Raw genomic sequence first — 60,948 nt, 5'->3', positions numbered from 1 at the left:
CTATAATGTATATGTTAGCCATGGAGATTGATACGTGGCAATATAGCAAGTACAGTGGGTGATATGGCTCCTATTGTTTTACTGCACCATAAAAGAACATAATCAGAAAAAACATAACTCAGTTATGAAATCAGAAGGCATGACTCAATTAGTTAATGAATAAGTTATATAAATAATATTAAGCTGAAGTTCTAGTGAAACACTGCAGGACATCCAGTCTATCTCTAGTAGCAAATGCTTTTCTTGGGATCCCTGTCCAATAAAACAGCACTGTATTCCAGGTCAGGTCTTCAAAAAGGTGCAAGTGAGCAAGTTTCTGACGTTGATGTTACCGTAAAAGATCCTGTTCACTCTATTACAAACCCATACCTTATACTTCCACTCAGTGGCCACTTAATGAGCTTCACCTTCCACACAGGCCCACGATTTAGGTGCACAATTACAGATCGTCGTCCATCTGTTCCTGTGCAGTTTTTCAGCCCCCCCTCACCAAATCCATCAGTTTCTGACCACAGGACCACTGTTGACCAGATATTATGTGGGTGGCACATAACTTTCAACATTCAAGACATCACATCAAAAGCATCCCTTGCTTCATAACCTCTGCTTGTTTCTGTTTAGTATGACTCGGCTATCTCATACAGGAATCCCTGGGCGATGCACAGCACAAATTCTCCTTTTATCTCCTTTTATAAAAATGCACCACAGTGCAAAACATCATCCTCAGCCATCCTTCACAAATCCCACCTGCAGGCAACATGTTGCTGCTTCTTTTTTAAGAACAGTCTTGATTCAAACTTTTTGGACCTTAGCGACTCTGTGTTCCATACAGACGTTCTTCCCCCTCCGTTCTTTCGTGTGCTGTTACGTAAGGCAGCTGACTCATGCCGGTGACTTCAGAGCGGAACAGTTCTTTCAAATGCTCATCAGTGCTTGGCTTGGAAGTCAAGGTCATGCAGGATTCTCAGTACCGTTTCTTTGTCACTTTGTGTCATTTGTTGGCATTATGAAGTTGGAAGGCACTCGTCCTCGCACACATACAAAAAACAGCTATTTCATGCATTTGTACGTAGGTTTGTAGCAACTGCTTCCATTTTCGTCTTTCAAATAAATGTCATCGTCACAGTGACAATGTCATGACAAAGAATAAAACACTGTTAGAAATGAAGGTTCTGCACAGGCGAGTCATTCTACAGAAACGTCCACTTTTCTATGTGTCCATAGGAAATTAATGTAATTTCACTCTTCAGATGAGTGTAGTCTGATATAGCCTGTATTTAGGCTGATGTATAGACTACATGAACATAATCAAGTCTGGACATTGTACACCTGACTTGCGCTGTACTGAGCTCCTTACCTTTTCCATAGCTATTATATTTACTTCAAATGCTAGTCCACCATATCTAACAGGTGTAGACCTCTGATCTGTGTGTTGTACTTCAGATGGACTTTTATCATCCTGATTTCGATGGCTGGGCAGTAAGAGTGGACCTGCCTGGTTTTAAGCTTTCCTCTGGCTAACGTTGAAGCTTCAGTGGGTAGTTTCTAATCAACAGTATCGCCCACACATTCACAGCCATCAAATACAACTTAAATCGACCATATCTGACCATTTTATTGTACAAAGATCCAAACTTTCATATCGTCTTTCTAGGTGAGCACTGCTGTTCCAAGGCAGTTCGACCGGAAAATTTCAGCAGCCTCATTATTAGCATGGAACCTGAGCGAGTTGGAGAGGAAGGCTTAGCTGTTTTCCGCCATGGCAGCAGAAATTCAGGCTGGCTGCTGCGGAGCGAAACCAGCAAGGCTTAAACGAGAGCAGCCGCACCAGCGGTGTAAAGATCGCATGAGCGTAAGGTTTAAGGTCAGGGCCTTTTATTGGAGAAGTGATGAGATGGTGGCCTGAGGAGCCAGAGAACAGCCTTATCTTCACTCCACAGGCCCTACTTTACGGAGGGATGAACCATAACACACACACACACACATACACTTCCACTGTTACTGGCTCAGACACGCTGATGATTTATTACACCTCACTTAATGCCTCAATCAGCAAGTTTTTACTCCATTTATAGAAGGCACCACATGTAACATGGAGAGTGAAATCCTGAAATCAACAGCTGCTCTAAATTTTCAGAGAGAGCATAACAGTCCTCCCTCTCCCCCCATCATTAAGCGTGACTCTGGCCTACGTAGGCGTCCGTTAGCTGACGTGCTGAGTCAAGTAACGTCAGTTTGAAAAGATGTAGTGCAGCTTCTCGTATCTCAGAGTAAGCAGGTGCTGGTCATTGTCCTCACAGTTTGCTAGCATCATGTAACGGGGAGACCTAGCTACCAGGTGTTAATTGGCCATGACTAAATTGGGGGCAAATTGGAGGGAACAAAAATTAAAGAGAAAGAAAGAAAGAAGTGCTGCTTTGGCAGAATGCCAAGTTTGGAATATCTGGATATGTCCTCAAGAAGCAGGAGCGCAAGATGGCATGTCCAGCTAATTAGTGTAGTCATTAGTGGACTATTAGTGATCGATGGTATGAGTTACTGAAAACAGTTACTAATTAAGGTAACAGTAAATCTGCCCTATAATCCACTATAATGTGTATCTTATCCACAGATTGATAGACTGCAGTATATCACAGCTGGTCTAAGCTGGTCCAGTCCTGGTTTAGCTACTTACCCAGTCACCCATTATGGCAATGTTGGTTAACCAGAATACCAGCATTAAAAATGACATATTATCACTGTCCAAAATGTTAATTTTACAGGAGGAACTTCTTAATGCTAATAAAATGTAATAAAAGATGCTTTTTTCTTCACCTCCAAGCTCAGGAGCATGATGTGATAGAGGAAAAGATAGCTAGCAGGTAGAATTAGTAATGCCTAAATTGGGAAGAATATTAGGATAAAAAGTCACGCAACAAAGGATAGTTTTGGCACTTCAACACACCGCGGCCCCTCTCTGTGAGTTTGCGTGGTCTACCACTTCGTGGCGGAGCTGTTGTTGCTCCTAGATGCTTCCATTTCATGATAACAGCACTTACAGTTGTCTGGGACAGACCTAGCAGGGATAACATTCCATGACCTTGCTTAAGTGCCATCCTATAACAGTGCCAGTGTAAAGTTACTGAGCTCTTCAGTCCGACCCATTCTACTGTCAGTGTTTGTCTGTGGAGGCTGCATGGCTGTCTGCTTCATTTTGTACACCTGAAATTGATCATTATGAGAATATACGCACACTTTTGTTGACTTTTTTTATTTCAAGTTCGGAAAACTGCATATGTCCACAAGAATCAGGGGAACATGATCACAGGTACATCTAGCAAGCAGGGGCGCAACAGTGTGCCACAGCTGGAATTCAAACCTCAGCTGCAAGCACACCTCTGTACACAGGATGACCAATTAGGACTCTTGATGCAATATGACAAATGCCTGTTAATTTTACAAAAAAAAAAGTAAAATCCTTAGCGTTATTTTTCCTGAAATGGGCAGCATCAAACAATTAAAATGTATAAAAAGGGACTTTTTATTTTTTATTATGCAGGGCCACAGAGAAATCACAAGTGAGTTTGTGAAGACTTTTGTGATGTGGCACCATCTAGTGTCTCCATCAAGAGAAAGTTTGGAACTCTGCTGCCATCCACAGGCTGCCAGGGAGGTACAGGCAAGTGTGGAAAAGCAGCTGGCTCCTCCAGATTCCTGCCTTTGCTCACATATCCATAGACCATGGATTAAGGCAGGTGAGCCCAGTCTTGGTCCTGGAGATCCATTTACCTGCAGTTTAGTTGCAACCCTAATCTAATCCAGGTAATAATAAAGATTTCAGGGACATCTGAACATTAGAACCAGGTGTGTTGGATCTGAACTCTCCAGGACCAGGACTGAAGACCCGAGCAATAAAGTCATAACTTACCCGTTATCATGTTTCTAAATTTCTGCAAAATGAAATGACTGCTGATGACTGAAGAGTCATTCAGTGTGGATTGATGTAAAACACTCCACTGTAGCTCTGAGACAAACATCTGAACAAAAACATGCAATTTCTTTGATTTTCTACTGTTTTATCCTCCAGGCTGCATCTCAGTACCTTCACTCAGGGAACATAACTGAACCATAATCCACTGAAATGATGTTCTAAGCTGTACTGACTCCACACACCCTGCCTCGCCTCCAGGCTTTTATTCTACTGTTCCATTTTAAAACATTCGGTTATGAAAAGGTACAAATACCAACTTTTCACCTGGAGAAACTGATTTAAGGTTCACAATCTGACCTTAAATCCACTGTTACAGCTCTGAGGGAACATTTACTGTTTGTAAGTCAATGAACGAGAAATGTTCCTGGACAGAACCTTCATTTCTAAGTGTATTATTTAACTCTGCAGGAACTGTGGGTTCCGTACTCTTGCTTCAGAGACATGGTTCTCTTATTGTTCTTCAACGACTGGCAGATCCATATTATTGCTCTAATCTTGCAGGTAGTGAATTGGGACAAATTGGCAGTTACCTTTGAACAGGGGTCCCCAATCACCTGCACTTCTGCTTTGGAATGAAAACTGAAAGCCACTCAAACCCTCTGCCAGGAAGAGTGAGCACCTCTGTTCCAAGGCATTATCCAGGAAAATTGATCCTTCAGAAACCAGAGACTTAGAAAAAAATACGAGGTGTGAACCACTTTCAGTTCCCCAAAGTCTTAAATAAACAGCTCTTGAAATAGCCCCTTTGGTAAATGAGATGCAAGAGGTAAGATATTTCTAAGCGTTTGAAGGACTTCGACATGAAGGCTTTATACCAATTAAAGAGGTCCTTGATCTTTAGAGAATAGTGCCTATTCAGAAGCTGGCTTTACTTTCAACAGCAGTTGGTAGAGCAAACTGCTCATCTCCCCTTTGTTTGAGGTAATGTCATTGTGTCATTGTGCTGCTCCTGTAAAGCTGATATCCGTTGGCACCATCTGTATTTTTAAGGATAAAACGAGACCAGACGAGATGATTTTGTGTGTTTTATTGTAACTGAAAGAGGAGCAGTTTAAAGGCTCATTTCTTGGTCTCCTCCTCCTTTGACAGGTTTTTGATGATTTCTTCTTTCTTGGCCTGCAGACGCTCCTCGCGACGCTTACGGGCCTCACGGGTCTTTGAGCGGCGAGCCTCAGCCTGGTCACTGTAGAGAGAGAGAGAGAGAAACAGGAAGGGACTGTTAAACCCAAGAATTTTCATTATCAGAAAAATAAACAATTCTGTGTGAAGTTCTTGGTAAAACTAATAGTTTTCACTGGCTTTTGGATGCTGCCTAATTAAGGGACACCTGCTATAACAGTTTGTGGTTTATTTCAGGCAGAGTTGACACTGAAGAGCTGTTTGGAAACCCATTAATTTAAAACCTCACATTATCCTTTATTATCTTATACGGGACATTCAACTCACTTGATATCTGAGCGTCTGACAATTCCGACAATAAGTGGTCCGTCTCAGACTAGTCAAATTATGGACATCCTTTTTATGAACACTGTCCAGTAAGGACAGGAAATTGTGTAGATTGAGGCTTGGTTTACCTACAGAGCTACATGTGAAGCCTTAATTCTAATCCAGAGTGATTATATACTTTATATAAAGCCTGAGACACAAACGGATGAGAAAATGACGCATGGACTTGACAGTTCGACTTACGATAGGAGCTTCTTGCGAGCCCTGTCAGCCTTCAGTTTGTGGATGTGCTCCATGAGGATGCGCTTGTTCTTGAAGACGTTACCCTTGGCCCTGAGGTACAGGCTGTGGTACCTGGGGGGCAAAAAAAAACCAAAAAACAGCTTCAATGACAGGAATACTGAAATTAAATCAAGTACACTTTAATTGAAAATACACTTCAAAACACTATGAAAAACCATTTAGGCAATTAAGCCAAGAAGAAAAAATAGTGTAAAAGTAACAACGATCTCCATCCACTTAGACACGGTGTTTACAGGTGCCCTAACAGCTGGTCCAAGTCAGTTATGAAACATACAGCTCAACCTTCTAGACAGACTAATTAAAAAGTGTACTGACAACTACGATCACGACAAACTGCTAAGGAGTTGCAAGCAACCATATGACGAAGGATTCATCTGTATTGTTTTCTAAATGACATCCCAAAAAAAAAAAAACAGCACTGACTAATCACACATCTGTATGGTGACACTCTTACATGTGCCTGTCAATCTTCTTGGACTCCCTGTAACGCCTGAGCAGGCGACGCAGAATTCTCATGCGGCGCATCCAGCACAGCTTCTCTGGCATACGGGCATTCGCCGTACCCTTCCTCTTACCTGCGCAGAGGCAAAAAGATGGCAAGAATGTTAGAAACCATCAGTCTATCCTTTGTAGAGACAATGCTTGAGATCAAGCTTTAATTATAAGAGTGCATTACTTGACAGATTTTAAGTGTAGAGCAGAGATATCCATGGCAAAGACCTTCAAAATACTACAAGTCCGTTCTTATTCTTGACATGACTAAAATGAGACTTGTCCCTGTTGAAATAAACCATTTAAAGAGTTTGCTTCAAGTTTTAACGCGCAAACTGTAGGCAGACACCAGGTCAAACTAATTTTGTTCCAATTAGAGCTGGGCATTATGGCAGAATGTAATTTCATGCTACTTTAGGGAGTTTTAACAATAGTCCATTTTTTCTGACATCCAGTAAGTCTGAACAGACAAAGGAGCACCACATTTTAAAAACACTACCAAAAACTAGGAATCCCATCATTTGCATTCATCACTTCCATAAATCCAAGTAAACAGAACTAATCATGGCCTTTTTAAATCAAACATGGGGTTGGGGATGTGATTAAGTACTGGTGATATCCACGCTATGCTCAGAAAAGCATATTAAGACGTTCATGATAACAATAAATTGTCATGTTGCCCAGCACTGGTTTAAACAGGACCCCATTTTCATCAACGGTATGAAATTATTCCAAACACGCACCGACACCCATGTGGCGACCCTTGCGGCGCGCCATCGTGTTTTTGCGGCAGCGGGCGCGGGAGTGCACCGTCACGGGCTTCTTGATTATCAGACCATCCTTCACCAGCTTGCGGATCTGCTGGCCTGGAACATAAAAGTGTACAAGTTCAAAAATCTCAGGTTCATTTCCAGAAACACATTATGAAACAACAAACTTTCTTTTAATATTCCTACACCTAAAGTTAGAAGAGAAAAGGCTTACGGGAGTTGGCATTGGCAATCTCATTGGTTTCGTTGGGGTCCAACCAGACCTTCTTCTTGCCACAGCGCAAGACGCTGGACGCCAAGCGCTTCTGGAGCCTGAGCATGCTGAACACACACACACATTAAAATTAACTAACAAATAAATCCACAACATGATGAGGACAGTGTAATACAGCCGGTACTCAAATGGAAAAACAGATTTGCGACTCAAAGGCTGAACACTTGTCAATTATCTGAGAACTAAATTACACCAAGACTACCCACTTCAAGAGACTGGCAAGTCTGTCCTCACACATTAAAAAGGAAACCACCAGTTTTTCTAAATTTCTGCATGATCAAGTATTCAGAGTGGTTCAGTGTGAAACGCTCCATTCTAGAGAAACCTGGTCAGAACTGTTCACAGTGGTGGTAATAGGAACCAGACGTCCACCTCCAAAAGCTCCCTTAAAGAAAATTACACACGACATGTTTATGAATTCACTGCACCAACGTGTGACGTTTTGAGTGTGACAACTTTATTTTTAAAATTATTAATGCATTATTAACTTAACCCACTATTTTACATCAGTGCATATAATCAATAACCCAGAAGACACTTGGGTTCTCTTGTGGTTTTGAACAGCAAATAAATTGGCTTAATTTCTATTGGAGACGTGGAGCCCTGGCTCCCATCACCACCACCAGTGTGAAGTTGTCACGTTTCTCTACAAATCAACTCTCACTCTGAACGACTATCGCATTCACTTAATCATGGAGAAATTTGGAAAATTCGGTGGTGTTCCGATTCACACCCGAAACTAATCCAGAATTTAAATATAGTACTTTTGAGTTTATATTCCTTACTCGCGACACATCAGCCTACAGCACGACGCAAAAACCTCGAGATACGACTTCCACTGTCAGGATATAAACAGTGAACGCCGAGAAGTCGACGTTTAAGCCCATTAATCACCTTTAATGTCACTAAAACGCTGTAAACACACAACCGTCCACAAGGCGAGCCGTTAGCAACAATGCTAACAGCAACGCAGTGACCTGAACGATCGAAACAGAAAATAACCAAGTAAACCGACAGCACACGTAAAAACAGTGGAGTGGTAAGTGTTTTAATGCAAAATCATAAAACCAGCAGGTGTTTTAAACCCGCTTCATTCGCGTTAAACCGTTTTATTTCGTGACGGTTTCGAACAGCGCGTGCCAGCCTGAGGCCTTCCCGCCTCTCCCCACAATTTAGGACTTTATAACAGATTTTCACACCGAAACCCGGGTAGTGTGGGGCGGGCACGGTGTCACCGAGCGTTTGCGTATAAAATAATGGCAAAATTTGTGCGGTTTTGTCCCGTTTTATCGGACTTTACGCCCGTTCGCGGCTCCAGTTCTTACCTCATGGCTGCGGGTCTTAGAGAGAAAAGACCGAAGCGGGCGGAGCCGACCAATATAAGGACATGCGCACTGGGCACGGCAGAAAATCGAACCTCAGTCTGGAAATAAGCTTACACAGACAGCGCACGTCCGTAATATGGCATGTAATATACATAACTTTAGTTAATATATAAAAAAAATTGTCCTTCCACCTTATATAAACGTGCGAAGGTACAATCGTAAAGAACAGTACGCCCCTGCCGTTACTCAGATGGTACGTTCCAAAGAAAAGCTCGGAAATGCATTGTGGTATTTGTAGTAGGGGACACCAGAGGGCGCTGTATTGCAATCACATTAATGCTGTTTCTTAACATTTGCTTCACAATACGTTTTATTTGTTGTTTGATTTCCTGTTATGTCTTTACAGGATTGCTGTACTGCGTATATCTGAGAGATCAGTAATGTATTTGGATGTATAGCCTCGGTTTACATTACATTCACACCATGATATTAGATTGATTCAAAAGGGGAAAGATCATGAAAAAATGTTTCCTAGCAACAAAAAAAAGTCACAATTTGTCTGATATGAATTCCTGTCTCTAGATACATCTGTATATATGCTCAAACTATCTTATAGGTCCACTATAAAGATGTACAATTACATACCACACAACCCACTTCAATGCTAGCAATTGCAAATGATAGCTGCTATAACATTTGAGTACGGTTTTAATGCAATTGAGTTATTCCAATATGTATAAACCTTCAACAATTTGTGCTTGCCAAGCCTATCCTGCTGGTGTGGGTTAATGTCAGCTTCCTCCTGACTGTTGAAACTGTGAAATTAATTTTTTCGAATAATAAACGGCAGTTTTGAATTTGCAACATGTTCAGAAGAAGTTGGGACAGGGGCAACGAAAGACAAAGTTGTGTAATGCTTAAAAAAAAACACTTTTTTTGACAATTAGGTTAATTAGCAACAGATCAGCAACCTGATTAGGTATAAAAGAGCATCTCAGACAGGCAGAGATTTTCACCACTCTGTGAAAGACTGCACCATCAAATATTCCAACAATTCAAGAAAAACATATCCCAACGTAAAATAGCAAAGAACATTTGCTTTTCATCATCTATGGTACATAATGTCATTAAAAGACTCAGAGAATCTGGAGAAATCTCTGTATGCAAGGGACCAGGCTGAAAAGCAATGTTAGATCTTTGGGCCCTCAGGCAGCACTGCATTAAAACAGACATGATTCTGTAGAGGAAATCACTGCATGGGCTCAGAAACACTTCTGAAAACCACTGTCTGTGAAAACGGTTTGTCACTGAATCCACAAATGCTAATTAAAAAGAAACTGTACATAAACAGGATCCAGAAATGCTGCTACCTTTTCTGGGCCCAAGCTCATTTAAGATGGAGGCAAAGTGGAAAAGTGTCCTGTGGTCTGATGAATTCAAATTCAAAAAGTCATTTCGGAAATCACAGATGCTCCTTTCTTCAATCTAAAGGGGAGATGAACCATCCGGCTTGTGATCAACGAAACCAGCGTCAGTGATGTTACAGGGGTGCAATAGAGCACATGGCAGGTGATGTGGACATCTGTGAAGGCACCATTAATGCTGAATGACATACAGGTTTAAGGCAACATACGCTGCCATCCGGATGACGTCTTTTTCAGGGAAGGCCTTGATTATTTCAACAAGACGATGTAAAACGACATTCTGTATGTATTACAGCAGCATTGCTCTATATTAAAAGAGTCCGGGTGCTAAACTGACCTGCCTGCAGTCCAGACCTGTCACCACTGATAATATTTGGCACATTCTGAAATACTATATTAACTAAGAGTGGAAAACATTTCACTTTAACAACTACAGCAGCGTGTCCTCAGTTTCCCAAACTCTTACAGAGTACTGTTAAAGAAGAGGTGATGAAACACAGCGGTAAACAGTCTCCTGTCCCAAGTTTAATGAAGTGTTGGTGACATCAAAAAACAATACAATTTCTCTGTTTCAACATTTAATATCTTGTATTTGTACCATTTTCCAATAAATACAGGATTTAATTAATTTGCACATCACTGCAATCTGTTTTTACTTACATTTTGCACAGCATCCCAACTTTTTCGGAAACATGGTTGTAGATCTGAGAAATGGGACACACTTGAATACTTACGGGTAGCAAACAAATGTGCATGAAACCACACTGAACTTTGGGACAGTGGCCAAGGCGTCTATCAGTTCTTGCTTTGTTTTGCAATTCTGTTTTACTTCACTAAAAAAAGATTGAAAAGTTAAAGCTTTATTAGATGAAACAGAGGAAAGTTTCCTCTGGAGGCAGAATCTTCAGTCAAGTAGCAAATCATAATATACTGCAAGATGTCATACTTGGCATATCACAAATTTCAAATATTCGTGATTCAGTCTTATTGTATGGAGCGATTTGAGCCTGAGAGTTATAAGCCAGGTCAATGAAGTTCTTCACATTTAAAAAGGTCAAAATCAGGTCACCGATTCTAAACACTTTGGCCGATATGCGTCTGTTGGTGCTTCCTGAAGTTGCTGGAGTGGCTGAAGCGTTTTCCACAGAGGCTGCAGCCGTACGGCCTTTCCCCCGTGTGGTACCTCTGATGGATCTTCAGGTAGCCGGACTGACTGAAGCGTTTGCCACACACAGTGCATAAATACGGTTTTTCTCCCGTGTGAACCCTCTTGTGCTTCTTGAAGTCTCCTGCGTGACTGAAGCTGCGGCTGCAGAAGGGGCAGCAGAAGCGTTTTTCATGGAAGTTTCTGATGGATAAACCATTCAGAAGCTCGTCATGTCTCTGGTTCCTCGCATCTAAAGCAGCATTAATGTCGTTCATGTCCTCGGCCGTCAGCCTCTCCAAAGGCCCATTTAGATCAAACTGGACGAGTCCAGAGGCGCCAGGTTGTTCCACCTGTTCTCCACTCACGTTAAACGCTACAGTGTCGAAAACTAATCCTTGAGGAGCGTAAATGGTGTACCCGTCCGCATCCGCTTCAGTTTTAATTTCGTGAGAAGACAAAGCAGGCTGGTTGATGGTTAAGACGTCAACAGCGTGTGCATCTTTGCAGAAATTTTGACTTACATGGTGGTCTGTCCTTTTTGGCGATGTGGCATTATGGGAAATGTAGTCCGACGATTTGGAGAGCTCTGGCGCCAAGACTCGATGCTCCGTTTCCGCTTTGATGTTGAATCCTGATGTTGAGGGCTGCGCCTTCGGCTCAAAATCGTGAGAGAACGTAGGTGGGCTTTGGCGGGAAGGCTCAGAGTCAATGGGACTTGTGTCTGGTTCTTTGAGTCCAGGCCCACTGCTCTGATGGTCACCATTGAGCAAACAATCCACTGTCTGTTTCATCTGTCCATTCGCCTGAGTGGTGCTCTCTTGCACGACTGATAAAGAATCAGTTTCGTACCTTTTCACCAAATCATGGCTAGGGCTAACAGGATGGTCTCCTCCTGCAGAACACAACAAAACAGGAACAGTTACTCACAAAGTGCATCAGGTTACTGACTGTGGCTCTTTATTAAATGTGCTCAAAACATGCCATTTAATATGATTTCAGTTAGACTGATATTAATAGATTTCAGAAACCAGGCTGGAAGGTGTCTCACCACGATTTCTGTTGGATTTGTCCTGGAGCTCTTGTAACCTCTTCCGCAGTCTCTCGTTCTCTCTTTGTGTCCGAGCGGTTTTCTCCTGGTATTCTGAGACCGTCTCCCTCACCGCCTCCAACACTTCTTGCACCGCGACTGAGAGTAGCTTGGCAACCCGAGCGTTCAGACGCTCCACTTTCGACATGGCTACTGACAGAGAGGACAGACCTGCTTTAACAATACGCCACAATGTCGCGTGCATTGTAAGTGGTACAATGAGCTGGTGCACAGTTACTGCCTGCGATTGTATAACTGTTTTATCTAGAATGCACAGCTACCACGTGGACTTTTGGCCACCAATACGCATACTAACCAGAACGCAGAGGCCAGGGGTCACAGCCCAAACGTTAAGAAGAGCCATTTTGTCCTTTCAACAAAAATCAATCTGCTTTGGGAGCCACATTTTATGTCCACTTTACCATACTGGCTGTAAATTATGGGCTAAAGTTCTAGTATAGGCTAAAAATATAAACAAAAACACAGACTTACTTTGCTCTGCTTTAACCTTTCACTCAGCTACAGCTGCTTTTCTCCCATCTCCAGCAGGAAACTTTTCCTCAAAAGTAGAACCGTTTCTTGTAAAATGTCTTTAAACATTTGATTGTTTACTCGACTTAAGTCTCATTTGCTAGCTTCTTGTTTGAATTTTCCCGTTCCACCTTAAATGGTACCTGAGGTGCCAGAATGTAACTGCTGGACCGTTTAAGGTGGAACAGGAAAAATCGAACAAGAAGCCGACGAATAAGAAACTGACTTCAGCTTCGTGACTTTTTAGTGTTTGACAGTTACTTGTTGCAGATTAAAAGCATCAGGAAACCAGCTGGAGTGACTATAAACACAATTAAATCCATTCATCTCCAAATTATTGATGTTCGTCTTAAATCTCTCTCTTTGCCTTTTCGTTAGCTACTAGCTGGGCGAGACTGTTGTCTATGTTGCTATGGTGGCCAGCAGTCTGCGCAGATCTTCAGGGTTAAAGGGTGAATCAGCAGTTCTACATTAACTCCAGCGTTTAAGACCATTTACTGTTAAACTGTGTTGAATGATCAGCAGAGCTTTATTTTACTGTAAAGGAACATTATTTTATTATTACCTACTGATCTAATTCAGCCGTGGAGCCGCAAGAGCACTGGTTGAGCTGATCACCCAGTATGGGCATGCTGGTTGACCAGCATTCCAAACACACCATAAGCTGGTGTTGGTGGTGATCAGCATCACACCTTCCAGGGTTTATACTGCAAGCCCTGGTTCTATATGGGTGCAATGCTGGAGAAATCAGACCCCACAGAGCAGTGTCTAATAGAGTGGACAGCGTATAGAAACCCCAGCATCACTGCTTTGTCTGATCCACTCAGACCAGCCCAACACACATTAACACACCAGTGCTGAGAATAATCCACCACCTGCTCTGTGGGGGTCCATGGGGGTCCTGACCACTGTAGAACAGGGTTAGAAAGTGTGCCGAGAAACATATGGACTACAGTCTGTAACTGTAGGATTACAGACTGAAACTATGTGGTCAGTGGAGCTGATCAAACGGACAGTGAGTGTAGAAACAAGGAGGTGTAGGTTTACTACACTGTAATGTTCTTGTGCATGAAGGTAAAGGCGCACCAGCTGAGAACTAACTGGAATGTAAGCGAGCATATTTAAGCCCAACCGATGTTTGCCAGACAAAAGCGTTAGATTTAATCAAATATACGAAGCGGATGGCTCGATTTCAGCCCCCTTACCTGCTCTTAATGTGTCCTGCGTCTTGTTTCACTGCGTTTTCCGAAGCGCGGAGCTTAAACAGGCGGTCAGCTAACGAGTCCAAGCTAACGCTACTAGGCTAAATCCATAGGTAACCGCTGAACTTCAGCTGCTTTCTCATGAGAAGCCTCCACTGCGCACATCTGCAGCTTTATTTCTTTCGTTATGCTGTGTTTCTGTCTAACAGGTCGACCCCAAGCCCGAGTCCACAGGCTAACGTAACCCAGGTAGCATGCTAACCCTTCAGGCGAACGTCAACAAAGCTGGTGTACGGAGCTGAACGCTGGGGTTGCCAGACATCAGCAACAAAACCCCCCGTACTGGAGTAAACGAACGACCCGCCGTATAACGCGTCCTAGCACCCTGATCATGAGTTTTCCATAATCACAGCACAGCATTTCATGATGACCTACTGTTTCATAAACATGACTTACTTTCTCAAAATTATGACTTTTTTTATACTTCCTCATAATTATGGCTTATACCTTCTCATAATCATGACTTACCTGCTCATAATTGACTTAGTATCTCATTATATATATATATATATATATATATATATATATATATATATATATATATATATATGACATACTTCATAATTCTGTTGTATTAACATGAATATCAAAATTATGACCTAATATCTCATTAATATTATTATTAAGAGACCCTTATGAGTCCCACAACGGGGAAATTTCACTTCCGCATTTAACCCATCCGTGAAGCGACATCACATATACACTAGTGAGCACACTTGCCCGCAGCGGTGGGCAGCCCTATCCACAGCGCCCAGGGAGCAGTTGGGGGTTAGGTGTCTTACTCAAGGGCACCTCAGTCACATACTGCCAGCTCTGGGGATTGAACCAGTGACCTTGTGGTCACAAGGCCGGTTCCCTAACTTCCAGGCCCATCTGAGTTCATATATATCACATCACACTTCCCCATAATTATGACTTAATACCTCATATATATGACATTGTCATGGGTTACTCGCTCATAACTATGACTTGGCAACTCATATATGGCTTACTTTCTCATAATTATTACTCTCATAAATATGACACTCAATTATGACTTAGCATCTCATTAACATAACTCTAAAAATCATAACCTACTTTTTATAGTTATGACAGACGTACTTACTCATAATTATAGCTTGGTATTGCACAGATCTGAGTTTCTCATGAACATCTCTTATATATGACTTGCTTTCTCATAATTATGGTTTACCTTCTCAAATATTTAGACTAATTTGCTTCTAATGAATTCAGATTCATTAGACATAGTATCTCATAACAATGACTCACTACGTCAATTATGACCTGAACTCTCATAATGAAATTCTCTCTCATAATGACTTACCCTCTCATAATTATGACTTATCTTTTGGTAATTGTCTTTCAGATTATGAGATATAAAATTGCAAGTCATGATAACGAGATGCTAGGTCATCATTGTGGGAAACGTACTAAACGGCTATATATCTCTGCAGTGGCACAAATGGGCTTCCATAGCTATTGTTCCATAGGACTTACTTATATGAATGCGAAGAACTTAAAGTAAACAGATGTGAAATTTTAGTTTTCCCACTGCAAAAACATCACTAATGTCAAAGTGCACATTGACAACCTCAAAAAATATATATATCGCTGCTGTCTCCACCTTTTTATGCTTCCAACCAAGCTGATTTCAAGCTGTTCACACATTTTTGTATTAAGGTAGGTGTTCTTAGAAGCTTTGTTGGCAGCAAATGAATTTAGATACAACACTTGGTCAATTTGGGGCAACAGTCTGCCCTCCACATGAACTTGCATTCTCTTGGAAATGGGGATTTATACCCAACATGGCATCAGTGAAGCCAAATTTGATCAGAATAACTGCTATGAATGATGTGGGTGAGTGGGTTCATTCCAGTTGCACTACCTCATATTAATCTGCACATATTGGTCAAATATGTCTGTATAACCAACTAAAACCAGGTTACTTCTCCAAACAAGCTACTCGTTCAGCCGCTGAGAACCAACAGTACTGGGCAGAGAGTCAAGGAGCATAAGAAAGCAACATTCTGGCAACTAGAAGATTTCAGGAAGGTGTTTTTGTGCAAGTATGTTCAAACTGTTACCCACAAACACTTTGTATATAATAACAATGTACAGGATGCCTGCAGAACCAATATACACCCATACGACTAACGTCCTGACCGACTTCAGCCGTAAATACAACACAGCACAGATAAACAAACATTTGACTTGTCGCCACTAACAGAGAAATCATACATTCAGAAACAATACATGAAAATTCTGACGTAAAACTCAAAAAAGTAATAGTCACAATGTTCTTTCACTACAATGTACACTGCACTGCAAAAAAAACACTGAACTGGAAAATCTTTAAAAAAAATCACAGAAAAATCATCTTTACAGAATGTAAACAAAAAGCAAAGTCTCTTTACAACACAAATATCTCAATATGAAGTAACTAAAACCAACACTTCTTTTTTGCTCCCATTTCTCTCTAATGCAGCGATCCGAGGTCCCAAACACTCCCAGTATAAAGTAAAGAGCAGACAATGAGTTTCTTGCTCAAGTTTCACTTACGTGAAAACTACGTTTCTTACGTGGTCTCATCAAAGAGGCTGAGCAGGTTTTTGGGCTCAAAGCCGCTTCTCTGCTCGTTTTCGGCCAAGCTGCGGCACGAGCGGCTGGAGGCTGGGGAGTCCGAGAGGAGCTGTGGGTCCGCTGAGCGATTAGATGGGGTTGGAGATCCTAGCCGGATCGGGCTGAGGCTGGGCGAGCCCGGCAGTGTGTGTCTGGAGACGTTGGAGTGGATGCTGGAGGGAGTGTGTGTGAGGCTGCGGGTGGGAGTGTGTGAGAGGCTGTCGCAAGCGAGTGAGCTCGAGTTGGGCAGTGGGGTCGAAGTGCTTCCAAGAGATAACCTGGCCTGGATTCTGAAAGGATGATACAGACAGACAAACAATAAAATGACAGCATTATGTAACAATGCAAGCAGTACTAAGAATGGCTAAACAAGACTGGGACAGTTTGCCAAAAAATCTTGCCACCTTTTCCCTTCGGACACCTGGAGCTGTATTACAGAAGCAAAACTGAGCTTTATTTAGGAATCTTATCCTATCTTACAGCATCTTGTCTCATCTCAAATTGAGAAATCTTAACTCACTCGATCAAAGCAGACAATCAAATGTCATGTCAGTTACCTAGCAACCGACCACATGCGCACAGCTGAAACGTAAACACGTAGTGTGTCCCAATTCAGGGGCTGCGTCCCATCTCAAAGCCTCCTTAATATGCAGCCGAGAAATGTGTCCTTTTCCATTGCAATGACAGATCCAACAGCCAACATATACCGAGGTTCAACCAAAAATCTCATCAGTAACTGGCGGTAAAGCATATACTTGATCTAATACTTGAAAAAAATGAATAAATAAATACCGGTAAGTAAAATCAAAGATTCAGGCTCTGTCTTTAAAGAACTTAAAAAGAACTTGACCAGAGCGATGTTTGGTGGCACAGCTGTGAGGGCGGGAACAGCAGTGCTGTGGCGCTAACAGAAAATCCGCTGTAGAGCAGACCGTCTCATTTCAGTTCAGCCTTTGTGGGTCTAAGCAGCCTTTGAAGGACACGCCTTTGTATACCGCGTCCTTTGAAGGATCCAGCCCCTGAATTGGGACAGTGGTAATCAGAGTAATCAAGCTAGTTAGCCAGGCAGCTAATGTTAGCTACCATAACTGATGTACAAAAAAAAGGTCAAATGAAACTAAAGCACAATAAACTGAAAGTTAAGAATATTGTGTCAGTGCTTTGTGTTGTTTATCAGAGCGTCGCTGCTCCACAGTTTCAGTTTCATTTCCCAAACGCTTCAGCCGAGCGCGCTAACGTTATTTCTTCTAATAAACAGACACACGTTCAGCTCCGTCTCCTCATCATTCACCAAAACCAAATGAGATCGACCAACATTTGGGGCACAAGGAAAAATGTATACATTTGATTTTTATTTATTTACTATTTTTAGCACAACACGTTATGTTAAAGTTATAAATGAGGCATCAAGGTTCTGAGACATGACTGATCTCAAATCAACCCACAAAACAATCCAGTGTGCATGTTGTACCTGTGTGTGAATGTAGGAGAGTGTCGTAGGCCAAGTGTGTCCGGCAGAAACACAGGGTCGTCTGTAAGCGTGTCCGGCTCTGAGAGCATTGCACTGTGCTGCAGAGCACTAACATCACCCTCCCTCTCCCAGCTCTCTCTGGGGGGCGTGCAGGGTGTTGGCGAAGGACAGCGGGGAATAAAGGGCAGATTTAAGGAGGACAAGAAACTCCAGCCTGCAGAGAGGATGAACTGAGGAAGCAGAGAGAAAAAAAGAATATTGAGCATGTTTCCACTCGCTCCCAGGATGGAACTTGGAAGCTATTGGAAATGGCAATCTTTTATACCCAATTTGGCAAAAAAAACACAGATGATTGATTTGAATATAACTAATACAGCCACGTTCATTCTAGCAGCAGTAGTTTATGTTCATATATAAACATTTGCTAAATAAGCCTGTATCAACAAAATAAAACCAAGTTACTTCTCGAAATATAACTAAGTAAACATGTCATTCTCTCTATGAGAACTGGACAGAGCATTAAAAAGCTTAAGAAAGCAACAGTATCTCTGCAACAAGAATCTCTGCAACTGGCAGGTCAGTTTCAGGGGTGTGTTTTGGCTCAACAGTCCAGAAATATTTTGTATGAAAATAATAGAATTTGCAGGTGTATGAATAACCTCCCACAGAGGACCGAGAGCTGATTTTAGTTCCAGGAACCAGAGCAGATAACAGAAACTATTGGGATATACTTTGCTGTACCAAATGCAAACTTTACAGAGCTGTCTTATCTGCGATTTTTACAAACATGTGCAAAGAAGTTATTGTGGATACCAGCAGAGCGAGTGAGAAAGTACAACCAGTGATTTGCTCAACTATGCTGAGGAACACATTCAAAAAGAGTCAGAATCCATCCATCCATCCATTTTCTAAGCCGCTTCTCCGTCAGGGTCGCGGGGGGATGCCGGAGCCTAACTCAGCAGTCTTCGGGCGGAAGGCAGTATACACCCTGGACAGGTCGCCAGTCCATCACAGGGCAAGAGTCAGAATCATCAGCTCAAAATAATAATCAAAACAGCACTGACGGTGTTTTCACACTTAGTTTGTTTTAAAAGAACCGAAATGAGTTCTCTTAAAGTGAATTTGAACTGGAACCAACCAGCAAATGACCTCAGTTCTTTTTGTGTTCACAGTGTACGTATAAGGGCGTATTCACACTTGGGTCGTTTCAGCCTCTGAAGTGGACGCCGAGTCATGGTTTCACAGAACACGCCAAATGAACTCAGACCCTCTAAACAGCCCCAAAAACAAACAATTTGTAGTTTGTTTTGTATTCGGTTGATTTGTACATTGTAAAAACAAAACGGCCCCAGTCCACTTTAGCTTCGCTTTATGGTAAAGACCTCAAGGCTCAGTGTACAACAGCCAGTCTTCTGCACTTCAGCAGGTAAAAACAGACCAAGGATCATTTATAAGATTCTATTTAGGATAAAGTCTGTCTGTGATCTGTGACAAGACAGCAACCCTGATATATTAAAGCAATAAGATGCGATCATTTTTCCAATTTTGCGCAATGCACTTCGGCCAATTGTTTCAGTGTGGCCAATAAGAGAGCTGTGTGTGTCTGGTGGTTCCTCTTGGCACCTGAAAGGTTAGTTTTATCAGAGAACGCTGCCCACTTTGCGAGAGCTCCACTCACCTTGAGTGGCATGAAAGGGGTCTGTGATCTGAGGGAGTTTGAACAAGTCGTGGTCTGAGATTTCAAAGGACCAGAAAGAAAACTGAGTCCTCGTTAAAGTTCACTTACATTGTGAACGCAAAAAGAACTTAGGTAATTTGTAGTTGGTTCCCTTCCAGGTTCACTTTACCAGAACTCAGCTCGGTTCTTTTAAAACGAACTATATGTGAAAACACTAAGAGGACTCCATTTTCTTCCTTATCCTTTGAGATCTCAGACCACAACTCCATTAGAACTCAGACCCCCTCAGACTCATGGTGTGCACAGCGTTCACAATGTGGGCAGCATTCTCTGATAAATCTGACCTTTCGGCTGTCGAGAGGAACTACTAGACACACCTGCTGCTGTGTTATTGGCTGCACTGTAACGACTAGCCAAAGTGGATCAGGGAAAATTGGAAAACTTTCTCGGGCCGTTTAGAGGGAAACAGACTCAGACGCTGAAACGGCCCAAGTGTGAAAACACCCTGAGAAACAACTGAAAAAAGCTGAAAAAGTTCACATGAAACAATAAACAGGAATACAACTTCAGCCTCGACTTTCTCGTATTTCTGATTTAACCATCCAAATGTTGCATCATTGCTGCTGGTCATCTGGCCACAGCTCTGCAGAGCAGAGAGGGCGTGAAACAGAAGCTCGTTCAGGACACTTCAGTGATTCTTTAGCTACTCAAAAGTTTCTGGAACCTTAACAGAACAGCACCTGTTTGACAGAACCACAGACGCTCAACAACAGCAGAATCGCTCATCCTCACACACGTGGCCAGACGGTATTTACCTGTGTGAGGGTCAGTATGGACAGCCAGCTCTCACGGAGCCGCAGTGAAACCTGTCTTCTCCACCTGTGTTTGCGTACTGAAGGCAGAGCCAGAAGCTGCTGAACTGTAGCTCTGTCTCTAGGCTCCGGAGCCAGCATCAGCCTCAGAACGACCTGCAGGTCTGGAGACAGGCCTAAAACACACACACACACACACACACACACACACAAACACACACACACACACACACACACACACACACACACACACACACACACACACACACACACACACACACACACACACAAACAAGGAACACTCGGCTGGTGTTGACCAAACCTGGGAAGTTTCTATATAAATGGATCCATTAGAAATCAAAGGGCTAAAAACATTTTGAAAACTCATATCACATGACAGAAGGTGCAGTGTTAAGCAGTCTTGCAGGGTCACATGATTTTGTAACAAGAATACGATTTTGGTCTAAGGCTTGCGCTGTTTAGCAAAAAGCACTCTTACACCCAACATGGCAACAACAAACCTATTTGAACATAACTAATATGGCAACATTTGTTCTAGTAGCAGTAATTTATGTTTATATATACACATTTGCTAAATAAGCCTGTATTAAATAAAAGAGAGTGCATCACAATTTCCCTTAACATCAGTTTGTCTTGTCGTCAGGCACTCAGACAAGACGACAAGGCAGAGAGAATAACACACGTAACGAGTTTGGGCTAAAACTCCCAGACTTCCTCAGATCACATGACATAAACAGAGCTGAACTTACTAGACCTGTTTGTGCTTTTCTAAAAGCAAAAGTGTAAACTGGGGATTAATGTGCGCTGAGAAACACTGATATTACAGAGAAAGCCGGAAAAATATTTCACTACAAACTGGCAGCTGAGCTGAAACTGTAAAAAGAGTGTTTTGATGGTTGGATCAACATTATAACCATGACATCGGCTCTTACTGCCTGTTTTACATGCAGCTCCTCTGTCTCGGCTGTTCATGCGCATCTCTTCGCCTGTTTCTCTGCTCTTCTAGCTCTCTGATTGGCCGAATCAAAAATATCAAATGTGACAATATCAGAGAGTCTCGATCAAAGGGCTAAAGATTCACTCGTTCCTCCACTCACACGAATTTGTGCCGTCAGTCACTTCTGACCTGGAAAATCGCTTCAGATTGTGAAAATTTGTCACAAGGAGCAATCGGCCATAAAACCAGGCAGAAAATTATGTATTGTGAGCTCAGCCTAAGACTGCACCCCCTCTAAAACCCACTCCTAAAAAACACTGTTATTAGCTGACCAAAAGCCATGCATGTGCTAACAACAGGCTTGCTGTCTGTAAGACTGTTGTCGAGAGCTGCGCTGCTCCCCACTTCAAGCTCCACCTTCACAAGGTTTTGGACTGCAGTTAGCTTAAATAAATGCAATCAGGCAATCATGTAAGGCCACAGGACTAAAAACACATTTCAATGATTAACAATTAATAACACAATTCTGTCCAATATTAGGCATAGCCACTTAAACTCATTTAAACCACCAAAACACACTCAGTCACATTCTTCATAACTTTCCTATTTCATAAGCTACATTCAGAATCTGGGCGTCCTATGAGGCTATAACTCTTCTCTCCAGTCTAATAGATGGTGTCATTTTAAACCCTTATAATAAAAGAAGCTGAACTCAGTTTGTCTTTCTACTGAAAGTCGACCCATTTTTCCCCAAATCTGGGCTATAAACTATAAACAGACGGCGTCGCTTAAGTGATCTGCTCTGTAAACATTACTTTTATAAAATAAAACAGAGGGTCTGAGATTTTTGGCTTCCAGCTGTAAATTGTAAGCGTATAGTGATATGTATAGATCATAAAACACGTTCTGTTAATTTGAAGCTTTTACAAAAAAATTACATTTATTTCATGCAGTTACCGAATAATTTGCCTTACGATTTGGCTGTGTAAATTCAGAAGGAAAAACCAAAATATAACCCTGAGAATAAGAGATTAATCCATGGGTAAGAAACAGATCCATAAAGTTGCGGTACTTTGACAGACGATAAAGTTTCAGGATGTGACAAACATCTGATCAGTTCAATCTGCAAAACCAATAGCACTCCACATGATATACAAATTGCCCTTGCAACTCATAATGTTCGATGATAAACATATAGGAAATCTTTTCAAAAGAAATGAACTTTTTTTTATTTTTATTTTTTAATTACCATTAGTGAATTCTGATGGCAAGCAACCCTTCCTGAGCTGCTGCCAGCCTTCTCCTCCTTTAGGCACCTCAATATTACAGGACAACTCCAGGATGGACACTCCCAGGCTGCAGGTGAGAAAAGACAACAGAGAAGACACACCAGAACACTAATAAGTGTGGAGTCATAGAGAGGGGCTGTAATTTTGGCCACCGAGTATGTCCGGATGAAAATGCCCGAAACTGACACGATTTTTTTAGTTTAAAATATTAAAAATAATAATAATTCATTAAGAAAGTTTGTTCATTTATTGCTAATAATTTTTAATGAAATGGACCTACTAAAATCACCCATACACAACACTTTATAAATAATTTTACTATTAATAAGCCGTACTGTTAGGTCTTATAGTTAAAAAGCTGCTTCCTGTGCTCCCACAGATCAGTCAAAAACAGATCAATTAAACATGATTTACAAAAAGGAAAAAAGCTGAAAATTAAATACTGTTTTGTTTTTTTTGTTTTTTTCATGCTGGTTCATCAGTAGTATTTGATCAAGCTTTACCCAAAGGGAGTGAAAGTGGCTTCACTAACCTGAAGACATCTGCAGCAGGTCCGTATTCTCCCCTCAGCAGTTCAGGAGCCATGTATCGGGGGTCTCCCTCCTGTGCATCATCTTTCTCTCGCTTCTCTTTCTCCCTGCCCTCCACCTTCCCTTCCTCACTCTCCCCGGGCAGCTCCAGCAGGAGGCCAAAGTCGCCCAGTTTGAGGCGCCTGGAGCACGTGAGGAAAACGTTGGCAGGTTTGAGGTCCAGATGAGCGAAGCCCTGAGAGTGCAAGTGATCTAGAGCCAGGAGCAAGTCACACAGGTAATCCCACGCACACGCCTCACCTGGAACAAGATCAATGCAGGAGTCACGTGGAATATTAACAAACACTGCCAAATAAACATATCAAAGCTTAGAAAATAAATTAATAATGCAGGGAAAATACTTCAACTCTCATTAAATCATTTCATACTTCATACACTGTATACTGTCTGCAATAGGAAGTTATTTTGCAAGACAAATACCAAACACCGTTAGAAATGAAGGTTCTGTTCAGGTACATTTTTCATTCATCAAGGTACAAACAGTGTAAATGTTCCCTTAAAAGGTACTGCAGTGGTTTTAAGGGGAGATTGTGAACCTTAAATCAGTTTTTCCAGGTGAAAAGTTCGTATCTGTGCCTTTTCTTAACCGAATGTTTTAAAACACAACCGTAAAATAAAAGCCTGGAAATTAATGGAAGCCAATGGAACCAGAATTTTTTCCAAGTCATTTTGGTTAATTTCTTTTGGTCCATTCATCATATAATTAACAGACAATATAAAAGACAACAGACATTGTAGAACAACTTTTTTTTTTTTTTTTTTACACCTCAAAATATGGCTCTCATCCTTTACACATGACTGTGAGGATTGATGCTCAGGTAGGCGTAATTGATTTTAATAATTAAAATAACTTAGTTTTACTTTAATAAATAAATTGTAATCCATTTTTCAAGTGCAATATATCTGTAAACAGTAGAGACATAAAAATTGGCATTTCAATAGAATGACTCACTATACATTCTGTAGTACACACACACACACACACACACACACACACACACACACACACACACACACACACACACACACACACACACACACACACACAGTACTGTGCAAAGGCCTTAGGGACCCAAGGCACATTTTCAAAATCTATTTATTTGTGCAATTTGTGTTTATTTGCTTTGTTTATTTATAAACAAAACATATAGAATATGAATTAATAATTATATGATATATAAACAATAAATAGTGATTTTCTGGATGTTAGTGTGTTTGTTTAACCATTTCCAAGCCTCTCCTCGAGGAAGCCCAGTATTATATGTAGTTAAAAAGCAGCTCCTGGTTTGACCAATCAGTGCTTCAGTAAATTGTGCTCATGATGTCATTGATGATATTAACAAGTCTCTGTGGTGGCTGTGAAGGTGTCAAGGAAAAATATGGACCCAAGAAATATCATATTTTATTGTATTGCACTGTGTTTTGTAGTTTACATTATTGTTGAATGCACTGTGTATTGTAGTTTATTTTATTGTATTGTATTGTATGGCGCGGCGCTGCATGGCACAGAGTTCTGTGCTCAACTCTGTTCCTTTTTTCTGTGTATCTACACTGACTTTTGTATCTAGCAGTATCTGAGCTCAGGACTGTCTTTTTCTCTAACCTACTGGTAACTAGCAAAGATACTTTCTCTAGATAGACAAAGCACTTCTTGTAAGTCGCTCCGGATAAGAGCGTCTGCTAAATGCTGTAAATGTAAAATTCTTCTTACTTTTAATTGTTTTTATGTTCATTTGAATTATGAATATGACTTTATTCTAATGTATACTGTGATAAACTCACTGCTGAGGTCAACTGTTTAAACATTTGCTTAGATGCCTAAAACTTTCATACAGTACTGTATGTACATACATAGCTCAAACAAAAAAAAAAAAAAAAACACCCAAATAACACATCCTAGATCTAAATGAAAGAAATATTCTCATTGAATAATTTGTTCTGAACAAAGTTGAATGTGCTGGAACCAAAAAAAAAAAAAAAAAAAAATCACACTAAAATCATCAATGGAAATCAAATGTATTAACCAATGGAGGCCTGGATTTGGAGTCACACACAAAATAAGTGGAAAAACACACGACAGGCTGATCCAACTTTGATGTAATGTCCTTAAAACAAGTCAAAATGAGGCTCAGTATTGTTTGTGGCCTCCACGTGCCTGTATGACCTCCCTACAATGCCTGGGCATGCTCCTGATGAGGTGGCGGATGGTCTCCTGAGGGATCTCCTCCCAGACCTGGACTAAAGCATCTGCCAACTCCTGGACAGTCTGTGGTGCAATGTGGCGTTGATGGATGGAGTGAGACATGATGTCCCAGATGTGCTCAATCGGATTCAGGTCTGGGGAACGGGCGGCCCAGTCCATAGCTTCAATGCCTTCATCTTGCAGGAACTGCTGACACACCCCAGCCACATGAGGTCTAGCATTGTCCTGCATTAGGAGGAACCCAGGGCCAACCGCACCAGCATATGGTCTCACAAGGGGTCTGAGGATCTCATCTTGGTACCTAATGGCAGTCAGGCTACCTCTGGCAGCCCTCCAAAGAAATGCCACCCCACACCATTACTGACCCACTGCCAAACCAGTCATGCTGAAGGATGTTGCAGGCAGCAGATCGCTCTCCACGGCATCTCCAGACTCTGTCATGTCTGTCATGTGCTCAGTGTGAACCTGCATTCATCTGTGAAGAGCACAGGGCGCCAGTGGCGAATTAGCCAATCCTGGTGTTCTCTTGCAAACGCCAAGCGTCCTGCACGGTGTTGGGCTGTGAGCACAACCCCCATCCTCATGGACTTGGTTTCTAACTGTTTGTGCAGACACATGCACATTTGTGGCCTGCTAGAGGTCATTTTGCAGGGCTCTGGCAGAAGTAGCGGTCCTGCTGCTGGGTTGTTGCCCTCCTACGGCCTCCTCCACGTCTAATGGTGTACTGGCCTGTCTCCTGGTAGCGCCTCCAGCCTCTGGACACTATGCTGACAGACACAGCAAACCTTCTTGCCACAGCTCGCATTGATGTGCCAACCTGGATGAGCTGCACTACCTGAGCCACATGTGTGGGTTGTAGAGTCCATCTCATGCTACCACAAGTGTGAAAGCACCACCAACAATCAAAAGTGACCAAAACATCAACCAGAAAGCAGATAGGTACTGAGAAGTGGTCTGTGGTCCCCACCTGCAGAATCACTCCTTTATTGAGTGTGTCTTGCTAATTGCCAATAATTTCCACCTGTTGTCTATTCCATTTGCACAACAGCTGTGAAATTGATTGTCAATCAGTGTTGCTTCCTAAGTGGACAGTTCGATTTCACAGAAGTTTGATTTACTTGGAGTTATATTGTGTTGTTTAAGTGTTCCCTTTATTTTTTGAGCAGTGTGTGTATATTAAAATCTATAAAATTTATATATAAAAATATAAATATACACACATACATACACGTGTATATTATATATATATATATATATATATATATATATATATATATATATATATATATATATATAAATATACACAAACATACATACATACATACACACACACACACACACACACACACACATTATATATCCGTCTTAAAGGCAAACAAAACAGCCTGTTTATTTCCAAGGGATTAAGAGAGTTCATCAAAACAGGAATCATGTTTGTGGTCATAAGCCCACAGAAACTGTATGAGGGGATAAAAATCCAAGAAAAATGCAGGATATGGGCCTTTTAAATTATACGGAGAGAAGCGCCCATCACCACCACTGCAGCCCACCTGGGTTTGACGGTTGGTCCTCAGAGTGGAGCAGCAGGCTGGTGCAGCAGAGCTCAGTCTGAATGTACAGATGTCCTCCTTCCTCCCAGGCGGCACTGAAGCCCAGGATGTGTGGGTGCGGATGGAGACGCTCATGATTACGAGCCTCTTTGATGCTCCGGGACCGCTCGGCCTGACTCCGGAAACGCTGTACCGCGCGCTTCACAGCGTACTGCCGGCCATCCAGCAGACTCTTCACCTGACAGTGAGAAAACAGCTTAGTGGATGTAGTGAATTACAGCTTTAACAGCTGTAGTGCACGAGTAAGCAGAGAGTTACACAAAATGCGCATACTTTCAGTCTATGTTAAAGAATTTTTTTTATACAACACAAAACAATAAAACAAAAACGTACCATTACTTTTTTATGTTATACAGAGTAACCATTGATTCTATGACACCGTTTATAAAACAATTATACAAATTTCTAAAAAAAAAAAATCCAACATGAAATTTTATTGCTGATTCTTAGTTTACTTAAAGGGGCCATAAAATAGAAAACTGAACCTTTACACACATGGAAAATAAGCTGCAAAACAACTGTTTGAATTCACCATTTTCTTGATGCCACAAAAACAAGTACATTCACATACACACTACTCACAAAAAGTCAGGGATATGTGGCTTTCAGCTGTAATTTCAGGATGAACCTGAAATGCACTCTAACCTTTACAGGTGACCTTAATGTGACCTTCTCTTTCACTTTTGAATGTACATATCCAGCTGTTCAATGTTTCAGTACTTTTTGCACAACTTGCTGTTCTCCTACAAAGAGCTTAATGGCAAGGTGGTGGTGGTGGTGCTACAGTGTGGGCAGGTGTGTCTAGTCAATACAGAACCGCCCTACAGTGCGGTACAGTGACCCAGTGGCCCAAGACTACTGAATAACATCATTAATCCAGTCATTGTGCCTCTGCATGAACAACACAGGCATAATTTCATCTTCATGGACGATGATGCTCCAGCTCATCGAGGGTGCATCATTAGGGAACGGCTGCTGGAGACTGGGGTACCTCAAATTGAGTGGCCTGCACTTTCTCCAGAACTGAATACCATAGAAAACCTACGGGATCAGCTGAGTGGCCGTGTAGAGGCTCACCCCAGAACCTCAATGACCTGAGGGACACCCTTCAAGAAGAGTGGGATGCCACGCCTCAGCAGACAATGAGTCAACTTGTGAAGAGTATGAGGCGTCGTTGTCAAGCTGTAATTGAAGCTCAAGGGCACATGACAAGTTATTGAGACACTGACATTTTTTGTTGGGGTGTAAAAAACCAGTCAGAACAGAGCTCATTTACAAAAAACAGCCTTAAGCCGCATCAGACGGGATTCGTTTCCCAAGAGCTAATGCCAGTTTACAACAGGACGTCGGAAATGTTTATGACCAACTTGCATGGGATAAACTACTTCCAGTCACCACTGTGTATTCTTAAAAATTATTCTGAACCGGACCAAAACAAAGTGAATCAAACTGCTGTGATTGTTGTCTACATACACCGATCAGGCATAACATTATGAGCACTTCCTTTCCCCCTTTTACGCTGTTCTTCAGTGGTCAGGACCCCCATGGACCCTCACAGAGCAGGTACTATCTGGGTGGTGGATCATTCTCAGCACTGCAGTAACACTGATATGGTGGTGGTGTGTTAGTGTGTGTTGCGCTGGTACAAGTGGATCAGACACAGCAGTCCTAGCTGTCTCAGAGAAAACTCACCTTGTACACCTCCCCAAAGGAGCCTCTGCCAATCAGGCCCAGGTTGATGAAGCACTGGCTGAAGAAGGACTGCGGCCGGTCAGGGTCATACAGGGAGCGTGGCGGTGGGTTTTTGATCAGCGCACAGGACAGCGGGGTCCATGGGGCCCGGCGCTGGGGAAACACACGGCTCAGAGGGGGGTAGCCTTTGGACGGGGGCCGCGGGGGCAGGGAGCGCGAGAGTGGCCGCTGAGGAGACAGAGAGCTTGACGAGGCAGAAGAGGAGAAAGGAAGACGGCGCTTTTTCAGAGAGAACGACTGCTGGGCTTGGGAAAAGTGCGCCGGCACTGGCAGCGGAGTGCTGACCATTTCGACTTCCTGGACTGACGGACCCAGTGCTTCTCACTCGAATCCCATATACGACCTGAAATACATCACTGTCAAAATTACAATCAGTTCAATATCAGCCAAAAGGTTAAAGGTTTTCAAAGGTCTGCAGGGTTTAAAGGGCTCATATTATGGAAAAACACATTTTCTATGCCTTTTATAAAGTTTTATGTAATACATAAACATTGTTAAAAGTTTCAAAATTAATACCACAGACCATATATGGTGTTCAATCAACACATTTACACACAAATACCCATTTAGCCTACAGCAGTTTAGCCCAGACCATTCAATTCGAAGTGATGTGGAGTGGTTTACTTGAATGGAAGGAGTGGAAGATACGGGCAAAAAACAATTCAACGCTGTGCTTTTCATGGCTGTCAGGAAGTAAGCTGATCATTGCAGCCTTCCGAAGGATCCACACTACCAGAAAGCCGCTGTCTATGTTCAGTCATCACTCTATGTGTGCAGGCCATTAACTGCACTGGTGCATAGCAAAACATGAACCATGATTTTAAAGGGCCCATTTCACGGAAATGCCGATATTTGTGGAGAGCACTGCACATCCAATAGTTGGTCACTATCAGTCACACTGAAGTTATAAGGAGTTTTTCAGCACAGACTGGCACAACACAGGTCAGCCAATCAAAACAGACCTAATTTACATGCATCAGTCTTAAAGGCACAGCAACCAAAACAGCCTGTCTCATTAGAACACAAACGAGACTGGAAATTGTATTAACAACGAAATAAGCCTGTTTTTGGAAGGTTATAAAAGTGAGCCAAAAGTGAAAGAACACAAAAGAAATATGTAGGATATGGGTCAGAGTAGAAGCTTTAAAGCAGGATTTGGGTATGTTCAACTACTATTACGACTTTTAAACCTTCTATTCGACTCAGGCCAGCCTGAAAGTAAGTAAGCGAAACTGAGCTGACGTTAGCTACCAAGCTAACCTGACAAGAAGACACCAAATACCGGGCTAGTTTTCTCTCGTTAAACAGTAAAATAAATGGTATTTAAGACGATGTGTGATAAAATAAGTCATTTACCTCACAACCAGTGTTTTTACTCAACTCTGCTGTAAGTACTGTAACGGACTACCGTAACGTTCACACATCTGACACAACCTGCGAGGCTACTCGCTTCGAATTTTTCCCGTTCCACCTTAAATGGTGCAGCAGTTCCATTTCGGCGCCGCAGCCTGAGTAGTCAGAACGTAACTGCCGCACCATTTAAGGTGGAACGGGAAAGGTCGAACTTCAGCTTCGTACAAACACACCCGTTGTCAGCAACTGAAATAACTCTCCTGACAGGTTCAAACTCAGTTTCAACGCCACGGATATCGAGTCATAACCTTTTCAGTGAGTTTCAAGCGAAGTTTTATGGTTAAATTGCTCCTATATTTCGTTTCATTGCACAAGTAAAAACTCACCGTTTTTCCCGTCTTTTCAAAAATCTTCGCCACGCGCCAAAACAGACGATGACGTGAGGAGACGTGGTGCGTAAGTGACGCAATGACGCACGGTGCGTACGCTCACGGATGTAAGACGTAACGTAAACGTCGTCTGTTAGATACACTGTATTTCCAAAAGTATTCACTCCCCCATCCAAATCATTGAATTCAGATGTTCCAATCACTTTCATGGCCACATGTGTGTACCTAGGCCTGCAGACTGCTTCTACAAACATTAGTGAAAGAATGGGTTGCTCTCAGGAGCTCAGTGAATTCCAGCGTGGTACCCTGATCAGACACCGCCTGTACAGCAAGTCCAGTCGTGAAATTTCCACACTACTAAATATTCCATAGTCAACTGTCAGTGGGATTATAACAAAGTGGAAGCGATTGGGAACGACAGCAACTCAGCCACAAAGTGGTCGGCCACGCAAAATGACAGAGCGGGATCAGCAGATGCTGAGGCTCATAGTACACAGGGGTCACCAACTTTCTGCAGTGTCAATCGCTACAGACCTCCAAACTTCATGTGGCCTTCAGATCAGCTCAAGAACAGTGTAGAGAGCTTCATGGAATGGGTTTCCATGGCTGAGCAGCTGCATCCAAGCCTTACATCACGAAGCTCAATGCAAAGCATGGAATGCAGTGGTGTAAAGCACCGCCACTGGACTCTAGAGCAGTGGAGACATGTTCTCTGGAGTGACAAATCACGCTTCTCCATCTGGCAATCCGATGGATGAATCTGGGTTTGGCGGTTACCAGGAGAATGGTACTTGTCTGACTTCATTGTGCCAAGTGTAAAGTTTGGTGGATGGGGGGATTATGGTGTGGTGCTGTTCAGGAATTGGGCTCGGCCCGTTAGTTCCAGTGAAAGGAACACTCAATGCTTCAGCACCAAGAGATTTTGGACAACTTCATGCTCCCAACTTTGTGGGAACAGCTTGGGGATGGCCCCTGTTCCAAAAGGACTGTGCATCACTGCACAAAGCAAGGTCCATAAAGACATGGATGAGTGAGTTTGGTGTAAAAGAACTTGACTGGCCTGCACAGAGTCCTGACCTTGACCCGACAGAACACCTTTAGGATGAATTAGAGCGGAGACTGTGAGCCAGGCCTTCTCGTCCAACATCAGTGCCTAACCTCACAAATGTGCCCCTGGAAGAACGGTCAAACATTCCCATAAACACATTCCTAACCCTTGGGGAAAGCCTTCCCAGAAGACCTGAAGAAGTTGTAACTGCAAAGGGTGGGCCGAGATCATATTAAATCCTATGGATTAAGAATGGGATGTCACTCAATTTCATATGCGTGAGAAGCCAGATGAGCGTCTGTGGAGTGTCCAGATGTGCAAGATGCATGATAGGGGCTACAGAAAGCGCAGTATATAGTAAGGTGTGCAGATGGATATAATAAACCTGTGATTTAACATGAGATTCAGATTCTGTCCCCACCTCTCCTCTTCCCTCTTCTCCTTCCGTCCCCAAGGAAAAGTTGAAGAGCCTGATGGCTCTGGGGACAAAGGATCTCGTGAATCGGTCAACTGAGCAGTGACAGCAACCTGCCGCTAAACATGCTCCTCCTGTCCATGATGGTGTGCAGCAGGTGGCCATCCTCCTCCATAATGGAGAGCAGTTTGTGCAGCTGTCCTTCTCTCAGCCACCTTAACCACAGAGTCCAGTTCCACACCAACCACTGGCCCCGCCTGCCTGACTGGCTTGTCATCTCACCTCTCTTTTATCATGCTTCCTTTCATGATATGTTCACAGATATTATGTATTATGTATATTATTTTATTTCTGAAGACTGATCTACGCTGGCCAACGCATGTTTGGTGTCAGATATTCCACCTGAACATTAAAAACACATTGAATACTGAAAAACAATAGTAGTACTACAAACAAAAACAAGAATTATAACACATTTGAAGCTTTAACGATATGTATGTAAATATGACAATAGAATTTTATCATGCAATACACTGTGTGTATCTGTGTAGTGACTATAAACTTCAGCTGAATATGATCTAAGAAGTTTAGGTTCATGGAATTCCACTGTTTGCAGGCATGTAAGATTTCAGGTCTCACCAGTAGGAATTCATGACCTTTTCTGATTCATTTTTATAGAGGGAATAAATTTTGCTTAATGAATTCTATGTTAACGTTGTCATTTATTTTCCAAGAGTAAAAATGTACAACAGCCAAAACGTCAGAATTCAGTGTTCACCTGTGCGCCGCTTTCTAGCAAACAACATTTAGAATTTAAAACATGCAATGATTCGAATTTCAGCACTGAAAGCTAAATTCCCATGTTCACATATAATCCATACTACTGAAAAGCATAACTTCCATTAAATTTAATAGGGGACAAGTTATGACTTCTTAAATGATTCATATAAGTAAAAGTTTAATTTGGATATGTCCAATTAAATTTTCTATTTGAATAAAATCAAACGGTTCTGTGCTTAAAGGGGAACTCCACTACACTGCCGATTCTCAAAATTTCTAAATCGGTGTTTGAGATGTAAATTCAGAGTGGTTTGGTCTGAAGCGGTTGATTGTAGAGACTTTGATCTCTTTACAGTGGTGGGGATGGGAACCAGGGGTCACCATGACTACAACACAGATATAGACGTTTTAGTCACTATCCAGTGAACTCACCAGTGAAGCTACACGAGTCTTCTTCTTCTATTTAATGTTGATGATGGGAAAAATCAATCAAAAAAAAATTATTCAGGGGACTATTTTCGTTTGCAATGCCCTGCATGTTCCCCTCTGCCATGAATGGATTAAGTAACCCTTATTAGTCCCACAACAGGGAAACTTGACTTCTGCGTTTAACCCATCTGTGCAGTGAAACACCACATGCACACTAGTGAGCACACACACACACAGTGAGCAGCCCAGGCATCCACAGCACCCGGGGAGCAGTTAGGGGTTAGGTGTCTTGCTCAAGGACACCTCAGTCATGTACTGTCGGTGCTGAGGATCAAACCAGCGACCTTCCGGTCACAGGGCCGGTTCCCTAACCTCCGCCAAAACGGACGTGTGGTTCTTATCACCACTACTGTGAACAATTCTGACTCTCTCGTTTCTCTAGAACGGAGGATTTCACACCAAACCACTCGGAACGGCTCTGTTTACATCTTAATCATTTCATCATGTTGAAATTTGATAAAATTGGTGGAGTTCCCCTTTAATGCTGCCTTACCTCCGCCCTCCCCCCCTCGGGTGCGTAAGTGACGCTCGCTGTACGTAAGTTGCGCAGCTCTGTGGGTGGAGAAGCGGAGCAGCATAAACTTCAGCTATGGTGAGTAATGACAATCACCAAAACCGAGGAAACCCGCCGATAAAAGTGGAGGCGTTTAAATTCAGCCGTTTTCCAGAGTCGATTAACATTCGGGACAAATCTCCGGCAAATATTGCTCTAAGACCGTGTGATATTCCGGGAACACAGACAGGCGTTTTGGTGGTTTACTTAGCCAGCAGGATTAGCTTAGCTTAGCCTAGCCGCTAATTAGCAATAGCTCCGCGTCAGCGTCAGTTGTTAATGACGCTGCTAACAGACTCGCTCGAATTACTTTGACGGTAACCGAGGCATTTTACCATCAATTAGCCACGTTTTCTAAACATAAAAGGGGATATTATTAAAAAATGTTAGTATTAAACGCATTACGTTCGACTAGGCTGAAGCTGGCTTCCTCTTCTTCAGCGTCTCGTTCGAATCTTCCCGTTCCACCTTAAATGGTGCAGCAGTTACATTATTTAGCAGTTACGCATGAGTGGAACTACTGCACCATTTAAGGTGGAACGGGAAATTTCGAACGAGAAGTTGGTGTTTTCGCTTTAAGTTGTCTTCGTTTCAGTTTCGTAGTGCAGTAACATTATTTCTTTTAATGGAAATGAACGTTAAGTCCTGTCTCAACAAGAAATGACTGTTAAGAAAAGTAATAATAGATATATAAATATATAGATTTATAGCCTGTGAGGAATGTAAGGTGAGCTGTTAATCATAGTAAATCGCGTTAGGGAAGATATTAAACGACCCACATACTGCATTTGATTTTTTTTTGTGGGTTTATGCATCAGAAAAAGCAACTAGTATTTCATTTTTGCATTTTGTGGCCACTGTTTGTCCTTCAGAATCAAAGGGGAGTTCCATCGATTTCCCAGAATTTCTGTATAATTCGCTTGTGGAGATGTAAACAGTCACTCAGAGTGGTTTGATGTGAAATGGTTCATTTAGAGAAGCTTGCAGTGGTGGTGATGGGAACCAGGAGTCCCAATGTTTACAATGCATATATAGCTATTTTGCCTTGGAGCACCCTACGTGTATCCCTCCACCATAAAGGGATTAAGAGGTGTTTTATACCAGAACTTTATCACAAACTGCTGTAAAACATCAGGTGTTTATAACCATGTAATAACATTCTGTGAGGGAGCTTTTAGAGGTGGACGTCTGGTTCCTATTACCACTGTGAACAGTTCTGACTAAGTTTCTTTTGAACAGAGCATTTCGCACCAAACCACTGAATGATTGTGCTGACGTGTCGCTCATTTAATTGTGCGTAATTTTTTAAAATGCTGTCCCTTTACGACTGATGTATGAACGTCTAAGCTGGATTTCTTTATGGTAAAAATGAACAGGATTTAACAGGAATTAGCAAGCTTTTTTAGGTGTGATAGTGAAGTTAGATAGCTAGATAGACAGACAGATGATTGATCTTTATTGATTCCGGTGGGCAATTGCGGTGTTTCGGTAGCAAGACATAATTGCACATAAACTTACATAAACTATGCAGAAAAATAGAAATAAATCTAGACATAAGTTGAAGTACAAGAGAAATAAAGTATTAAAGTATATCTTTACATATTCACATGGCATATGTAGTTGCATAAGTTGCACTGGCAGCAGTAAAGCACGGTATCTGATGTTATTACATAGTTTTGTTGAAGTTTTATCGTAGACTTCCATGTAGCGTCACTTCACGTCACAGATCTAGCAGTTTTCGAATTTTGACTTCTTAAAGGGAAATTCCACTAATATTTCAAAATGTATAAACCATTTTGATGGAAATGGCCATTGACAGTGATTTGATGTGAAGGGATGCGCTGAAGAGAAACCTACCAACTCGGACTTCCGTGAAACAGGTGGTGATGGCAACACGCTTATAGCCATTTTATTTACTTTTCAGAAAACCTGTATGTGTTTCTTGTGTTCTTACATGAAGTGTTTAGTAATATAAAAAAGTTCTTTGAGAATGGATTTGCTGTATAATGCCCTGTTAGTCTCTCCACCACGTATAGGTTTGGAAAAAGCATTTTAGGCCAAAACTATCAGTAAACAATGTTTAAGGCATTACGCAACATATTTGCAAACCATTGTGTGAGAGAACTTTGAGAGTCATTAAACTCTAGGGATGTGGGACTGAACAATACATTTCTATTTCATTAAATTAAATGAGAGAGAGAAATTTGGTTTTCCATGATATGGACTTGATCAGATCAGTATGTTTAAGTAAATTCAGCACCGCTCAGGCTGTTCACCCTTTTCTAATTCGTTTACCTGCAGCAGTTTATGCAAACCTAAGGCTGGCTGTGTTTACATGCAAAGATTTTCACCAATCTGATTAAATAGATTCTGATTATAGATTGAGACTGAGGTGTTTATTCTCACTCTACTCACTACAAGTAATCATATCCAGAATGACGTGCATGCGTCGAGAACCCAGGCCTGATAGTTTTCAGGCGCCACGCCGGAATTCCGGCGTACCGACGTGTCTGCAAGGGGGAAAAAAAGGTTCGCCTAGTGCAGGGGTCGGCAATCTTTTTGACTCAGAGAGCCATAAAAGCAAAATAATTGGAAATTTATTTCAGTGAGAGCCAGACATGTCAGTCAAGCGAACCGAAACTAAATTTTTTAAGTCTCAAAAATAATAGACGTTAATTAAATTAATTATTTTCAAAAGCTGAGCCGCATCAGAGGGATCAAAGAGCTTGCCGACCCCTGGCCTCGTGATCTGACCATAGGATCTGACATGCGCTGACATGCGCAGGTTTCACTGTAACCAACACCAAGGCCTAGCCTACTAGCCATTAAGCCAGTCAGAAACAGGGCGGGGCTTTGACCAAACAAATTGATAGATTCAGTAGGAAATCCCGGGAAATACAGGTGCAAATTTTTTTCCACTGTTAACGCGAAACGTATAAACTATATTAAGCCTATATTAAGGGGAAAATGGAACTGTTTCAAAATATTTAAAATAAATGGTGCATAGTTTGCTATTATATTTTTAAAAGAAATGAATGTGTCCTTGTTCATGTCATTTAGTCATTGGTTAGGCTACTAATCAATTCCTAGTTTACGTTGGAATATTGTTATTGCCACCTGCTGACCGTTCTTGGTATGGCTGTAGTATCTGTAGTCTCCTATGCTATAGAAGCAATAAGGTATGTGACTAGTTCAAAACAGGTATGGATTCCTGAACAGGCCTGCTAGTCCCAAGAGTTCTGGTAATCTGCACAAGCTTCTGAAATATAGGCTTATATTGGGTTTGTTTATCTCATGTCTGAATGTTGTTCATGTATTTCAACAAAATTCAACACAATCTATCATTGAAGGGACTAATTCAAAAGCAGAAATTCTTTGACAGTAATGAAGATCAGGGTTATACATAGACATATATCTGCGCCCAGGGGCCAACAAGTTATGTGTTAAGTGTGTCGCATACATAGCACCCCCACCCTGCTCACCTCCTGAGCAGAGAAAAAAAGTTCAGGCTCAGGAATTTTTCCCACTATCACCCCTGAGAACCACTTGGTGTAGACGTTACCATGGCAACCATCATCAAGTGAGGCCAGTCAGTGTGAGATGAGCAGCAGTGAGCAGTGCTTGTGTTATTACTTACTTTAAAATGACGTCAGACTCAGGAAAACGTCCTTCACATGTACTTATTAAAGAAGGAAAAGAGAAAGACGTCGTGTTCTGAGACACAAGCTGGACGTCCGTCCTGCCGCCGTCTTTTAAAGATCAGAGCATAAACTTTGTCTCCTCTGCAGACCAGTTTGTACTTCGCCGTGTTGAACGGTATAAACTTTCACTACGATGCGACACATGTGCAGAAGGGACTTAAACTTTCTGATAGGGAATGTAATTGGATACAGGCGTTTACACGGATATTATTCTTCTATTTAACGGATTATTTACATATTTCATTTGTATAGAAATTGGATTCTGAAAGTTATTAGTTGGATTAGTAATGGATTATTAGGCTGCATGTTAACATATTGATAGTCGTTTCTAGAAAGAGCACATATAGGTATATATGTCTGTGTCATTCCTCCAAGCAATTCTGAGTAACAAGCTGGACTGTGGCTTCATCAGAGCGCTGTGCTCCAAACTAGACCCAAGTACAGTGATAGCTTATCAGTTTACCTCGTTGGGAACGTTACAGGGTTATTGTGGATGTACAGCATATAGTTCACAAGCTATGATAAGAAACTGCGATAAGAGTATTTAAAACCGACGTAACGGTCTCCCTTTCTCACTCCAGGACGTGTTTTTAATGATAAGGCGTCACAAGACGACAATCTTCACCGACGCCAAAGAGTCCACTACCGTTTATGAGTTAAAGCGCATCGTCGAGGGGATCCTGAAGAGGCCGCCTGAAGACCAGAGGCTTTACAAGGTATGCAATGGTTCTTCACTGGGAAAATGTTCTAAATGACCTAGCACACTCAGCGTTCTTTTCACTGCTACTGGTGTGAATTTGGATTCGTAGCGTACACATTAGTAGCTCTCTCTTAATGTAGCGTTTTCTCTTAATGTAGATTATGAAAGTCTCCGGGAACAATGTGTAAGGTATTAAAAGCACTTGAATGATGCTAAGTGTTCTATTTTACATCCAGGAAAGTTAGGAGGAGAAAAAAAATCAAGATAGAAATATAAAACATGGCTTATCTGAGCTTAATCTGAGAAGCGTCAAGGTGTGGTCCTAATATTCTAATGAGCTCATGCGATGGACTGAGGGCTGTCATACACTTCTAGTCTTCTATACCACTAAAGCAGAGCACAACAGCATGAGCAAAGTTGGGAGAAATGAGCGAAGCCATTTATTACAGTTATTCATTATGGCCCACTCCTTATGCTTCAGTGATGTCAAGCTGAAGTCAGCTGTTCGTCAGCTTCTTGTTTGAATTTTCCACGTTCCACCTGAAATGGAGCAGCAGTTATATTCTGGTGCCTCAGGCGTCAGAACTGCTGGACTGTTTCAGGTGTAATGAGGAAATTAGCTAGCTAGCTACTGAAACATCAGCATACTACTAATGAAGAAACAGGCTATAATACATTGAAACAGCACTAAACCAAGACAATACAGTGGTTATCGGAATTTTTAACAGAGAAAATTCTCATATTTGTGGGTTTCTTTGGTCTCTTGTTCAGCCGTCTTGCCGGATTTTCTTTTTTCTTATAACTCTCTGTTTAGAGTCTCTGAAAAACCTCCGTTTGGAGGGCCGTGTAGCCCCAACACATTGCCCTACCCTTCTATCTCAGTAGTTTGAGACACCCTACCCCCTAGGCTGGAGTTGAAGTCATGTCTTCATATAGATGACAGATTTGTGTTTGTGCCAGTATGAACAGCAAAAACCCACTGAATTGGACAGTTTTGGTTCTGTTTGGGTCACTTTATTGGGTGCTGAATTCTGCTACACATATGATCATGCATTTTTTTTTTTTTTTTTTTTTTTTTTTTTTTTTGGGTCAGTCCAATTCGCATTCATCAAAATTCCAGGCTGACGGGAATAAACTTCCTGCAGTGTCAACAGATGCGTGTTACTATGGTTCTGGTCCTTGTATTTTATTTTAGAGGACAAGTGAGAACAACAGGCGGTGTAAGTAGAAACATGACTCAGTCTAATGGAAGAAATCAACTGAATAGCAAAATCACATGTACTTAATGGATGTTTTGGGTGGGAAATAGTCTTCATTCTTGTATCTTGAGGACTGTTTGTTCTCCAGATTTAAACTTGCCGTGATGCTGATTTGTTGCAGCTGGTGTGTTGCACTGCAGATCGTGCTTCCAAAAATACTTGTCAGCTCCATCTTGTGGAATAAGAAGGCAATGTACTTTGGTCTTCTGTTATTCCGTTAGTTTACCAAAGGGTATATGTTCTGTTGGTTGTTTTCTGCCACCCATATTGTGCCTATTATCCAGTAAGATGCTATTTGACAGCTGGTACCACTGTACAGTGCTATTGTACCCATTCAGAAGCTTGGCACCTTGGCCTCATTGTGTTCCCTGTGTGTGCGTTTCAGGATGAGCAGCTGCTAGAAGACAGTAAAACACTGGGAGACTCCGGTTTCACCAACCAAACAGCCAGACCACAGGCTCCAGCTACAGTAGGATTAGCCTTCCGCATCAGCGGTATGTCTCAGCTACAGCAGTGCTGACAACTGTACACTCCACCTTCTTCCTCCTGCCTTTGAGTGATCATGTCAGATTGGCACAGTTTACCATGCCTAATTGTAATAATTTAGGTTATACAGTTACACCAAAAGACTCAGTACAAATATTCACTAAATTACAAGTGTTATGCAATGAGTCCGTATTAATTGATATGTAATCCTTATTTTTGGGTACCAGTAATTCAGCTTGCCTGGCTATAATTCTTACAGTTCCATAAAAATAAATGATTGAAGAAGTATACTGGCACTGAAATTCTTAAGTCATGATACATGCCACAAGAAATCATGATGTATTAAATGACAGACTAGATTGAATGTTAACATTTGGTCCGTTCATCCTTGTATACATGAAAAATCTGGTTGCTAAGAAGTCAAAACAAAACTTTTCAGGAAGTGTACACTGAGAACTGTAATCTGAACAGTTACTATCCCAGCAAAGCCACTATTGTTTGGTTAAGAGGTTGGCTATTGTTCCCTTTAATTCCCTCTTTATTTGTAGACTTTTATTCTTAAACACTTGTCCTGCAAGCATATTATTTAGATATAATTAATTTGTTTTAATATGTAGGGCTACACATTATTCAGTAACTACTAGGACTGCACAATATGTACAAAGTTGTGCTTCTGTGTTTATATTGATGCATGCAATGTCTGTAATACATCTTCCAGTGTATTAAATCCACTTTGAGGAATCAGTCATGTACATGGCTAGATTTCCATACATTGCTGTAAGAAAAATAATTGGCTTTGCATGATGATGGAATCCTATCAGTATTGTCATCTTGATATTTGATGACTTGATTTATTTATTCTACTCCAGAAGAGCAGAATGTTCAGGTGATGGTGGGCTTATACACTAAAATGTCTACATCTTATTCATTTCACTGCATTCTTAGCCCTACAGAAATAATGTTCTTGAAAAATTGGAAAAGATCAAGTGATGTATTTTCAGCGTTTTTGATTTATTTGGTTGCAAAGAGTGCATAGTTAGACCTGATATACCACATACTCGGGTCTAATTATGCTCTCGTTGTAATCAAATATGCAGCTGGGAAGTGTTTTTAAGTACTGACAATATCCACAATATGCTCAGAAAAGCATATTGTGACATGGTATGAAATAGGTTTTCACGATGATGGTATATTGCCCAGCCCTACTCCTGTATTGTGCCTCCTTCAAAAAGCAGTTTGGGCTGAAACACTTCTTATAGCTCCAGCATGAGTGGGTGGGGCTGTAGTAGGCTAAATAGGCAGATATACACTCACCGGCCACTTTATTAGGTACACTGTTCACTTGCTTGTTAACACAAATAGCTAATCAGCCAATCACATGGCTGCAACTCAATGCATTTAGGCATGTAGAGGTGGTCAAAACAACTTGCTGAAGTGCAAACCGAGCATCAGAATGGGGAAGAAAGGTGATTTAAGTGACTAAGTGTGCTGGTTGTTTACATACACCGATCAGACATAACGTTATGACTACACTCATTGTCCATTTTATCAGCTCCACTTACTGTATAGCTGCACTTTGTAGTTCTACAGTTACAGACTGTAGTCCATCTGTTTCTCTGATACTTTGTTGGCCCCCCTTTTACCCTGTTCTTCAGTGGTTGGGAGCCTCATGGACCCTCACAGAGCAGGTACTATTTGGGTGGTGGGTCATTCTCAGCACTGCAGTAACACTGACAGGGTGGTGTGTTAGTGTGTGTTGCGCTGGTCTGAGTGGATCAGTGCTGCTGGAGTTTTTAAACACCTCAGTGTCACTGCTGGACTGAGAATAGTCCACCAGCCAAAAATATCCAGCCAGCAGTGTCCTGTGGGTAGCATCCTGTGACCTCTGATGAAAGACTAGAGGGTGATTAGCTCATACTGTGCAGCAGTCTCGTCTCTGACTTTACATCTACAACATGGACTGACGGTAGGAGCGTCTAGTGGAGTGGACAGTGAGTGGACACAGCACTGCTATGTTTGATCTACTCGCACCAGCACAACCACCACGTCAGTGTTACTAAAAGGGGGCTAACAAAGTATCAGAGAAACAGATGGACTACAGTCTGTAACTAGAACTACAAAGTGCATCTATATAGTAAGTGGAACTGATAAGATGGACAATGAGCAGGTTGGCAAACAAGGAGGGGGTCATAATGTTATGCCTGATCGCCGTATGTTAACATTGTGTAATATCTTACTACGTTAAGCTACTATATAAAGAGTAGTTCAGAGGAAAAAAACTTTTAAGTCCATGTTACTCAGTCCTGGTTTCAGAGATGCCTTGCTTATTTTATTAATATATGGTTGTTCTCTTTCTCTCTTCTTCTCTGTAGATGATGCGTTTGAGCCCCTGCAGGTGGAGCCATTCTCCAACCCTCCAGAGCTTCCTGACGTCATGAAGCCTCAGGACTCTGGCAGCACGGCCAACGAGCAGTCGGTGCAGTAAGAGGGGACGGAAGAGAGGGATGAGTGGAGGAAAAGAGGAGGAGAGGAACCGAGTGCTCTGTTACACAAAAGGGTCCAATACACCCGGACTGAGTACTTAAAGGGGTTTAGGGGTTTAATAAAACCAAACGGGACATATTGTCACTCACAGTCGAACTGAACTGAATCCGCCACTCCTCAGTGTGTGCACACAAACCTACACAAAGAAATCCAATGTAATGTTATATAGACCTTGTAATTTACTCATTCAGGACTGAGGCTCATTTCAATCTCACTGACTTCCAGCGCACTGGCTCCACTGACTGACCTCGTTTTCTTTCAGCTGAACAACACTGGGCTTCTTTAGCATGTAGCTGTCCATCTAAAAGGCTGCTGTCACCATTTGTGTTGTTAGTTTACTTTAAAAGAAAAAACAATAGAAGAAAAGGACGAGAAAAAGCGCTCGACTCTTACACTTTTGTGCTTTGACATGTTCTTTTACTTGGGCCACAGAGCAGTTTCCAGGTTGTGGATATGCTCAAGAATTTACATTTGAATTTGTGTGTGTTTTTTTTTTTTTTTGTTTGTTTTTTTTTTGGGGATAGTTTTTCACTTTGGCTTTGCCCATTTTATATATCTCAGTCTAGCCCTAAACAGATCAGTAGTGCATTATCTAATTTATCCTTTTTTTTTTTCTTTTCTTTTTTTTTTATTAATTTAAGCATTTAGGAAACGACCCTTTTAGGCAGTTATATTAAATCATAATTTTACACAATTCAAGTTCACATTTCCTTGTTTATTTCTGGTAGTGTTTCTAGTTAGTGTTTGACTGCATTTCATGATCCAACTCACATTTAAAGATGAAAATTTTAATGTACAAAAAAACAAACAGGCAACTTTTCAGGTTTCTAGATGACTGTTACTGCTGTTTTTAGCTGTGCGATATACTCTCATCCATTTTCATAGACAAAATCATGTCAGTGTCACAAACCTCTGTCTGAGGCTACTTAAGACGGAATTACACTGATATTTCAAACGCTGCATAATTAAACACTGAAGAATCGGTCATTCAGAGTGTTTTGTTGTGAAAGGTAGTGTCCTAGAGAAACTTGCTGAGTCAGAGTTGCTCATGATAGTGGTAATAGGAACCAGACGTCTGAAGAGTTTAATTACTGTCGGGTTTTGTTTCCCAGACAGGGATCAACTCTAGTTCAGGATGGGCTTCACTGAAGAATCTCAATTCAGAATGCAGTGTAATGTAGTGCTAAGCTTATCCTGACCCAAGATCCCCACTTCAGTGAAAGGTTTTGGTGTAGAGTGGTTATGTATATGCTGCCTGATGTCTGAAACATGATTTCATGATAGTCTTGAGAAGTTTTTGGCTTAAATGTTTTTTTTGTTTGTTTTCTTTTATGGTAGACAGGAATACGCAGGGGGTTGTGAAGCTAAAGAGTCCCCAAAGACTTTTTCTTTCCCTAATTTACTGCTATTTACAATCTATATTACATATAAAACTCCACATAAGACACTTGTTGGTTCACTGGCTGTGTAAGAGAGCGAATAAACCGGCGCTATAGACATGGTGACCCCTGGTTCCATTCACCACCACTGTAAAGACATCTCAGCCTCTAGGTTTCCATGCAATGAACCATTTCACGTCAAACCAGTCAGAATGACTGTTTACATCACATTTTGTTAAAGTTCCCTTTTTGTAACTCAGTTTGAGGCAAATGTGAGATTCAGGAAGCAGCTTGGTAAATATTGGTGGACTGTAAGCTTCCAATACTTGTTAGCCACATTAGCCTTATTGCTCGAGTGACAAACTTCTGACACCAAACGTGTCTTGATGAGGTGGGGGTGGATTTTTTTTTTTTTTTTTTTTTTTTCCTTTCCACATTTCCTTTAAAGGTTATGTTTTGCATATTAAGAACATAATTGTACAGTTAACTGGGAAGCCCTGTTTTACAGCTTGTATTCATTTGCTATATTAGGACATAAACAATGGGACAAGTCTGTATTATAGACTTTGCTTGTACTCTTTGTGACTGGAGGCCAAAGAGGTTTTATGAAGACAAGTAAAGGAGGCCAGGTTGAGTATTGTAAATAAAATTAAATCAGTTCCAGTAGGGTTCTCCAAATCACCCTCTGTAACTAGTGCTTCAGTGAGAGCGAATGGGTGTGTAAACCCAGAAAATGAAATGATTGAAGAAATCCTTTCATTTGAGGAGACCATGGTCCAGTAGGTCAGCCCAGACAGCAGATATGTGGCGAAGACCACAGGCACAAACTTTCCCTTGTAAACTGTATAATACATTATATTAGAAGTGAGATGTACAGGTCAGAAGCCGCCAGCTGTTGGTTGGCTCTGTGATCCAGTGCATTGTAGTGAACATGAAACACTGAAGTTAAATGGTAGATTGTCTGCTTTAATTCAAGGGTTTGTACATCTATTCTGGGGTGAATCATGTAGGAATGCTTGGTAAGGGTGGGTGATACTGCAAAAATATGAACATTATGATGTATTTTCATACACTGATCTGCAATAGCATTAAAACCACCTCATTGTTTCTACACTGTCCATTTTATCAGCTCTGATGACCATAGAGGAGCACTTTGTAGTTCTACAGTTACAGACTGGTCCATCTGTTTCTCTGCATGCTTTGTTACCCTGTTCTTCAGTGGTCAGGACCCCAGGGTGGTGGTGTGTTAGTGTGTGTTGAGCTGGTACGAGTGGATCAAACACAGCAGTGCTGCTGGAGTTTTGAAACACTGTCCACTCACTGTCCACTCCTGCCTTGTCAGTCCACCTTGTAGATGTAAAGTCAGAGACGATAGCTCGTCTGCTGCTGCACAGTTTGTGTTGGTCGTCGTCTAGTCCTTCATCAGTGGTCACAGGATGCTGTTGGCTGGATGTTTTTGCATGGTGGACAGTTGTCAGTTGATCAGCACTGCTTTGTTTGATCCACTTGTACCAGCGCAACACACACTAACACACCACCACCCTGTAGTGTTACTGCAGTACTGAGAATGACCCACGACCCAAATAATACTTGCTCTGTGGAGGTCCATGACCACTGAAGAACAGGCTAACAAAGCATCAGAGAAACAGATGGACTACAGTTTGTAACTGTAGAACTACAAAGAGCTCCTATATAGTAAGTGGAGTTGATAAGATAAGACAGTGAGTGTAGAAACAAGGAGGTGGTTTTAATGCTATGGCTATCAGTGTGTGTGTGTGTATGTGTCATGATGCTAATTCGTGTGACACTATAGGACTCATTTATGTTTTCTGAAAATTTGCAAGCAAGTTTGAACAGACTTGGCAAAAATAAACTGTTTAAGAAGAAACCGGAGTAAAAAATATCTGTTAATTTGTACGAATAAATTCAAATAATGTCCTAATGGGCTGATGTCCTATAAGTTACGTTGGTATGCAGTTGGTATGGTAACATAGCTGTTTGGGTGTCGGCCTATTATGACATCTTTTATTAATTTACAAATACATACTGGTTGATGTTTTCATTCTCTGTGCCTTTATGAATTAAACAGCTGGGTGTTCTAGAATTAATGTAATCTTACAATTCAGGGGACTGAAAGTAACTGGACACTTCTGTCGCTGCAGCCTTATTTCAAGAAAGAGCTGACAAAAGGCAGAGAGTGGATTCTACATGTGGTGTGTGTATCAGAGACATATTGATAGTATCAGTGCTGGTTTATGAGGAGCCTGGCTGCATCCTATTTCCCCCGTTATATTAAAAACATATATAAAAACCTCTGGGTTTCTCACTAGAGGGCGCTCCCGAGTGTGTCCAAAATGAATAGTAATGAGTGTTCATGATGTCTGTGAGTGCAAACAGCCAATAAGCTGCTCCACACACCAACCAATCAGCACTCAGTGGCAGTAATGCCAGTTTTCTGCTGCCCTAAACCCATTTGCTGTAAAAAAAATTTTAAAAAAAGAAGAAACGTGGGTGAGTTGTCTTTGCTTTTTTTTTTTGTGAAAAACGTCCTTCTACTTTCTAAAACTGAAGGAGTGTTCTGGGTGAGTAATTGGAAACTATTTTAAATTATTTTTATCCTTTCAGCTCCATTCACTCCTGTTCATTCAGGACTCGCTCGCAGGCACCATCTGCTGTTTTGCAGTCCTGTTTTTGATATAACAGGGGAAATAGGAAGACGCCAGGCTCTGGTCTCAACATGAGGGCCCAAGAAAGAATTAATGCCAGGACAACAGGCTGAAAAAAATCAACATAAATGAGTCAGACAGAACCACAGCATTAGGAGTGTCAAAACCAACTGTTTTGTATGTTGTCAGGACTCAAGAATGCACTAGTGAGATGGGCAGTAATAAAATACCACAGCAGTGGATGACTGTCATCTCAGTCATGAAGGAAAAACTTGTCAAACACAACTTAAGTACACCAGCATGACCTCAGAGGGTTCAGCATGTGACTCAGTGACTAAAAATACATGAAAGCATTCTGGAACAAAGTCTTATGAGCTGAAACATTGAAGATTAACCTCTTAATCTTTATCTCAACACCCTGTAAAACACTTGCAGCAACAAAAAAGACATGGACAATTGTGTCACTGTCTAAATATTACAGATTAGTTCACTGATAACATGAAATCTGAAGGATATAGTACTGTTTTCACATCACTTTACCTCTATACTGAAGAACACTGCTGCCTTGAAATGTGTTAAAGCCATGGCTATTTTGCTTTCCACTGTGCAGTACTTTAAGCAATGTTAAATGAATGTAATGCATCTTTTAATGTTGGCATGTTTTCCTCATGTTACTGCTTAAATTCAGTCTTACTTCACTGCTTAGGTTGCATTTCAATGAGGCAAATATTTTGGCACATATTCCTCATGTCACTATGGAAAAATGTCAAGTGTGCAGAGCATTCCACTGTTTTCACAGTTAGGACTGCACCTCAATGAGGCGAATCAGTTTAAAGTACCGCAATACAGCCGTGCATTAATCACATATTAAAGTGGGTCATATTCAGTTCTGACCAATTCAGATTTTTATTTTAAAAAATGCAAATCCTCATGTGTTTATATATATATATATATATATATATATATATATATATATATATATATACACACACTCACCCACCAGCCACTTTATTAGGTACACTTGGTTTACTTGCTAGTAAAAGGTTGGACCCCCTTTTCCCTTCAGAACTGCCTTAATTCTTCGTGGCACTTTCAACAAGGTGTTGGAAACGTGCCTCAGAGATTTTGGTTGGTTATTTGAGTTACTGTTGCCTTTCTATCATCTCCAACCAGTCTGCCCATTCTCCTCTGACCTCTCACATCAACAAGGCATTTTCTTCCACACAACTGCCGCTCACTTGACATTTTCTCCTTTTCAGACCGTTCTCTGTGAACCCTTGAGATGGTTGTGTGTGAAAATCCCAGTAGATCAGCAGTTTCTGAAATACTCAGACCAGCCCGTCTGACCCCAACAACCATGCCACATTCAAAGTCACTTAAATCACTTTTGTTCCCCATTCTGATGCTCGGTCTTGACCACCTCTATAGGCCTAAATGCATTGAGTTGCGGCCATGTAATTGGCTGATTTTATATATATATAAAATACACACACACACATACACATATACACAAATATATACATTTTTTCCAGATACAACTAAATGCTTCAAGTAAATCTGGATTTCACAGAAAACAAGGGGCTGTAGAAAGTCCCTCCACAAAATTTGAGACATAAATATCGGGTAATTTTGTAGGCTTGCATATTTTTTTTACTCATGGTTAACCTCCCTCCACCCACCCCCTACCAGGTCCCTTCAGGGGCTCCATACGACACTACAGGCTAAAACAAGCCGAGGCCAAAGATCCTCTGCATATGAACACATCCAGCACCGGGTTCTGATGTCTGAGACTTTAGAACGTGAAAGTAGATCTTCTCTGATCAAATACACGTGTCGTGGAACTTTTGAAAAATGGGTGGTTTCCCACCAATTTTTCAAAAGTTCCACATATTCCACTACAATTTCCCTCTGGGGTCAATAAAGCATTCTGAATCTCAATAATTAAACGGTTAAGATACAGAGCGGGTCACTCAGAGCGGTTTGATGTGAAATGCTCCGTTCTAAATTTACTTGGTCAGAATTGTCCACAGTGGTGGTGATGGGAACCAGACGTCCGCCTCTAAAAGCTCCCTCACAGAGCGTTACTACATGAAATGGTAATGAATTCACTTCCTGATGCCTGAGACACTGTTTTGTGATAGCTCTGTTATAAGGTTTTGGCCTAAAACGTCTTGTTAATCTATCAATGTATGGGTAAATGCAGGGTGTTCAAAGTAAAATAGTCCCTAAAGAAACCTTACTCGGATTTTACCAACATTAACATACCATATAAATCTCAGAAGAGACGCAGAGCTCGGTTCACTGATGCTTTTGGATGGTAAATAAAATGGCTATATTTGTGTTTTAGTCATGGCGACCCCTGGTTCCCATCACCACCACTGTAAAGACATCTGAAAACTTTCTCTACAACGAACCATTTCAGCCCAAACCACTCTGAATGACTGCATTGCAACGACGGAATTATGAAAAAAATGCTGAAAAATCGGTGGAGTTGGCCTTTAGGTTCTCAAGCTTTGGTTCAAGTGGGGTTGGACAGAAGTGGCTGGTCGTGTTTATTAACGTTAGTTTACTGGTCATTTAGTGCGTTTCGTTAAACACAGCCAGGCTCTTGTGTGTCACAGAAGACACACCATGCCCCCTGTTGTGTAGCATTCTCGTTATAACGTGTTAAATCGCAGACTGCTGGCAGTGGTGCTTCTCTTCCACTCGTCTAAGGCGAGTAGTCAGCCTATGCTAAGCTAACGAAGGCGGCGGCTCTGAGGTGTTATAACGTTATTCTTTCGTGTCCCCAGCGGGCGTATAAACGTTAATGCCGCAACAGAAACGGCATAAAAGCCTGACAGTAACTTCGCTGCCCTCTTTATCCAGATTAGACCACCGATTCGCCCCGCTCTGCTCCTCAGTTTCTACCGACGATGCCAAATATGGGCTAGGAATGCGCGCGGTGCCTCCGCTCGGCGGGGAATTGAATGGGCGTAGCCTATGGGTATAACCACTCCCCTTCCCGCTATGTCAGACGCAGCAGGGCTTTGGCCCCGCCCCTCCAGCTTCGGCCGAACAGCTATGTTTACTCAGCGGTTACATTAGAAACCGCAGTACGGCGGCCCCGCCCCTCCAGCTCTGTTTACCCGCCTCGTTTCTTTTGAACAGCAGTTATTTAGCCACGCCCCCTCCGTTACAATACGCACTGTTCCTTTCAGTCATTTTACTCTCAGTTCATATTCATACACAGAAAATTACATATATATATATATATATATATATATATATATATATATATATATACACACACATACACACACACACACACACACACATATATATATATATATATATATATATATATATATATATATATATAGGGGGACGTCTTCTTTTTGTACAGTCTTAAATGAGTAAAAATAGCTGTAAGCTTGTGTTATTTATACAGGAAACATGACATTTTCTAAGATATAAAGGATATATATCTTAGATCTAAGATATAAGATATATATCAATGTGATCAGTTATTAATCTCAGTTTTACTGAGCTCTGCTAAAGCCTGAGTACACTGATACATCAATGTGATCAGTTATTAATCTGTGTTACTGAGCTCTGCTAAAGCCTGAGTAGAATGATAAATAAATGTGATCAGTTCAATCAATGTGATAGGTTATTATCTCAGTGTTACTGAGATTTTATTACTGCTTTTTTTGAAAGCTAATAATCTCCTTAATAGTGAACATGTTTGAGTAGACAAGTTTTAGAAATAAGAAATAAAGAATTTTTGTTGTGAATTAAGACAAAAAGGGTTAACAAGACGTATTATAAATGCTTTTAAATGCTACTTTACCATCTCGGCTTAAATGGGGAAAAAAAAACATTTACATCACCGTTTTTAGCAACCCCCCCCCCCCCCCCCCCCCCCCACGGTCCTATTTGGCCACGCCCCTTCCCCGTTGTTTCCGCGGTAACAGTGGGCGGGACTAAGGAGCCGCCCCGCCCTTCTTTTCCTCCTCCTCTCTTTCTGGCTCTCCACACTCCTGGACTAACGGAGCTGCTCAGGATAAGGGAGTTTAAAACAGCCTGAGAATAAAAAACTACCGACCACATTCAACCACTTTTTTCTCTCTTCTGCCTCTTCCTTCACCTGGACGGCAGATACAATTCAGAATTAGCCATGGAGGATCTGGGTATGTACTCCTTTTTTCCTTTCTCTGTCCATGAAGAGGGCTTGGGCAGTCTCTCTGTGCTTCTCCATGACTCTGGTTGGCACAGAAAATGATGAGGAAGAAGGGAGGGGGCAGAGAGCTGAGAGAAAAGTGTATGGCTGACATAAAAAAAAAAACAGTTTTCCGTATCAAATCAACAGCATGTGACCCATTTGTCCCCATGACTATGTAATAGACTGTTACAGGCCAGAGGAGCTTGGCTGTTAGACTGACCACAGATGCACAAACATCTGTCCTAAGGAGCCTAAACTTCATGAGCTGAAATATTTCTCAGAAAACTGCGGTCTAGACTACATGGAGGCAAAAACGACTCCAGAATAGAGCTGAACTGGCCACATCTGGTAGCATTTGGGAGGCACAACATCTGAACGCTCAGATGGAGACCAGGCCAGGAGTTTTAGGACTTTTAGGACTCACCACAACTCCGCCTCAGTCACAATCAAATTTGATTAAGCGATTAGATCCAGGCGTACTGGAAATCCTCAATGGAGGATCATGGTTTGGTGGCCTGGGGTGGACGTTGGTCCCCTAATTTCTTCTGTTCAGCTTCTGTTTAGCATTTAAAAGGTGACAAAATGGGTTCTTAGGAGCCGTGCCACAGAAGAACCACTTTTAAAAAGGCTTTCAATAGATGATTCCAAAACCGCTCATGCCATAGAAGAAACGGAGAAGAATCAAGAGCGGCTGTTCTATGGCTTTGCTCCAAAGAACCCTTTTTGGGACCTTTATTTTTAGGAGTGTACTTATGAAACATTTTGGCATTAATGTGATAAAATAATGTCACAATGTGCTTCGTCAGTTTCATTAGTATTTAAAAAACACTGACTAGCTACATGTTTTTTTACAAAGTGAGCAATAATTAGGCCTGTTTAATTGAATTTAGTGCAGCACAGTTTGTAAAACATTGAGTAAATATCATCCTTCTTCATCTGCTTCTTATCATTATTGTTGTAGTATGTTTATACGTCTGTTCCAGCTTCTCAAATCTCAGAAAAACTAAATATTGTGATGCATATCCCTGCTGTCGGAACAAAACAGTGTATCTCCATTTTTGTCGTTTTTCAGTTTTTGGCATAATCTGAAAATGTCTGATGCCCTTTACATTGTATGTGAATTTCATGACGAGTGGACCAGAAGAAATGTCCCAAAATGATTTGTAAAAATGTCTGGCTCCATTGACTTACAATGAAGTTAATGTAACTTTTCTAACTTTTTTAATGTTTTAAAAAATGTTTTAATGTTTTTTCCTTATCTTGTAAAGTTAACATTGTGGAGATACAAGGTTTCATTCCAACAACAGCGATATGGTATATCGTGAAAATTGAAGTAATATAACGTTTTTGCCCTAAAGCCCAGAGAAATGGGCAGTGGTTCTGTACACTGTTCGGTTGTGGCTTTTGTTTTGTGTCCCAGTGTCCCAACTGTGGCCCACAGGAGATGGGTTTCCCTTTTTGAGTGTAGGGTACTCTCAGTGCTTATCCTTCTGAATAAATATTGATTTTTCAGTATATTGATTGTGAAACCTTGAAGTGATATCAATACCCTTTTTCCACAGTATTGATTTTTACCCATTTAGTTATAGCAAAATTCTACCCACTAGCTAAGCATGTGCTTCCTCCAAGACATGTGAAATTTCTTTCTTTTAAAGCTGCCAATTCTGTTCCGTCAGCTAACAGACACCCATGTTGGCTAGCATTGTGCTTAGTGATGGGGGAGTACACTATCCTCCCCACCCAGAGAGTGAGACTGGTTATACTCTCTTGCACTGGGTATTGGTCTACAGGCCATGGATGACTGTGGCATGACTGGGGACCGAACTCACAATCCCCAGTAGTATGGCCAACGGTCAGACAGTGGCACCACCTGGGAGACCACAGTATCAACCCTGTCCATGTCCTGCTTGCAACTTGTTTTGAAAGCTTGGCACCTTTTTCTCTATGTAGTATTCAGTGTTGTATTCATTGCCTTATTCTTTATTCATTTTGCTCTTGTTGTGTTACTGCTTTGCTATCCGATGTCGATCAGAGGAGGATGGTTCTGTTTTGAGTCTGACCTCCTCTCAAAGTTTCTTGCTCTTGCTCTGGGAGTGTTTCTTTGCCAGTGTGTCCTATTATTTATATTTCTGTAAAGTCTTTTTTGTAGTGCTCAGTATAAAAATGCTGTGCAGATGAATTTGAATTAAATTAAATTGAATTAGAGGTGGGCAATATGTCAATATTTTGTCATTATCATGATAAATAATGTCACAGTGTCCTTTGACAGTATCATTAGTGTTTAAAAAGAAATGAGTAGCTGCTGGTTTCATTACACAGTGAGCACAATTAGGCCTGTATAATTGGATTTAGTGCAATGCAGTCTGTAAAATACAGAATAAATATCATTCTTTTTCTTCTTCTTATTATTATTATTATTATTGTAGCAATTTTATTTGTGGCATGATAGATTCTGTTTTGTCTGTTCCAGCTTGTTAAATTGTGGAAAAACAAAATATTGAGATGCCTGTTGTGTATTGTGAGAATTGAAGTAATGGCATGTAACATTTATGCCCTCGAGCCCAGAGAAATCGGCAGTGTTTCTATATGCTGTTCAGTTTTTGTATTCTTCTGCTTCTTCTTTCTATTATTATTGTTATTGTTATTATTATTATTGTTGTAGTATTTTTATACGTGGTGCTATAGACTCTATTTTGTCTGTTCCAACTTCTTAAATCTCGGAAAAACTAAATGTTGTGATATCATGTATCATGAAAATGAAGTAATGTCATATAACATTTTTGCCCTCTAGCCCAGAGAAATGGCCAGCATTTCTACACACTGTTCAGTTGTGTTTCGTTTGTCCCTGATTCCCTAAATCTTTAGATGATATTATGCACTGCAGAGGGTGAAATATCTAAAATCTTTGCAGTCGCTCATAGAGGAATGCTGTTCTAAAACAGTTGGACTGTTTGTTGAGACATGTTTTTGCAAATTGGCGAGCTTTCCTGGATGCTCCTTTCATACTCAAGCATGATCGCTTTGCATGTTGAAGCTGATGTTTTTTTAACATTTCACAACTTTCTGGTCTTAAAGTGCCCCATCCCAACATGATGGAGGTGTCAAATTCAGAAGGAGCATATATTTATATAAAAAAACACTGATGTTGACAAGATGATGCATTAAAAATAATATCAGTGAAACTTAATTGAGTTTAATCTGATGGAGATTTTCATTTTTTTTCAGTATCAGGCCCTTTTGCTCAAGCACAGCAAATGCTCATATCCAAAATGTGGCTGAAAGGGGGTGCAATGACATATGAAAAGCTGCCCTCGGGTTGTGTGTGACATGTTTGATCGACCAGAAAGATGCTTACTAAGCATCACCGAACATCTGGTTCAGATTCCGGTTGGGCCACGCTCACTCTTATCTGCCCGTCCAGTCACAGGCTCTGGATGTAGAGCAGAGGCCATAGAGCCTCAGTGTGTTGCTTGGCTAGGTCACGCCAAAGAAGCGGGCAGCTATCTCTAAATATGGTCAGAATTTCTATTGGGAGGAATTTTAGCTCCTTATATGAGCACTGCTGTGTGTGTGTGTGTGTGTGTGTGTGTGTGTGTGTGTGTGTGTGTGTGTGTGTGTGTGTGTGTGTGTGAGCTGTGGAGTGTGAGCTGTGGAGTGTTTCACAGACACAGTATGAATCACTACAAGGCCGCTAGCCAAGCGCTCTCAAAGTAAACAAATGAACACGACCTTCTTCATCAATGCTAGACAGTCCGCTAAAGCTGCTTATGCTAACTGTAATGGTTCATTGAGCATAGCTGACCTTCTCATTGCTCAGTGAAACATCTGGGACTGCAGTGACGTTATAAACAGAGTGGATCGTGGACTATTTGTGGCGAATGAGGGAACAAGGGGTCAGCAGTCTCCGTCTCGGACACACACATTAGCATTTTGTCTGCTAGCATAAGCTGTGCTAACTTTCAGCAGATGGATAATTGTTCTGAAGCTCTAATTCAGATCTGTTTAGTGGCACTTTTTAATGGCCACACAGAAAAGCAGACATTTTCCTTCCAAGTAGTTCATCTACGTAATGCTAACATTTAAATGTCAACAGTAATCTTTCTTTAATACAAAATTGGTAAAGATTCTTCGGTCGCAGCAAATATTTCCTTGTTTCCTACAATGTACCAACATTTTGAAGCAGCTGACAAGCTCACGGCAAGCGCAGCCGGGCTTCAGTACAGCCTCCGTACTGCGGGGTTAGTTCTTACACAGCGTTACAGCTCAGACACCTTTAAACAAAGACTAATAAAGTAAATTTAGTCTTTTTGTTCATGTGTTTACACAGATTTTAAGGTAGAAATAAGAAAACTGAAAAAAATATTTTCTACTTTATTAGCATCTTTCAGATGTCAGTATTTTGGTTCTAAATACATATATTAATGAAATTGACATTAGCAGTTGGTAAAGCTGTAGTTATTTAGAAACAATGCTCATATTTTACTGATGTGTGATGTTTTTATTTTCTGTCCTTCACTGGAAAATAAACCAGTCATTGTTTGAAGCACAGGTGGTGCAGTGGGTAGCGCTGTTGCCTCACAGCAGGAAGGGCCTGGGTTCGATTCCCCAGGAGACCAGGGTCCTTTCTGTGTGGAGTTTGTATGTTCTCCCTGTGCCTGCATGGGTGTTCCTCCCACAGTCCAAAGACATGCAGTCAGGCCAGTTGGACATGCTAAAATGCCCCTAGGTGTGAATGTGTATGTCTGTCTGTCTGCCATGTGATGGACTGGCGACCTGTCCAGGGTGTATCCTGCCTTCTGCCTGATGACAGCTGGGATAGGCTCCAGCACCCCCCCGTGACCCTGAGGGCGAAGCGGCTTAGAAAGTGTGTGTGTGTTTGAAACGCAGTCATATATAATTTGAAATGCAGTGTTCATATATAATTTGATGTGCGTTTATCTATCCGTTGAGCTGTCTGTCTGTCTTATAGATGACAGTAGTTTCTGCAGTTTGGTTGGAACATGTATTTGTTTCTTACAAACATAATTATATATATATATATAATTATATTGAATGAACTCTGTTAACTCTGTGTTACAGTGAACATATCCATGGGCCAAACGGTAACACTGCACTTGCCGTCATTTTGGGTGGAATTGTACATGAACAGTAGATGCTAGACACAAAGTTCAGGTGTTGATTTGCAGAGGTGGACAAAGTACACAAATCATGTACTTGAGTTAAAGTAGAGACACCCAAGGTAAAATATTACTCCAGTAAAAGTAGAAGATCCTCCCTTTAGACCTCCACTTGAGTAAAAGTACTAAAGTATTTACCTTCAAATGTACTTAAGTATCTGAAGTAAAAGTACTAAAAGATTAATTATGGCTCTAATGTCCTGTTATCATTTTTATAACAAGACTCGCTTCACGAACTCATTTTAGGTGAAAATTCTCCAGCGTCTCTCTTGGTAAACCAGTCTTTTAATAGAACGTCATTAATTAGTGACGCTGACGTCTATTAAAATGATCATAAGCACAAAACACTGAAGGTAAACAGTTTCCATCAGGGAGAACCGAGTGGCTCTGAAATCACTTTTTACAAACAAGCAAAGTTTCAGTTTAAGATTACTTTGTAAATTAGTTACAAGTTGAATAAAAACTTGCTTTAAACTCAGGATCACAAAGAAGTTTTCCTTTACTATATTGATCTGTAGGTTTCTGCTCATAAACATAAACTAACCAAAACTAAGTTACTATAAAATGAAAGTGTATGAATTCAGAAAAAAGAAACGTGCCAGTCACGACTGCATATGTGTACATATTTCTATATTGTGGTCTATTTACAGGTTAGGTTAGTTCCATCATTGGTGTTCTTGCTTTGCACTTCTTTTGTTTTGACATGGTACATTTTTATACACGCAAAAACCAAAAGGAACGACAGATTTCTCAAAATGTAGTGGAGTAAAAAGTAAGATATTTGACTTTAAAATGTAGTGGAGTGAACGTAAAAAGTCATCCAAAATGGAAATACTGAAGTAAAGTACAGATACACAAAAAAACTACTTAAGTACAGTAACATTTGCTTAGTTACTGTCCACCACTGTTAATTTGTAGCAGAGATGTTTATGTTGCTTGTCTGAAAACAAGATTATTCTAACTTAAATATTTTTTAAATTATTCTGCAAAAACCAAAGGTTGTGCCCCGCTCTCCACTAACCTCCTTTTGGCATTTGAAATGGACATTGTGTCTTAGTAAAAGCCTAATAGGAAACAATTACACGCTCTTATGCTATCAGCTGGCCGACACTCTTCCTCTTTTATATCCTTTACGCTGACCCTTCTGTGAAAAATGCTGCCACTTCCGTTATGTGGCCTCAAGCCTCAAACCTCTGCCAGCCCTCGCTCCGGCTCCCTGGAACGTTTCGTAGCCTCCTCCCTGTCCCTGGTGTATTTTTGTGTTTCTCTCGCTCTGATTGGCCGGGTTCTGCCGGCCGTGCCGTGTTTTGTGTCCAAAAAGCTGCCTGATTGGTCGGAGTGTGCCTGACCTTCTCTCTATGTGTGTGGTCACTTGTGTGTGTCTCCTTGTAGGAATGCCTGACCCGTCTAACTACCCCCTCAACCCTCGCATTGTTATGTTTGGTACGTAGCTGTCACGCCGGTCAGTCTGACAGCCTTTGCTGCTTTTCATGTCATGTTCGGACGTACCACCCACTGGGCAGACGCTTATATTCAAAAGCAGAGTTTAGTGAAAAATCAAACTTATACAAAAAAATGGTTCCTTTAGTAAAGAAAATGGTTCCATTTAAACCATGAACACTCAAAGAACCTCTTACATGATTAAAGGGTTCTTTGCATTATGAAATGGCTCTTCAGATTGATAGAGAATGTGCTGGAGAAGGTTCTCTATAGAATCCATTTGAAAAAGCATTATTCTTTGTTATAACCTTGACAGCGTCAAAACAGCAGAACCCTTTTTTTGCTATATTAGAACCGTTTTCAAAATGGTTCTATATAGAACCATGAACACTCAAAGAACCTCTTACATGATTAAAGAGTTCTTTGCATTATGAAATGGCTCTTCAGATTGATAGAGAATGTGCTGTAGATGGTTCTCTGTAGAATCCATTGGAAAAGCATTATTCTTTGTTACAACCTTAAAAAAGAACTTTTTGACACTCAAAACAGCAGAACCCTTTTTGATGCTATATTAGAACCGTTTTCAAAAAGGTTCTATATAGAACTCATATATAACACATTCTCTATTAATCTGAAGAACCGTTTAAGCATGAAATGGTTTTACACTATTAAAACAGAGGTTCTATATAGAACCATGAACACTCAGAGAACCTTTTACATGACCAAAGGGTTCTTTACATTATGAAATGGTTTTTCAGACTGATGGATAATGTGCTATAGATGGTTCTATATAGAACTTTCTTTGAAAAAAGTTTTTATATAGGACCAAAAAGCGTTCTTCTGTTGTTACACATGTGTATCGAAACAACAGCAGAACCCTTTTTGGTGCTAAATAGGACAATTTTCTTCACTAAAGAACCCTTGAAGAACCAATGTGATGGCACATTGTAACCATAGAAGAATGCTTTTTGGTACTATGTAGAAACTTTATCAAAAAGGTTCTTTATAGAACCATCTACAGCACATTCTCTATCAATCTGAAAAACCATTTTACAATGCAAAGAACCCTTTAATCATTCTTTATAGATCATTCATTCAATCATTCTATATAGAACCATTTTCATCACTAAAGAACCCTTGAAGAACCCTCTATTTTAAGAATGTAGAACCATTTCATGCTTAAATGGTTCTTTGCGTGGTGAAATGGTTCTTCAGATTGATGGAGAATGTGTTGTCTATTGAGTTCTGTGTAGAGCCTTATAACTAAAGAAGAACGCTTTTTGGTGCTATATAGAACCATTTTCAAATAGATTCTATAGAGAACCATATACAACACATTCTTCATTAATCTAAAGAACCATTTCACCGGGCAAAGCATCTATATAGAACTCTTAGTTCTCCTTTACAAAAGAACCCTTGAAGAACCATCTTTTTTAAGAGTGTAGCTAAAGGCTAAGACATGTTAGGTGCTACGAGGCTAATGTAGCTAACAAGTAATGGAGGTTTATGTACACAATTCATAAAAACTGCTTACCGGGAACCATGAGGACTAGTTCAGTAACCTCAGATAGAGCTGCTTATGTGGTTTCTGACACTGTATGACGTCCTGTTATCTAGAACAATGAACAAACATACATTGCATTGCTAAAAACAGTAGCCGCTGTAGTCTGTACAATTTTGGTCCATCTTCACTGATTTTTCACCAAACTGTTCCGTTTTCCTTTGAATTGGGTGCTTTAAATGATGAAATAAAGCAAACAGGCTGTTTAAAGTGGCCTGACTGGTGCATTTTCATTTCGCTGCTCTCAGAACAAAACCTTGTATCTTCATTTGTGTCATTTTTCAGTTTTTGACATAATTTGAAAATACCTGTTGTCCTTTGCATTGTGTGTAAATTTCATGATGAATAGACCAAAAAAAAACATCCCAGAATGACTTGGAAAGACGTCTGGTTCCATTGACTTACATTAAAATTAAAGTATGTTTTTTCCTTCTCCTGTAAAGTCACCATTTTGGAGATACGAGGTTTTCGTCCGACAACAGCGATATATAATGATGCTACTTTACAATATGCGGATTGCTGTCAGTGAAATCTGTGAGTTTTGCCCGGTGGGTATGTATAGACCTCTGTATATAGCTAATATTTTCATAGAATGTCTCTGCATGGCTGTTTTCCTGGCCTTTTATTCTGCTACTTTTGCCATTTTCATGCTATTTCTATTCAGAAACTTGCTTTGTTTGCCATCGCATTAACCTTATTTCTCTCAGTCACTCACCATCAGTTCATGGCTGTCAAGCAGTGGTGAACTATTAGAGCTGGTCCTTCGGTTCTGTCAAAACTCAGTTAAAAATGAGGAAAACCACCTTTCGACTGTGCTAATTTATCGCTAGCACCACTAAGGGGTTCTAGTTGTATGTTAGTGCTAAGCTAACAGTGATTCACATGAATTTTTGGACCGTTCTAAATTAAACGTGGGCGTAAAAGGCACTGAATGTATTATATATTATTTATATATGATTTATTATTAAATAAATAATAAATAGGCATATATTTTTGCCTTATCAGCAGTTTTACTGTGACTCTTTTGGCAGCTACTTCCGATATAGAGCTGCTGTTGTTTTCTGTTTCTAACAACTGACTGAAACCTTGTTAGACTATGGCTGTAGAACGATGTATCTAGAACTTTCCGAAGTCCTAGTGTGACGTCTTTTCTCACAAATTTGGTCCCATCGTAAATCAAAATGATGGATTCCTCTGTTACTTCTTAATTATGTTGGTAGTAAATTTAAAGTGTATGCAAGGCCTTCAGTCGAGCTCCTGAAGTGCTAACCAATGGGAGAGCAGACTGGCTGTGTCTGCCTGGATACCACAGAGAAAACGATCCTGATTGGACAGTTTCCACTGGAAAAGAATTACTACAATACAGAGTTTAAATACAGCCAGCAAAATGATTCTGTTAAATAAAAGTGAATTAAACATGGCAGATATGTAATTGTTTATTTCACAGAAATCATTAGGGCTTCTCTGAAGACTATGAAGGGTCTGAAGGTTCCCCACTGCTGACTAGTGATACAGTCTACCATCATACTATCACCAAAACATCATGTCTCATGTGCATCTGTTCTGCTCGTAAAGGGATATTCCACAATAGAGGAAATCCACTGACCTTATAGGTCCTATATACAGGTGTACAGATACAGACCATAGCCCATCTGTTACTGCACAGTTTATAAATCACCCTCTAGCCCATTCATCATTGGTCAGGACTGCTTATCAATAAGGTGGACCATTCACAGCATTAGGGACCACTACTGAGGGTGTGGAGGATGGCTAACACAGTCTGTGCATCAA

The 60,948-nt window shown here is 41.1% G+C and overlaps 5 protein-coding genes across 11 annotated transcripts in view; 2 read left to right on the top strand and 3 right to left on the bottom strand.

Annotated features, from left to right (window-relative positions):
• Window positions 1–4,982: 4,982 nt before the first annotated feature.
• Window positions 4,983–8,708, bottom strand: LOC108411452 (60S ribosomal protein L19). The gene is made up of 6 exons (XM_017683025.2): window positions 8,581–8,708; window positions 7,196–7,302; window positions 6,955–7,077; window positions 6,174–6,294; window positions 5,660–5,770; window positions 4,983–5,153 (listed from the first exon to the last, which is right to left on the bottom strand). Exons 1-6 carry the CDS (start codon window positions 8,583–8,585, stop codon window positions 5,030–5,032), a joined length of 591 nt encoding a protein of 196 aa, XP_017538514.1. The 5' UTR covers window positions 8,586–8,708; the 3' UTR covers window positions 4,983–5,029.
• A 1,799-nt stretch (window positions 8,709–10,507) lies between these two features.
• LOC108411453 (zinc finger protein with KRAB and SCAN domains 3-like) lies at window positions 10,508–14,319 on the bottom strand. Of its 3 annotated transcripts, none has more exons than XM_017683026.2 (3): window positions 13,975–14,319; window positions 12,200–12,391; window positions 10,508–12,043 (listed from the first exon to the last, which is right to left on the bottom strand). In XM_017683026.2, the coding sequence occupies exons 2-3, from the start codon at window positions 12,384–12,386 to the stop codon at window positions 11,079–11,081; spliced, it is 1,152 nt and encodes a 383-aa protein (XP_017538515.1). In that variant the 5' UTR covers window positions 12,387–12,391; window positions 13,975–14,319; the 3' UTR covers window positions 10,508–11,078. The 3 variants fall into 3 exon arrangements, with proteins under 3 accessions (XP_017538515.1, XP_017538516.1, XP_037399868.1); XM_017683027.2 differs by having other exon boundaries at window positions 12,200–12,388; XM_037543971.1 differs by lacking the exon at window positions 13,975–14,319 and adding an exon at window positions 12,731–13,964.
• Window positions 14,320–16,069: 1,750 nt separating this feature from the next.
• On the bottom strand, window positions 16,070–34,502 carry pkmyt1 (protein kinase, membrane associated tyrosine/threonine 1). 4 transcript variants are annotated; one of them, XM_037544418.1, is made up of 8 exons: window positions 34,446–34,502; window positions 28,954–29,356; window positions 27,202–27,439; window positions 23,391–23,688; window positions 22,819–22,925; window positions 20,615–20,787; window positions 18,122–18,351; window positions 16,070–16,940 (listed from the first exon to the last, which is right to left on the bottom strand). In XM_037544418.1, exons 2-8 carry the CDS (start codon window positions 29,299–29,301, stop codon window positions 16,607–16,609), a joined length of 1,728 nt encoding a protein of 575 aa, XP_037400315.1. In that variant the 5' UTR covers window positions 29,302–29,356; window positions 34,446–34,502; the 3' UTR covers window positions 16,070–16,606. The 4 variants fall into 4 exon arrangements, with proteins under 4 accessions (XP_037400315.1, XP_017538512.1, XP_037400317.1 ...); XM_017683023.2 differs by lacking the exon at window positions 34,446–34,502 and adding an exon at window positions 30,753–30,847; XM_037544420.1 differs by lacking the exon at window positions 34,446–34,502 and adding an exon at window positions 30,753–30,847 and having other exon boundaries at window positions 20,615–20,775.
• On the top strand, window positions 34,035–44,666 carry LOC108411451 (elongin B). Its single transcript, XM_017683024.2, has 4 exons — window positions 34,035–34,079; window positions 38,323–38,457; window positions 40,086–40,194; window positions 42,559–44,666. The coding sequence occupies exons 1-4, from the start codon at window positions 34,077–34,079 to the stop codon at window positions 42,669–42,671; spliced, it is 360 nt and encodes a 119-aa protein (XP_017538513.1). The 5' UTR covers window positions 34,035–34,076; the 3' UTR covers window positions 42,672–44,666.
• A 6,115-nt stretch (window positions 44,667–50,781) lies between these two features.
• pxna (paxillin a) overlaps window positions 50,782–60,948 on the top strand; it is a 23,568-nt gene continuing 13,401 nt past the window's right edge. The window contains exons 1-2 of one of the 2 annotated variants that reach the window (XM_017683018.2): window positions 50,782–50,947; window positions 57,549–57,599. In XM_017683018.2, the coding sequence (XP_017538507.1) occupies window positions 50,935–50,947; window positions 57,549–57,599 (64 nt within the window). In that variant the 5' untranslated portion in view covers window positions 50,782–50,934. The remainder of the gene's footprint in view (window positions 50,948–57,548; window positions 57,600–60,948) is intronic. The other variant, XM_017683019.2, reaches the window with a different exon arrangement.

Source organism: Pygocentrus nattereri, chromosome 13 (assembly GCF_015220715.1).
Source record: "Pygocentrus nattereri isolate fPygNat1 chromosome 13, fPygNat1.pri, whole genome shotgun sequence".
Classification (NCBI taxonomy): domain Eukaryota; kingdom Metazoa; phylum Chordata; class Actinopteri; order Characiformes; family Serrasalmidae; genus Pygocentrus; species Pygocentrus nattereri.
Note: the sequence above shows the minus strand (reverse complement) of the source record. Positions and strands in the feature narration are given on the sequence as shown.

What these genes read in the sequence shown, in the direction of transcription:
- pkmyt1 (XM_037544418.1), bottom strand. Translation starts at nt 29,301, where the DNA reads ATGGTCAGCACTCCGCTGCCAGTGCCGGCGCACTTTTCCCAAGCCCAG. An exon ending in CCATACTGACCCTCACACAG is followed by an intron (nt 18,352 to 20,614) that starts GTAAATACCGTC and finishes CTGCTTCCTCAG; the next exon opens with TTCATCCTCTCTGCAGGCTG. An exon ending in TCTCCTACATTCACACACAG is followed by an intron (nt 16,941 to 18,121) that starts GTACAACATGCA and finishes TCATCCTTTCAG; the next exon opens with AATCCAGGCCAGGTTATCTC.
- LOC108411452 (XM_017683025.2), bottom strand. An exon ending in GATTGCCAATGCCAACTCCC is followed by an intron (nt 7,078 to 7,195) that starts GTAAGCCTTTTC and finishes TTTATGTTCCAG; the next exon opens with GCCAGCAGATCCGCAAGCTG. An exon ending in GGGTCGCCACATGGGTGTCG is followed by an intron (nt 6,295 to 6,954) that starts GTGCGTGTTTGG and finishes GCCTCTGCGCAG; the next exon opens with GTAAGAGGAAGGGTACGGCG.
- LOC108411453 (XM_017683026.2), bottom strand. Translation starts at nt 12,386, where the DNA reads ATGTCGAAAGTGGAGCGTCTGAACGCTCGGGTTGCCAAGCTACTCTCA. An exon ending in CAAATCCAACAGAAATCGTG is followed by an intron (nt 12,044 to 12,199) that starts GTGAGACACCTT and finishes TGTGTTCTGCAG; the next exon opens with GAGGAGACCATCCTGTTAGC.
- LOC108411451 (XM_017683024.2), top strand. An exon ending in AAGACCAGAGGCTTTACAAG is followed by an intron (nt 38,458 to 40,085) that starts GTATGCAATGGT and finishes TGTGCGTTTCAG; the next exon opens with GATGAGCAGCTGCTAGAAGA. An exon ending in ATTAGCCTTCCGCATCAGCG is followed by an intron (nt 40,195 to 42,558) that starts GTATGTCTCAGC and finishes TCTTCTCTGTAG; the next exon opens with ATGATGCGTTTGAGCCCCTG.